At 35.1% G+C, this 72,089-nt stretch overlaps 1 protein-coding gene across 5 annotated transcripts; it reads right to left on the reverse strand.

The window, feature by feature from the left end:
• Nucleotides 1–13,435: 13,435 nt before the first annotated feature.
• On the reverse strand, nucleotides 13,436–58,726 carry Vgll3 (vestigial like family member 3). Of its 5 annotated transcripts, XR_015452316.1 has the most exons (5): nucleotides 58,266–58,726; nucleotides 46,658–46,946; nucleotides 36,676–37,215; nucleotides 27,019–27,190; nucleotides 13,436–19,136 (listed from the first exon to the last, which is right to left on the reverse strand). XR_015452316.1 is itself a non-coding variant. In XM_021238827.2 (4 exons), exons 1-4 carry the CDS (start codon nucleotides 58,389–58,391, stop codon nucleotides 19,093–19,095), a joined length of 996 nt encoding a protein of 331 aa, XP_021094486.2. In that variant the 5' UTR covers nucleotides 58,392–58,726; the 3' UTR covers nucleotides 13,436–19,092. The 5 variants fall into 5 exon arrangements, 4 of the variants coding, with proteins under 4 accessions (XP_021094486.2, XP_004857961.2, XP_004857962.2 ...); XM_021238827.2 differs by lacking the exon at nucleotides 27,019–27,190 and having other exon boundaries at nucleotides 46,658–46,943; XM_004857904.4 differs by lacking the exon at nucleotides 27,019–27,190.
• Between the last annotated feature and the right edge of the window lie 13,363 nt (nucleotides 58,727–72,089).

A 72,089-nucleotide genomic window follows, 5' to 3' on the forward strand; every position in this document is an offset into this window, starting at 1 on the left:
ACTTTTCTAGGTCCTTTGTACTCCTATATAACTTTTAAATTTCAATATCCAAGTCTTCATTTATAGGAAGTATACACAGACCTGAAATTTTATATGTACCTTGTGTTTTCTAATCCTGCTAAATTAAAATACAACTTCTAGGGGCTCCTAGAGATTTCTTAGTATTTTCTGTGTAGATGATCATTTCATCTACATATAAAGATTTTGCTTCTACCTTGCCAATCCTATCCTAATTGTGTCATTTTATTGCCAGACTATTTTGGTGGGGCCTAGGTTTCAAAGTTTAATGGACAGATAAAGAGTGAGCATATCTGTCCTTGTTCCCCTCCTTAAGGAGAAAGCATTGTATCTTCTCCATTCGTATAAGGTGATCTCACTGGAAGTATGGAGTACATGTCTTTAATCTGTTGAGAAGTTTCTGTTCTAGTCTCCTCATAGCTTTTACCATGAACAGCTGTAGAATTTAGTCCAATACTTTTTATCCAACTAGTGACAGGATCATATGGCTTTTTCCTTTCCTCTGTTAAAACGATGACTTTTGTGGGTGGATCCTCCAATGCTGAACCAACACTGCCATCCCTATAATAAAAGCACTTTCTGCATCCTTCCAGGTCTGACTTCTAATAGTTTGTTTTGTTAAACAAATTTCTATCTGTGTTCATACTTTCTTCTATTATCTTTATCCAGTTTTAGCATTAGCGCAATGTTAATTTCCTAAAGTGAGGGGAGAAGTGTTCCTTCTTTTTTCTGCTTTAATTATTTGATATAATTTATCAGTTAAAATGTTTATGAGCCCGCTGTTGTCATATAGGTAGGTTTTCAAGCTAGGAATGTACTTTCTTTAATAGGTGCTATTCAAATTTTATATTTCCTCCAGAGTTAGTTTCATTAATTTGTCTTCCAAGGTACTTCTTAGAAGTTGTCAAATTTATTTCAAAACAGATTTTTGTAATATGCTTTCTATATCCTTTTAAATTCTGTAAAATCTGTGGTAATGTCTCCTAGATCTTGATATTGTAATTCAAAAATGTATCATTGATATTGTGTAACAGGAAGAAAGGGTCTAAAGATGCAGGGGAAGTGGGAAGGGTAGGGGAAAGGAAAAAAAGGAAAAGAAAAAGTATGAGAAAAGGAAAAAATGGAAACAAAGTCTTTGCAAATAGGGAAGGGTGGAGGGGGTGAAGGGAGGGTAAGGGAAGGGGAAAAAAATTAAAACCAAGATACTCATGCGATGGTACAAGATGATCCCAATGATAAATGTAACTGCATTTTATACCTAAAATATACCAATAACCTTAATGGGGAAAAAAAAAGACAATGAGGCCTGAGCCTGCACTGCATTACATATTTATTGGTTCTTGACATAAATTATGAGTAAAATAAATCCTAGAACTCTTTGGTACTTAGTACATGGCTATTGATCTGGCTGAAAATCAGTATTCCCTCTTTCTTGTCCATAATAATCACTGTGTCTTTTACAGTAATAAATGTTTTCAAATGTAAGCACATACCGTGTTTTGTGATTGTCTCTTTTAGATTCGTTGCTACTCTTCTAGGTTTCTTGTTTAGAAGCAATGAGCTATGGAGTAACATGATTGTAACTAATTGCATGGATGGTAGTACTAGAAGAAGGAAGACACATAGAGCAGGCAAACCCACTTCCACAATATATATCTATTTCTATGAAAACAATTTTTTCTCCCTAAGAGTTTCTCCTCATTCTGGGAAGCATATTTGACAACTTGCATACTTACACTTTAGAAAAACAAACATTCCTACATGTCTTGGGAAGGTTTATTGACACAACAGGAGCCTGAATTTTCATTGAATTTATTTCCTACTTACTCCTTAACACACAAGTTACTTGTTAAGCACTGAAGATACTATTGTTATTCCACCAGAGTCAATCAACATTTAATGTTATGGACCTGTGAGATGTTTTTTAGGATGTTCTGTTTAAGATTCTGAGGACAAACAACAAGAAAAACAACAGAAAAATTCAAATAACCCTAACATATACCATATTACCTCTACTCATAATACTGGTGTCCCTAACAAGAGAGTGAATTGTTTAAGTTGATCTCTAATTATCACAGAAAAGGAGGAAGCATTTATTTTCAGCCAGATCAATAGCCATGTCTTTTGGGGGGCGGTACTGGAAATTGAACTCAGGACCTTGTGCTTGCCAGGCAGGTGCAGTGCCATTGAGCTACATGCCTGGCCCATCAATAGCCATGTCTTAAGTGCCAAAGAATTCTAGAATTTATTTTATTCAGGATGTATGTCAAGAACAGTAGTAAGAATTGGAGAAAAATCTGTTTAATTTTAACACAATTCATAGTTGTTTGATCATTTTCCAATGTCCCTTCACAGTTTTTTTTTCCACATTAGTTGTGAAGGCTCTACCAATTGCTCTCCTACATCCTTTAATGTTTTGGAAGAAAGACTGATATTTACAAACCTTTCTAGATTGAGGTTTTGCTTTTGATTTACTATTTGGGTAAATGAGACACCTCTGGGGGATAATTTTTGGCTTTTTTTAACAGAACGCACAACAGAAAGAATTTATCATGGGAAAATAATCAAAGGTTGGACCTATGGATTCAATAGGCCTATTCTGAGATAGACTTAGATTTAGAACAAAAATCAGCCAACTATTTAAGCCTTAGTGAATCGCAGTGGTATTTCAGGGCCTCTAAGGGATTAGTGTCAACTGAGAGTCAGAGTCTGGGATCCTCCCTTTCTTTAGTACAGCCACAAGCAAAATGGTCATATAATTCTTCAGGGTATCCTTGGAGGAAGATTTATAGTCTAGACACATGACAGTGTCACAGGGACTTTTGCAAGGATGCTGGCCTCCTCTCCAAACAAGGAGTTTAGGTTTATGCACTATGTTGGTTGAGAAATTTGATGAAAGATCATGTCTTCAGGTGGCAATGAATTGAATATTTCGACTCCTTAGGTCAAATATATTTCCTACCTTATAAATCAATTGATATTTCGTGAAAATTATTTTTTTTCTTCCTAAAACCAAGTAGTCAATTGTTTCTGGCCCAGATCTTTAGATCTTAAACTACTATGTTTACAGCCTGCTGTGGTAAATGAACCTTATCTCTGATGGTTAAATAATAGCACCTGGCCTCCTTCAGCCTGGGGTCCCACAATTCCAATTAAAATCATGTAGACTACTTTAAGATGGCAACTTTTACCACTATCTCTAACCTTCTAGTGAACACCAAGTCAATAAGAATGATGCTATTTCCCTCACCAAGTATTTCTCAATGCCCCAGGGATGGGAGTGTTTTCTGTAACTTCCAGACAACACTGTCAGAAAAAGAGAGAGAGCGAGTTCAACATAGTAATTTTATTCTTACATCACAAAATTTATGTCTATTAGAATCCTTCTTCAAATAATCACAAGGAAGTTTTGCCCAACTTGACCTTATTAAACACAGGCTTTTGTGGGTGGAATCCATGCTTTTGTCAGCCAACTAAACAAGCTGGTAGAACTATGCAGCAGCTCACATTCTACACTAAATCCTGTACCCAAAAGACATATCAACCTAATTTTTATTCCATCTCCCTAGTCTAATATACTAGGATCCATTCATGTATGTGATCTATAGATTCCAAATGATTAATTCCAATGATAAATATGAGCCAGTTCTTACAATTTATTCCCAAGATAAATATGTTATATATTCCCAAGATAAATAGTGTTTCTCCTCTGCTACACCTGGAATATGACTGGTTTTGGTTGTAGAGCCAATGGAGTATTATATGGGTAGATCATGAAAGAAAGCTAGATTCTTCAGAAAGAAAATGGAGGATTTTTAAAATCAGAAACAAATTTTGATATTTGATTATTGAATTCATTTCATTATGAGGTTTTCTAGCTTTATCTGATTATATCAAAATATACCTGTCTGTTCCTCAGGATACCACTGCTGTCACATTAACCCAGCATTAAACAGAAGAATTTTGGCAAAGTTATCTGAATATGACCAACTTGCTCCTATAAATCTTTAGTACTGAATTTTAGCTATGTCTGACCAGGGACCATAATGGATTTTTTAAAAATGCTGCCATAATGTGCTCTGGTTTCCTAGCTGAGATTTGAGTTAAGAATCAAAATCTTTGAGTTCACTCTTTTTCTGAAGTCTTTCAGTGCCGTCCCAAACACTTTTACAACCTCTTCAGGTTAGAAATCATGCCACTGACATAGAAGATTACTTAGTTTCCTACAGCCTTGAAAATAGAAGGATTTGTGATGTAACTACATACCACAGATTACTAAAATCCCTTTTTCCCTGTAAGAAAGGCATTCCTACTATCATACTTTAGCATGTAAAGACATCTATGCCACAATCTTTTCTTGAAGCTTTGGTTCCTGGGATAACTCCATATAGGCAAATTTATCTTCCACATTGGAACCATGTAAACAAAACCCACTTTGAGTTTTTAAAAGGGCAAAGTCAATTCAGGAAATGGATTACACATTGACAAAAAAGCTAATGAGATGATGAGCCAAATCAGAGATTAAAAACATAAGGAAGCCACTACCAGCCTCAGAGTGCAGATAAGGAAAAGCAATATTCAGGGAGCTTAGGAGCAAGGGTAACTTGTAGTAGTTGGGAGTGGGACAGGAGCAAAAGCTACAGAGGAGTCAATATCTGCATGTTACTGCAGCTTCTAGAGATGCTGACCAAAGCAAAGTGAAAAAAACAAAACAAAACAAACAAACAAACAAAAACAACAAAAAAACCTTGTTTCTACATGCCTCCCACTTTCACTCTCCAATGTCCTTCCAGTGCCAGGAATCCATCCTTCTGTGATACTGCCAGGAATATGAGAAGATCCCGGAAAGGATCAAATAGCCCCTTAAACTGCAAAGAAGTGAATGTAGCTTCCCTTTCCAGAAAAAAGTCCTCCTTCCACCTTAGAGTAGAATGCTTTGGTCACACTAATCGACTCCCACTGCCTAGCTAGGAGGACATCAGGCTGGAGGTGCCATCCATACATAATAAATCTAGTAGTGAAAATGACAATGGAGTAAGAATGCCTTTGAGGGCCTGGGATTTAGCTCAGTGGCACCTCGCCTGCCTCACAAGCACAAGGTCCTGAGCTAGATCCCCAGTACCAAAAGACAAAGAATGCTTTTGGACATGTGAGGGGGACAAAATACTTGAGAAGAAATGCACATTCACTTAAGAAAAATGAAAGAAATAAAATATGAATAATATTCCTAAATTATTGATATATGAGAATATGATAGATTCAAACATGTGGAGCAGTCGGACCAAGGAAATTGAGGATGTTTTAGAGCACAATGACCATATCTATTGAACATGAGATCCAGCACAACAGATGGCATCATAAGCAGATATTAAATGCTGTTAAATTATTGGATAAATTGTTCTTCATGATGAAAGTGTGAATGACTGTAAGTCGTTACATGAAATTTGGACACAAGAAACTTAAGTAGTTAGTAAATGCAGAAAAAGATAATGAAACCTAGAATTAATAGTTTCCCAGTGGAAGCTATACAAGCCAATATGGATTGTTATGATTAAGCTGGACACAACACAAGGATTTCTTTTTTATAAATGACACAAAGATAAATGAGTGGGGGTGGAGTGAGGTGAATAACTTGTTAGGCCTTGACTAATACATGTGTGACTTTGTCTACTGTGCTACATATAATTAGTAATAGGAATGCTATAAATGGATCCCCCCTCCATTTCTATTTTCCATCATTGAGTAATTTGAACCAGTATGTGGGATACATGGAATGAAAAAAATGTCTAAATTACACACAGGTTTGAATATTGGCTCCCTGAAGGATAAACTGAGTTAAAAATACAAGTTCTAGAATGTCAAATCCGTAAGAAAATCATGTTGTTCTTTTTTTTTCCTATTTCAAGTTACATAAATACCAATGGCATTTATTGCAAAGAGAGTCTTCGGAATTTTTCTTTGTTCTACTCTGCTCAACATTGTCATTACTGAATTTTTATAGCTTAGACTTCCATTAACATCTAAAGAAGTTGTCGAATAATATTTTCCAATTAAGTTACTCTTTCCTAGATATTCTGGCTCCAGGAAAATATTAATTATGATGTCTAAATATGGGATGGTATTATATTTTAAGCAAATATATGCACAATTACATAACTTAGAAGTAGAAGAAGACAGTGATTGTCCAGTTTTGTTGTCCTTATTCTATAGATTAGGAAACACAAGGAAATGTTTCAAGGAAACTTCAAGGAAGTTTTTCCAGAGGCATATAGGAGGCCAGTAACACAATTAAGTCAGGAATACACTTATTTTTCAGATAATCTAGAGTGCATTCTTTCAGTAATGCTTACTATTTGGCAAGACTTCTTTGCTTTAAGCATGTGCTAATAGTTCTGGTCCATGATCATACATACCTGCAAACAGCATATCATTTTATTTTTAAGAAAAACAAGATTGCTTTACCCATGGGCTAATTTGTTCCTCACTGTTCTTAGCTTCAGGTTATTTACACATAAATTCTTCACTTGAGAGTTCTCTTACAAATTGTTTTTCTCCTTGTTGGACTATGTAAAATTCCATTCAACACATTTGAGCTTTTCCTTTTAGCTCCTTTTAACCTGAAGCCTTTCTAAATTTGAGTGACTTTGTATGTTTTTATCTTATCATCTATGAATTTTCAGTTTAATGTACTGAAACAGATAGTAAATTAAAAATGTAAAACCAGAAACCAATGCTCATACAAGCAGAGTTTCCTTTTTTACCACAAGGGACACATTTAAGTGGCATATGTATGTATAGGCAGATTCGCCAGGAAGCTAACGGAGCCAAAGCTTCCAGGTCCCTTGCGTGCAGATACCTTCTGAGGCCCTGGAGCCTTGGGATAAATTTTAGAGTCATGCTCATATGTTTTTGTAATTTGTTAAAAAATAAGCTATTTTAACCACTATCATATAAGAACACTTGTCTCTTTCACTTGGATCTCTCTTCCAAAACACATTCCCCTGGTGAGATGACAGGGATGAAGCGAAGGCAGACTCAGGCTGGTGGATATCTAGAATTTGCCTTACTGTATATACTTACGCTATTCTTAAACATATCATGAATAATTAAATAATCACACTCTATTGTGTGAATGACATCTACAAGTACTTTAATCCTTCTCTGTTCTGTTTTCAAAGGCCATGAGATTGTATTACTTTATGGACACATCCTATGAATATTCTATCAACAAACAATAGGATGGTGAAAAGGCAACAAGTTAGAAATGTGCAGAGAATTAAAGTAGTTGTTGAAAAAGTAGTATGATATATCATATGAGTCTTGGGAAGAAAATTTATAAAATTTTATGTTTTTCTAAATTTTGTCTTCTGTGACAATAGCTTTCCAAAATTTACCAGTTATAAATTCTCCTACTAAATATTCACTTTCACACATAAGTTATTATTCATTTTGTTTTCGTTTCCTTAAAAGGTCGCCTTCTCCTTAAGTTTTATAATTTCCAATGCCCCCAAATCCTGGATCTGACCCTGGGTTATTAACTTTCCAAAGTTAATCCTCAGAGACTCCAAGGAACAATTTGAGGGGGGCTCACTCCAGCAGGCAAGGCTTGGCAAGGCTGAACTGCAAAGGCACATTAGGGTAAAAGAAGTAAAACTTCTGGCAAGTACAATTAAAAGATCAACAGGGCCCGGGATTTAGCTCTGGTTTCGCCGCCTGCTGCGCAAGTGCAAGGACCCTTGTTGGATCCCCAGTACCAAAAAAAAAAAAAAGGTCAACATTACGGATACTGAATTTTGAATTTTGTCAGTAAGTAAAAGGAGATTAGCATGGAGCCAGGAAACATGGACGAGTTCAGAAGACTCATAGCCTCCGGGTCCAGCAGAATGGATGGGCCAGAGTGGTGCCTTCAGAGTAGTATTTCCATAAAAGCTGGTACTCTTAAGACTCTTGGCTATGAGTGCATCCCGGCTGATAGGAAGGTGGATTAGCTTATTTCAAATAGTATATATGCTACATCCAAATTTTCAAGGGGAAAAATTAAACAGCCATGTGATTTGAAACCAGATACCATGGGGATTAAATCACTATTATGTTTTATTTTCATTGATATTGTTAGCATACACAGTTGACTCTCTGCAAAGATTAAATGGAGAGGAAGATTGCTATGGACACACATAAACAGTAGTCTCCCTATCCCTAATCCTCTAATTTCATGGGATTTGGAAAAAGAAAATGGGAATTGTCTCCTTCCTTCATTAATTCATATTAATCTGATTTCTAATGGAAACACTGGAGATTTTCAAATTACTCAATATGATGGCTTCATATTTTACATTATTAGTTATTTAGTCCAGGAAGACTGCTAGTTTGCAGTATAAACAATTTAAAAGCCAGGTTCCAGGTACCCAAAGCAAAATCTTTGCACTCTTGATTGACTTCTGTTTTATGTATGAATATGAGCAAACAGAAAGCACTAAAAATTAATTAGTAGATTGAAAAAAATGTGTGGTATAATGAAAAAGATATAAGCTTAGAAATTATGCACACTGAGTATTCAATCCTGATTCTCTTTTAGCCAAGTTATTTAAAATCTCTGCATCTCAAATCTGCAACACGGAAATAAGAGAACTCACCTTGGAAATTTCTGCTCAGGATTCAATGATATGACTTTTTTGAAGTTCCTGTGTTTCTCTGCTTAATGAATTAAGGCTAATTTAGTTGATATATAAGATCTTATGCTCCCTAGGAACCCTATGATATCTAGAATTGAATAGGAATTTATAATTTATCCCATTAAATCCATATTCCTACCCTATAATGTAGGCATTGCCATTTTTGTTTTCTTTTTCTTTATTTTTACTGATGAGGAAATGTATTTTTATTCATGTCAAACAACCGGGAAGTAGCGGATTAAATTTACTGAATTTTCTTGCAATCTCTTAGCCAGAGAGAAGCTCCAAGTTAAGATCATTGTTTTTAAATAATTTATTCCATTGTTTCTAGCCTTGCCCCAACTCATATTTAGCATGTGCAAAATGAATGTATTTCAAAATATTTCCTTCACTGAAAAAAAATAAAATCAGGATTAAAATGGATTTTTCTTATTTTATTAATAGACAAAGCAAGAACTTATCACTTAAAGAGATTAAAGATTGACAATTTCAGATGAAAAATAAGATGTCAACACAGCACATGTTACAATTCTTCCAGCCCATTATTCGGTATTTTAATGAGACTTGGCTTGACTTTGGTAGAAAAATAATCATAATCCTTTAGACCAGAAGAATATGTTAAAGGAATTGATTCTGCAGCCACAAATTGAAAATAATGCCTATAATTTCAAAGTTTATCTTAAATTTGAAATGAAAGCCACTTCATTTTTTTCTCAATCTCAAAATAGCCTGCCCTTTCTGGACATTTTTGCTTCCACATACTATTTAACTTATTCTAGTTTGCTAAGAGATTATTAGAATTTACTCACACCAAATATATTTAGATGTGACAACAGCAAGAACTTTGGGACACACTGTGGTGTTCTTGAGACTTTTGTTTAGCTAGTTAGTTTTGAACCTGACTTTGTCACTTACAGTTGAGTGTAATTAGCAAGTAGTTAACTAAAGGTTTCCTCAGTTACTAAAAAATGAGATTGAATAAAAGAGAAACAATAGTATTTGCTCTGTGATAAATGAATCACATTTTATTTAATTCTTATAACTCTAAGAAATAGCCTCTGTTCCTTAATGTTACAGACGACCATATTTAGATTTAAACAGGGTAAGGAAACTGTCCAAGAATGTATAGCATTGCTAAAACTCATATCTTCATTTTTATATTGCTAACGCTTTCCTAAATAAGGCTATATACAAATTATCATTTGTGAGAATTACTTCCAATACATTTGCGTAACGCTAATTTTCATCTCTTTGTAGCTACATAGTAATTTTTGCTTTCCTAAAGCAATTTAGATTTCTTATGTCATTTGATTTTCACTAGCTGGTGAAGAAACTGAGGAAATATGGATTAAATAGTATCAATAGACACCACTGGATCTGTTTGTAGGATCTGGGCTTTTCTGCTTCACATTTGTCACCTTTTCTGCTCCAAACCCTCAACCTGTCAAAAATCCTGTAAGAAGAGACTTTCATTTTTAATTTCTCTTCAGTCCCCCTTGCTATCTTGGTTCTGATGAGAAAGGCATATGCTTATTTTCATAAATGGATGAGTGCCTTTCTGTTATAGACCCTGATAAGACACTTAAATGTTTATTCTGTGACCACTGGGATCATCTTGGGTGGAAGGCCACTCACAATAGGACTTACATGCCTTTTGCAATGCAAGCCTCAGTGGAATCTGGCCTGCTGAGACTCTGGGATGGGTGTGAGACTGGTGTCAAAGCAAGTCCAAGCAAGTTCCCTGAAGTGTAGCCTTTTCAACATTGGGTAACTCAGAAACATTCCTTCAGGATGCCACCCACCTTTTCCAGTGGGAATCTAATGAAATGATTCTCTTGTAATAGCACGGGGGTGTGTGTTAATTTCAAGATCTCAGAGAAAATTTTGGAAGAATGACTGGTTGAAGACAAGTGGAAGGGGATAAAAAGAAAGATGGAAAAATAAAACCCACCATTGCCACCAAAATATTCTGCTCAAGAATGAGAGTACACCCTACAGCTGTTAGCACTGTTCAACATATTTTGCATATTTACATATAACAAGTATTTCCAAACAGCCTTGTGTTTATTTAAAATCCCCCACAGAGATGGCTGCTACAGTTGTTACTGTAGAAAGCTGTTTTCTTGAAGTTTGCTAAATTGTTTTCAAAATTGTGTGTGTGTGTTTATGTGTGTGTATCATAGGCTGAGCAGAAGAGCTACTGGTGTGAATTGCATTACAAAGAAATCTGGACTATTCCTTTTACTTTTCAGATAACACTTAAAACACAGCATCCACGTTCTAAGACAAAGAACACCTTGTTAGTTGGAGCTTATATTTTAAAAAATATTTTTGGTTCAATAAAAAAAGGAAACAGAAAAGAGAAAACAAAAGATCCTTGGCTAATCCTGAAGTTATCAAAATGGGATTTTCATAATTGTTGTTAACTCTAATCTTTGACTTAGAAGTACTTTCTCCCAACTTTGTTGAGATATAATTGACAAATGAAAGTTGCATATATTCATACACATTACATAATGATTTTTATAATTAAAAATATTTTCATCACCAAAGTATTTGTTTATAAGAAAATTGTTAATACTGGATAGATTTGTCATATAGCCATTTTCTTTTAAAAATATAAAACTCCACAAAACCACATAGAGTTCATTTATAAGACTAAAGAACTTTTAATGGAAAGGATGGACTTTAAAACTGTATTTGCCTTTTAGCAAGATCCAAAAGAAAGGGTAAAGTAACATGCTTAAAGGGGAACAGATTTTGTATTTTTTTGGAAGATAGCACCAAAAATTTGTTTCTATATTTGGCTCTCTGCAAGTAGTCTTTTATAGAAGTGTAAATCAAAGATCAACGCTGGTATTCTTCATTCTACTACATCTAAATTTTGTATAGAAAGTAAAACAGTTGTGCTTGATTTTTCTAACAAAATCAGCTTATTTATTGAGCAGCATTGCATAGGATGGACACCTACTTTACACATTAACTCTAGCAAAACATGTTTGCTTTTTGTAAGTTTTTCCATTGCCTAGCTGATAGCATCTGGAATGATTCAATCTGGACAAAAGTATTAAAGCTTTACCACGTCAATGTAGTCATCTCTTGGTATTTAGTCAAATGTGTATGGGTAGGTCAAGTGAGATGCTTGGTGACTTAGGACATCACAGGTTGGGCATATGTTCCCAAAAAAGGAAGCAAAACAATTAAATGGTAGTTGGTTGTCTCCAGAGAAAACACACTTCAGCTTGGAAGAATCTGCACTACATGACCTGCTCTCCACCCCACTGAGTGCCTGGCTTACATAAATATCACATAGCCCCCTGGATTCCAAGCATCATAATAACTACGTGATCCATTTGAAATAGCAACAGGAATTTCTTTCATTTGCAATTATTTAAGTGAACAAAGATGAATTCCCACAAAAATGCCCATGCAATCACTATGTCTTATTAGTTACAAATATTAAATCCTATTTATAATGTTGATAAAACATTATTGAAGTTAAGTAGTAGGCAAAATAGGTGGAATTAATGTCCTCCGAATGATGTTCTTGGCCCAATTCTTAGAACTGATAAATATTATATCTTGCATGGAAAAGAGGAGTTTGCAGATAAGTAATAAAGGGTTATGATCTAGGGAAAGTATCCTAGGTTATACACATATACTCTGTAATCACAAGGAGCCCTAAGTCTGTAAGGAAAGGCAGAAGAGAGGGTGAGAGTGATGCTATGTGCAAAGGACTTGACCAGCAGCTACTGGTTTTGATGAGAGGGAAAAAGGGCCATGAGGGAAGGACTCCAGAAACTGAATCGTGAGGAAACATTTTCCCTTGGAGCATCAAGACAGAATGCAGCCTACACTTTGTAGTCCAGCAAAACAAAATCTCTGATAAATGCCTTCCCCACAGAATAGTAAATCAAGTTTGTGTAATTTTAAGCAATATTTCTAATAATTTTTTACAGCCACCACAAAAAACTCCTATAATAATCTAGCATAAATATGGTACAGATAAGGAGGCTGTGGCCAATTCTTTCAGCTGTCATGTGGGAGGGTGTACTTATTTAGATACTGATTTCCAGACTTTCATACGTTCACATTAAAGATTCATTTAATAAGAAAATAGAGGGCTTATGTGTTGCATATGTCTTGCTTGTTTCAAAATGCAAGCTCTTGGAATTCTCCTTTCCTGGGATATTTCTTCAAGGCCAATGAATTGTAGAAAAGTCTCTGTTAAGTTTGTTTTTAATATTTATTATTTATTATATAGCTAGTTGTGTCAATAAATGTAAAAACAGTACCTCTTTCCCTAAACTTCAAATGATTATTTTATAAGCACTATATTAAAAAATTCTCCCTGAAGGTGATTGCCTATAATCCCTGCACTCTGCCAGTCTGAGGAAGGAGGATCACAAGTTGGAGGCCAGACTGGGCAACTTAATGACTTAGTGAAATCCTGTCTCAAAATGGAGAAGGCCCTGGGTTCAAATCCTAGTACAACGCATACACATACACACAAATTCTCAAGGCACCTGTTATTTTGTAATTAGTATAAGCCATTTCACTTGCTCTTACATTATAAACATTTGTTGTATACTCCCCTCTGCACTGTAACATGACTCCAATAATGAACTTCATAATTAAAAAACCTAAGATGTAATTTTGAAAAATATTGCTAGATTTTTAATTAAATAAAGAGGAAACAAAAACATTTAATTCTCAAGAAATTCAGACAAAATTAAAATGCTACATTAAATATACACATTAAATTCACATTATTTATTGAACAATTGAAGATAATGACATCTGTTTTTACTACAAAGTTTTCCATCATTTTGTATCATTGGCATATAGTTATGTGTCCTGCAGTTGAAGTGTAAATAGAAATTTAAAAGTCTCTTCCCCAATCCCACAAAAAACCCTAAAAATGTGATTTTATAATTATCTTATAAAACCAAAAGTTTTATGAATGATATATATTTTTATTACTTAAAAATGACAGAATAACTAAGATTAATTTCCTTTTATGGAAATGTAAAGGTAACATAATTGTTTGTGGAACTAATAAATTTGAAATTACATTATATTCCAGTGGTGTATGGTAATGTTTCTATTGTTGATTTTCAGTTTACTGGATCATGTGACAAATATAAAGTTTATCATTCTGTGTATTTTTTTCTTTATGAAAGCATTGTACTTTAGATTTATATGATGAAAACATATTGAATCCAACATTTCCTTTAGTATATACACTTCAAAATGATACAAATACTTCACATGAAAACCTTTCCCTATATTGTATATCCTAAAAAAACATATGGAATAGTATTTCTAAATCAGATAGAATATGCAAAAATTTACATATCCTAAGGAATTAAATCAAGTGTGTAAATTAACTTTGCTCTAACCACAGGATAGAAAAAAATTTACACCTCTATTAGTATAAAGAGACATTATTAGAAAAGTTCACATCTTATGCATATAACAACAAATAATTAAAGAATCTTGTAGTCTAACAGAAATATTCTTATGCCCAATTTTAGTAGTCTAGAAACAGGAAGCTAATTAAAGATGAATTTTCCTTTTCTAGAAGGTGTTCTTGTTTACTTATTCAATGGGATTGGTAAATTATGCTCAAATATAGTAGAATTTCTTGGGATTGAATAAAGAGATTTAGGTAAAATTTTTGCATCAAATTAAATTGACTGAAATTTCAATTGAATATTAGTTTTATGCATTATTTGAAATCATAAAAAAGGTTTTTTTAAGCAAATGAAAAAGCACAATGACAATAAGAAAATCACTATCTTTTTAAAATAATGACTATCTCTACAATTTGGAAAGCACTAAAGCACTAAAAAAAAAAAATCCCAATGTATAATTTTAATGTCTGTTCTTTGCCCAATCTGTGATCAAGTTATCAAGGTGATTAATATTTTGCAGCTCCTGAGACAGAGGTTTCCTCTCAGGATTCATACATGTCCCAAACACCAGCTGTAATTTTTTACAGTTTACATATATTTTTTGGACTAAAACTCTAGCCTAATATTTTTAAACAATTTTAATAATAGTTTTAATGCTTTGATAAGAGTTTAAAAGTTCTTTAGCTTTTAAATATTTTTTAAAACATAAGCTGTAATTTTTCTCTCAAGCCTTACATTTCCTGAAAGATTTAGCTTTTATCCTTCGGGGAAGAAAAAAAACAAAACAAAATTTTAAAAATAAATCCTTAGGGTTCTGGGTCCTGTACATTAAAATTGGAGACTGGTTTGGATTTTGGTTTCATAGATTCTGCTATTCCTCCATCACGTGGGAAGCTGATCCATCAGGATTGTAACTGCTATCAATACCCTTTTATAACTGCCTGGCACGCGAACTCTTTCCATCTTCAATAACTGACATAGTGTCAACATCTGCTTCCAATAAAGTTGTTTCTTTTTTCACAAGCAGAGTAAATCTGCTGAGTGTGTAAAGGGCTAGATCCCCCTCCTCTTTTCATGCAGAAGATTTTTCCACCATATTTTGCAACTTTTCCTCCAAAGAAAGTTAAAAAAAATGGATAACTTCAAAAGAAATGCTCTTACTCCAGATGCCAAGGAAGCCCAAAATATTACCAGAAATATGAACTTTGATCATTCAATGACACTGTACTCTTAAATTGAGAGAGGGTCCTGGATGAATACATTCTTGAATTGAAATATGTAAGAAAACTCTCAATTGGGCTTACACATCATGAAGAAATCATTTTCCTTCAGGAAGAGTATAAAAGGTCAGAGCAAATAAATTAATACTTGATCTCTCTCACGTAGTATAAGGAGAATAATCTCTGTGCAGTAATTCCTTACAGTAAAGCAGTCATGTATCCATTTGATTGCTAGACAGATGGGTATGGAAAAATGCAGAACAGACATTCAGGAGTTCAATGTAATGACATTCTCTCTCTCTCTCTGTCTCTCTCTCTCTCTCTCTCTCACACACACACACACACACACACACACCCCACATATGCATGCACACATATATGCGACTTCCAACTTCCCTAGCCTACCCATTAGACATTATTATCCCATTTTACCCATGAGGTAAATTAATGAAGCCCCAAATTGCACATTAAATTGTAGCTAATCCAGAATTCAGAAAAGGGTTTCCATTCTCTTCACATCAATTTATTCCATTTTCATATACATCTCCTAGTCAAAAATCTAATACACACACACACACACACACACACACACACACACATATACACCAAGATAGTAAACTCAAAAACTACATTCTGGCACATGTTCTTCAAGTTTTAGACTAGAAATGGGCAAATGTTATTTGCATAAGAAATATCGAGTTCTTTAGGGGCATCATTTGTGCTACTGGCTAGAATTTTTTTGTTAAATGTACAAAGTTAAAGAAATCAATTCCTCAATTATTTGCAATACACTGGTTCTCAGTTTGTAAATCTTAGAGCAATCTTGGCCAATTTTGCTTAAGTAAATATAAATAACCTTAAAAAGGAAGAGAAAACAGAGAAAAATTACCAGAGTAGTAAAGAGAGTTTGGCTAACTTTCTTAAGAAAACATACTGGGTTTTACAAAGTATTGATGCTCCTGGCGAATTAACAATGAAAAATCAATCATCCTGTTAGGGTTCTAATTTGCCAACACTATGTTGTCCCTTAATTTCTGATAGTTGAGTGCTGGAAGCATAAATTAGAGTAAATGAGAAGATTTTCTACTATCTAATTCATAGATCTTCAGACAGTTTGAATGAGGTTTAATTTTTAAAACAATCAAAGGTGAAGTGGTTCTAAATGAAGTTAGAAAGGTAAGTAGAACCCTTCAATAAAGCAATTTGGAAACCTCTAGGTCCAACAGTATAATTTTGATGCTAAAAAAACAGATTTACAGGGTGACAGAATTTTAAATGTAGAATAAATTTAGATTATTATATTAAATTACAACTCATCCTCTTTTGTGATTCTGATGGTGCTGGTAATATGATAATAAGGATGACAGACAATCATAAAACAGTGTACTTACACCTTTCTACTTAGATTTTAACCCACACCTCAGCTTGTTCTCAAAACTCACTTGAAAATCCTTCCTGTGTAAAGGAGAATTTAGATTCTTTACTTTTCTCAGGCCCCTAGAGCCAAGAAGTATTTTATCCACACATACAAGGAAGGGCAGAGAACAAACTCTAAATTAAAGCTGAAGCCACTACTTGTCACCTCTGTCTCTTTCAATCCAGTTTCACAGATAATAAAGAAGCAAAAATTTAATATTTTCACTTCTTAACTGGAAAATTCCAACTAAAGGATCTAAATGAAGTATGATACTGTTCTAGCAGAAGCTGCAAAGGAAGTTAACAGATTCTAAGGGAAAAGGAGGCTAATAATCCACAGTGAGATATCTCATGGAAACTACTGAATACTGGTTTTCAAATACTCAGGATAACCCTGGACAAAATACATTTCATAGATTCATTAAATTCTGTGCTACACTTATTTGGAAAAATTACAAAAAAATTGTATTAAACAAATAATGTATCAAAATGCATGTAATTAAGCAGGGTATTCCTTAGAAATTTGAGATTGTTGCTGAGTGGAAGATACCTTAAGTTTGAACTTTATGTTGTTAAAAATGTACACATTTTGTTTAAGAAATTCTAGTTAAGAAGAAGCAAAGTAGAGATTGACAAAAATACAAGAGATTATAGGTCTATAACTTTCAGGATCCACCATAAAAATTGATACATAAGATATAGCCGAGTAGAATATTTGAAAATTATCTGTGAGCACTCTGCCTAAGCATGTTGTCTTGTCCATGTCTAATATTCATGCACATGATGTGCACAATTAAAGTTGGAAAGCAGCATTTCATAGAACATTCTATTTTATGTGTGTGGAGAAAGATGGGAGAAATTTGAAAAACTCATTTCATCCAATTCAAACAGCTAAATGAAACTAACTTTTCACATGACACATGCAAGTGAAAGAAGCAATGTACCTTGTCTTTAATGCCTTTAAAATGTCAATTTAAACAACTTTAAATCCTAAGGCCATGTCAAGTTGAATCCTCAATTGTTAAGTTTAGCCCAATTTCAGTAATTGTGGTAAAAGTTTAAAAGCCAATACAAATTTTATTTTGACCTAAAATATTTTAAAGGATTAAAACAAGGAAATCTAGACTTATACCAAAACAATGGAAGAAATAAAACTACTTGCAAAATATCGGTTTAAAAGGTTACATGAGCACTATATTTTTTTTCATTTTAAAATGATGAGCGACATTAACAGAAACAGCCTGGGCTTTGTTACGTGTCTAGTACCTTTCCAGATATTATTTCATCAAATTCTCCAGGAAAAAAATATCACTTTGAAAAAAACCTCATTAACTTTTAAATTTTTATGAATGAATAATTAGAAACAAGCAGAATAAGTCACTGGCACTCACAGGTAGCATGATTAAACACATTTGTTTTTAAGTACAGTAGTTGTTTATAAATTCTGGTTCCATTTATCAAAGTTGGATGGACTAGAAAGAGAATTATTATACTTTAGGCAAACTTTCCATCTGATTAATGCAAACTTTCATCATAGCCTCCAAGTACTCTTCGGGAGAATCAAAGTAATGAAATATCCTTTAGGGTGGCCCTTAACATTTCCCCTTTCCAAGTTATACATGTAAGTCAAAATTAAGTGAGCTAGAAGAGAATTAAATCACCACTGAGATTTAATGGAAAAACAATACTGAATTGGTTTGGCTATAGTGTAGCTACTTTTATAGAAAGAAGAAAATATCACACACTTGAGGTAAACCTAGAAAGCACAAAAATGACCATATCACAGACATTATAAAGATAAGCATTTTTTTAAACATTGTTGCCAGTGCTTCTCTGAGAGCAAGTTCTTTAAACAGAACTCAACAATTTTTACAATATTTTTTAAAAATCCCTCAAAAATAGCCCATCAATGCTAAACCAAACTTTCTGTATTTCTACAAAAATAGATGCACATAGAGTTACAAAATTTTATTCCTGAAAGAATGAGCATTTTCATTTGTGGTTCATCTTTTCCGACACAATGGCTGGTTCCAAAGGAAAAATATAAAAAAATAAAAATGAAATAACAATTAACCCATGTACTGGTAAAGCCAAAAAGTAAAAAAGAAAGTCACACAGTTGACAAAGGCTCAGATGAGGGAAAAAAAAAAAAAAAAAAATGCTTTTCTTCAATGACCAGAACCCACTTTGCTTTCTCCAGAAAAGTTTCAAACCCAAAGTCAACTGCCTGACATGTCCTCTTCTCTTTCCATGTTACTTGTGTCTCTTTGCAGACTGGAAAAATCCTAATAACAAATTTCCACAGTGGGTCCTTGGATTTAGGCTGCAACTCAACTTCCTAACACTGTTTCAGTACCATGGCGATTCCTTGCTCTTGTCATGATGCTGTAGACCTAGAAAAGTGACAATAGGAAAAATAAAGAACATAAGTACAGATAGCACCCACAAACGTGTACAACTTGCATTCCACTGGACACAGAAGCTGAAAAGACAACTCAGACAATGATGAGAAATGACCTTGTCTCTAAGCAAGAACATTTTGTGATTTTCAAAAGCCAACCAACTTTTTAGTGAGAAAAACTCTATACTAAAGCAGTGGGACTTGACAGTAAAAATTTCCTGGGGCCGGGGATTTAGCTCAGTGGTTCTGCTGCCTGCCTCGAAAGCGCAAAGAGCAAGGCCCCAGTTTCGATCCCCGATACAAAAAAAATTTTTTTCTATGATTTTTATTATCTTGGAGTTTGAATAATAAATGCAATGTCATTAAGTAAGTGAAAAATTTGATTTATAGCTTCAAAAGGAGTTGACATTAAGAGAAAAAGAATATAGCTTCAATTAATACTTTCACCAACCATCATAATGGCACTTTAGGCCAAAACAGCGAAAAACTTCTGTTGTTGTCTTAAAACGTATTCCACAATTGGATTATTATAAATTGGTGATCGGTTAGACACAGTTAAAAATAGAGTCTAGTATTGTCAATAAAATAGATACAGGTGATTTATATCTAATAACATAAACCTTTATTCTATTTACTAATTTACCTATTTTAATCCTCTCTTCTTCCAGAAAATATTTAGAATGACTCATAAAAATCTATACTACATAGTAAGAAAATAAAATTGAAGTAAATTTTAAAATAGTGCTAAGAATATATGTGAATACAGATTAATTCCAGTTCAGAGCTAAATTTGAGAAGCTTTTGAAAGAGGAAATTTAGAAAAGATGACTTTAATCTGAGTCTAACACAGTCAACTGATTAATTTCTTATTTGGGCACTTAGTGTAGTGTCATCAGTTTACACCTACTTGAAGTCATTTTTATTTTTTTTGACAGCTTTACTGAAATATAAGTGACAAGAACAAATGTATATATTTAAAGATTGTAACGAGAGGCTTTGATAGCTAGATTGTGAAATAAAACAATCAAATTAGCACATCCATCCCCTGTTTTAATTCCTTTATTTTTATATCTGAAGCATACTGTTTGGAAGAGTGAAGATCTTGAATATACTCTAAAGTCATTTACTTAAGTCAAATACTGAAACATGAAGTGAAACGTTTTAAACAAGAGAGGGTAGAAATGAAACAGGATTGTCCTTGTATGGGTGCAAGGCTCTCAGGCTGTCTTCCTAACCTTTCAACTAAAATGGTTGTAAGTTTGGCCTGGATATCAGAAATTGAGTAACTAAATGACCTGTATGATTTAAAATCCTTAATACTACTAAAACAAGATTTTTTTTGTTCCACAACTTGTCAAATAATTTTATCAAATAATAAATATTACAAAAACAGACAATTAATTGTGTCCTGAAAAATGATTGCAGACATTAAGACAACATACCAAGCAATGTAAATGGAGAGAACAAATGAAGAGATCCATGAGCACTGCAGCATTGATATCCTAGGAATAGGCATTTCCCAAATGTCACAAAAATGGCCCTGACTTTATTTTTTTCACAAGTGTACTGGTACAGTATTATCTCTGTTTGTTGGTCTGTTTTTTTGTTTTGTTTGGGGAATTTGGGGAGGTTAGGAGAATTTTATTGGAAATATGAAGAAGAATAGCTCTGGGTTCCCAGGAGGGGTCTTGAGTGGGTGGCCCTGGAATTATGTTTAGATACAGAATCAACTGTTTTTCAATTTCAAAAGAAAAAGAAGGAGGATAAAAGAGGAGAAGTGGGGGAGAAAGAAGGAATGAGCAGATCTGGGTTGCATCAAGTCACTCTAGGTTTACTTCACTTATTTTCAAATGATTTTGTGGTTAGAATAATTTGCAACCTGACATAGTCTCTGTTGGGTGACTCTTGTAATCTAAACCTCCTTTACTGACAATCTACTGACTACATAAATATTTTTTTCATTATTAAAGCATCTTATCTTCAGCATGACTCAGTATTTCCACACTTGAAGACTGCATCAATCCATAGAACGTCAGCACTGCAAGTCATGAATATTGCTACAATCATCAAGTGGCTGGAGTGTCTTTTCTTCTTAAATAGATGGAATCCCTACTTTGCTTTGCAATGACATATGACTCCTTCACAATCAGCCTTTTGCCATAGACAAGTACTGCATTATTTAAAACAGCCCCAAATTTCAGAATAACAAAAGTCATTCTCTTATTATAGACTCAAATATTCATTTTTTGTCCATGTCCTTGCATTATTTTAAGTGTAAACCTTAAGAAATCAACTCTGCTATGGCCTGAAAGGCATTGAATGTCTTCTGGGTCCTTGTAGCTTAGCTTGTTCTTGGTAGTGGGACATAAATCAAGCCTTTTCTTTAATTACTAAGCATTCTATAGACTCTATACATATACTAGGCAAATCTATATATTCCAAAGTAATGTACAAAACAGGAGTAACCACAAACAAAAGATCCTACTAATGAACTGTAACAGGGTCACAACCTTTCTTATTATGATAATTGGTAACGGTGGACCAGAAAATTTAAAAAGTCAGCCAGTGAATTTAGTTTTCCCCAGCAATGGAGGAGGGCAAAGTTGTTAAACCATGATCCTTAGGTGGGCTACATAAAGATGATTTCTGCAAACTTCTTTGCCAAGACAGAATCCACTCTACTGCAAGTGTGTTGCTCCTACTTAGGCTTTTCATTTTTACCGTCTCACTTTTCTAACTCAAACTCATATTATAATACTGAGAATTTTCCACTGGCTGTCTAAAATCACCTGTTTGCTTTCTTTATATTGGTAATTGTGTTTAGTCTTACTGTTTAGTCTGTGTGATTTTCTACAGAAAAGAAAATAAACATCATAGAAATGACTGTAACACTTTCTTTCTTAATTTTCCCTGAATACACCAGATAGCACATTGTGTGAAATCTCCCATCTAGTGCTTCCAAATATTCTAAAAAATATATTTATTTTTCAAATGAGAACACCGAAACTAAGAGGAGTTACACAGCTATTAAGTAGGAGAGTTAGTCTGATGTCAGAGTCAGTGGTCAACAACAATTATATGCTCACCTATATGGGCTATGTTGGCTGTAGGCTGTGTTGCTGGCCCATGTATCACAACAAATCCTCTCCCAAAATCAATTCAAGGAAAGGTTAATAAGACTTTTTTCATATTCTTTTTGCACTATTTAGAAACACAGAACTGTTACCATGGTTAACATAACAGTTCTTAGTGATTTGTCACCAACCATATATCTGACATTTTTTCTAAGACAATAAATGATTACACTATACTTCAGATGGAAACCAGCAGTATAGAAGGATGTCATATCAACTGATATTTTTATATGTATCTTTAATGTAACCAGCCCCCACTGGACTTCCCCAGTATGAACTTTTGAAACAGAGGCTGGACATTTGATTTATGAGGTGTTTATCAGAAATGGACCAAGGAACAAAGTCATGAAATTGTTGGCTTCAGAGATTGAGTTCAATATTCAGTTAGGAGAAAAGTCTGAGAGAAAAATGAAAACTCATAGACACATTCCTTCACTTCAACTTTAACATCACAAACAGAAAAGAAAAACAAAAAAATCCAGAACCGAGAAGAGAAACAAGATAATAATTAGGAGAAAGAAACTCCTTGGTCAAGGGAGAGGCTCACAATATGATTTCCTTTCAAAACTAGAAGAAGCTGACAGTTTTAATCTGAGAGCCTACTAAAACAAGATCCCATAAACTAAGTAGCTTAGAAACAAGAGAAATTTATTATCCCAAATCAGGAGACTGGGAACGCTTAAGATCAAGCTGCCAGCAACTAGCTTTCTGCTTCAAAGAAGGAAGACTCTTTCTCAAAGTAGCCTCATAAACTGGAAGAAATCAGGGGTTTTTCTCAGGCCTCTGTATGAAAAAAGACTCTGGTCCCACTCCTCACAGCTCTGTTCCATGATCTAACCATCTCTGAAAGACCCTGCTTTCTAATACCACCATCAATTTAGGGGGAAAGCTTTCAACATATGAATTTTGGAGGGGATACAAACATCCATATTATAGCAGTGGCTATATATAACATTATTGGGAATCATCGTCCTAGTTCTGAGAAAATCATATTCTAGATGAGATTTCAGGAGACCAAAGGTATATGGATTCTCCTCTTCTAAAAGGCTATGGAAATAAGAAAGTACAACAGCAACAGGGTGTGTTTAGCATGAAGATCTGGAGACTTTCTCCCTCTCCAGCTTCTCTCAACTCCTGTGGGTTTTGTGAAAAGAGTTGGCTCTGAGAGAATTCTGGTGGGGCTGCCAGTGTCATAGCTACCTACAGCCACCCCACAGCAGAAGCACCACCTCAGAAGAGTATTTTCTAGGGATGACAAACACTATGAAGTTGGGCCAGGGATTTAGCTCAGTGGTTATGCCGCTTGCCTTGCAGGCACAAGGACCCAAGTTCGATCCCCGGTACCAAAAAAAAAAAAAAAAAAACTACGAAGTTGAACTCAGGCCAGGTTTAAAGCACAGCACTTCACAGAGAATGCACAGAGAAATAGATGAGGGACAGAGGACCACTTAAAAACAGCTAGAAATGAAATGGCAGCACTAAGAGACAGGAATCTATTCATCACCAAGTTTTGTGATGTGAATAATGTTCTGGAAATACAGGGGCAACCCCAAGGAGAATGTAAGGGAGAATTTGAGAAGTTTCAACATTAAATCATATTTTGTTTTAAATTATCAGCAATGGGGATATCATTGGATTGATAATCCCAAAAAACAGTATAAATGAGGAAGTTTTCTATCATATTATTTCTATTATTATTTAGAAATAGTAACTAATACATTAGGTCACAAAATGTTACAATCTGCACAGCTAAGTTTTAGGGACTTTGATGGCCACAGTCACATCTTACTAGAAAAATGTGTCCTACTTCTAAGGAAGTATAGTCATTTGACAACACCATTGACCATGGCTCTTAAGTTAAATATGCTTCCAATTACTTTTATTGCTGGAGATAAAAGAGGTAACCACAAAATGCAAAACATACTGTTGATAAAAAGAGAAGAGAACCAGGAACATAAAATCTGGAAGTGTGGGCAGAATATTTTCTGACCTAAAAATAAAGAAAACATTTAAATGAATAAACTTTTCATTTCATAGATTTAAGAGTGTAGAAATCATTCATGTAAGAATGTTTTTTTATTAGATTGATGAGCGCCTAACTTATTCCTGTATTAAAAAATTAATACTGTGCTTCACCTATGCTCTAATAAAGTCATACTTATAAAAACAAATATAAACAACTCAGTGTTAGATATTGTATTGAAATATTCAACTTGAACAACTATTTGACACTAACATTAACACAGACAAATGATCACAAAGACTTGGAAGAGACAGTCATACTATTTTCTATTACTTTATGAAATTATCATTATAAATGATCATACAACTTCATTTGTTTGTCTGTGCCTGGGGCAAATGGTTTAAATACAAGTTAGAAATTTCTAAGTAAGATCTATGTGAGCATAGTCTCTTACTACTAACTTAGGGGTAAAATATACAAGTAACAGCTATCTATTTTGGGACCTGTGATTTCATTTTAGGTGAATATCAACCCAGATTATGTATAACCACAATAGAGATTGTCTTTTATTGTTTTTAATACATCTTTTGTTGAATCTCAAAACATCATAGAATTCTTGTTTAAAAATCAACATAGACTTTAGCAAATAAAAGTCCTACATAATATCCTACATGACATCCCTTGTCATCAGGTGAATTGCTGAGTATATTTGAGATCTGTGTCTATACACCACTATTTATACTGTCCTGCAACTTATTATTTTGCCAGCAATATTATTTTGGAAACCTATTCCTGTTATCTTGGAAAACTATTCAATTTCAGTATACACAGCCTGACTCTTTTTGCACTCTTTCTGGAAGGCTTCACAGTACTTATTCTGCAGTATGCCATACAGAGAGAGAGAGAATATTTTAATAATTATAGATAAGTCTTAGAAAATGTTTATATGATTGCTGAATTTATGAATTTAAAATACCTGATTGTTTCTGTTTGCATTTCTTTCATTATTGGTGAAGATAGGCACTGTGCCATTCCTTCCTCTGTGTTTTAACTTTGGCCAGTTCTTATGCATTTTAAAAAGTAATTTCCTCATTGATTTTTAAGTGTTTTAGGCATACTAGGGAAATTAGTATTTTTATGTTTCAGTTTTATTTATTTGATGATTTACCATCATACCTAATATGTAAATGATAGACAATAATTCTTTAAAAAATCATCACAAATAAGATGCTTTCTTAAACCAGACCAAAGAATAAATGTATTTATTATGACACTTAAATTATAATTACTTTTATGATTTTAACTCTTGCACACTAAAATAGCAATAAAAGATACTTATAACAGCATAATAACATTAGCAGAATGAGAGTTCCATCTATAGAGACATTTTCTCATGGCACATTTAAAATTCACTTAAAATCTCCACATTGTAGTAGTGTTGGAAACAATGAGGTGAAAACTGTCTGAACTTGTCAAAATGCCATTAAGCTCATATTCAAAAGAGGAGCAGAAATATAAAACCCATTGAACCTGATGTTATTAGCAGACCATAATTTACGATGTTGTAAGAAACACAGCACCTGCACACCTGAGGCAAACACTGCAGGTGAGGAACCATCTATCTCCCAGGTGTTTCCCATTGCTCTTTTTTCCTCAGGCCCAGGCAGCAAGCTGCCTCATTTTGTCCGCTTCTCCGGACCTTCCTGCTTTCAAAACCACAAATGTGTTTCGAATCTCTAGCCTTTGGCTTTAGCAACATTCACCTCCTCATAATGGTGCCTGTTAAAATGTCCCATGGAAGGTAAATTGGCAAAAACTTAAAGCATCTTGATACAGAGTTACAGAGATGAACCAGTCATTTTAATACTAAACTTATGAACAAATATAAATCACAGAATCAGGTAGTTTTTGATCATAGTAACAATTTATCAGGATCAAAATTTAAACAAATTTCAATGTGATTGCAACCTCTTCAGTGATGGAATTTGGGGATCATGAGGTGTGGTGTGGAATTCTGACACTGCTTACCAACTGATCATCTCAATTTCCATGGAAAATTTAATGAAACTCTGAAGACAGAGACAAAGAATATAGGAAGAAGGGAATGGACTAGAGTGAAATAGAATACTCTCTGTAATTTCTTCTACAGATTTTCCCCCAGAAGAGAGAGGAGCAAGACCAAAAAAAAAAGTTTGGATCACTTATTGTAACTGAAACCACAAGTTATAATACTCTCAAGAGGCTCTAACTATCCAGACATCTGTTGAATAACAAATGCAGCCAAACATGCATCTTTAAAGAGGTTTCTAGGTTATCCAGTGACAGCTTTATGATTCAGAAAACAGATAATCCAACCAGAGGAAGAGCTAGTGGGGAACCATTATTTACACACAAAATCTTAATAAGGACATAGTCAGGGACACAACACTCATGCAAGAAATGTGGCACCTGGGAATATGAATCATTCAAGGAGCCGAAGATTTTTTAAAAAATTACTTCAGAGAAATGGACATACATCTCTCCACTAAAGTAAAATACATTGGGAAACATTTTCAGTAAGAATGAGATATGTTGCACCTATATCAAATCTTATTTTGACCTTGGGAAATTTTCTCTCACTTTTATATGACATGAACATTACCTTGCTCTCTGATATTTTCCAGAAGATTCTATCAATGCTAACAAACTTAAATGGAGTTAATAATTAAGACGATGCTAAGAATCACCTGATACAGCACAAGCAAATCTCGCATGAAAATAAGCATTAGGATACATGCCTGTGGTCACAAAATGATGATGTTAAATCTCCAGTATATCAGGCTTCATTCAAAAGAAAACTGGCGTATTTTGCCTCTCATCAGTTCTTTGCAAGAACTTTTTTTTCAGTCATCTCTTAGCCAAGGAATTCAGAACACGCTGGCCACAGACAACTGTTTGTGAAACCTTATACTGTTGATAAATAGAACAATAAGTGAAAAGTTAGGCAGGCTGAAAAGGGAATAAAGAGTATCTATAAATTCCTCAGGCCATACAGAATTCTTCTATATAATCTTTGAAGCCTATTTGAAAGCTGATGTAAAACTGTCGGAACACATTCTGCAACAGATTTCTTCATTCAAGATGTTGTTTTAAATGTTGCCCTAAATGACATACAAGAAGAGCAGAGCATTACTGAAAAGATTGTTTTATGGTACAGAGAGAACTTAACCCCTGAAACATGCTCGGTGTGGGTCTCCATTAAGGGTCACCTCAGGATTACCTGGGAGTTTTTATGAATCTCTACAGCTTCCCACTCTAAAAAACCATCAGGTTCTTTTAGGAAACTATGCTATTGTTTGAAAAAGTACCCAACTTCCAACCACAGCTAGTGGATATGACAACTCCTTAAAAAAAAAAAAACAAGAAGTATCTAAACATGAAGAAATGATAAGAAAGAAATGTCAAATACCCTTATTTGATCAGTACATTTTGTATACATGTGATGAAATGTCACACTATAACACAAAAATATGAAAAGTGATGTAACCAAAAAGTTTTTGAAAATGAAAATAGTCAAAAGATAATGACATTATCTAATCTTGTCTGTAGTTTTTGAGAAAATACTTAAGAAAGCATGAAATGCTATTCAATTTTATAACAATGTATAATGAGTTTTAAAACTCATTTATGAAATTAACGTTAAAATAGAAAATAGATCAGTGAACTAAAATTTTGCAAAGTTTACACTTGATCTTACCCAAAAGGCCGAGAAGTGATAAATTTCACCAAGTTTAAAGATCACCATGTAGTTTTAGGGTTCTGTTGAGTCTTTAGTCTATCTTCCTAGTTATACATATATAATTTCCTTTTGATTTATATTTATATAAGATTTATACTATGTACCTAGAGTACATAAGTATTCTAAAATGGAGTCTATTTTTTAAAACCTTCACATTCCATGTGGCAATGTTACAGAAAAAGAAAACATATTAAAAAATGTCCTGAAGATGTATGCACTGATAACCCCTCAAAGTCTTATCGCATGGGTGTATGTAGGCATGTATGGTTTTTATCATTCTTTATTATACCTCTTCTATTGTCTGCCCAACCAACATAAAAAGCACACAGTTTTAATTAAATGCCACCAATAAATGCCACTATTGCAAAACTTGAGTCCCACAAACATCACAGCCAATCTTCAAGAAAAGAAACAAATTAAGTTAGACACAGTCAAAATTTGAGTGAAGTATTTGAAGCTTGCTTATATATTATTCATAATGCTTTGCACCTCTAGTGTGAAATTTTCTGTTTAAAATGCATCATATTCATTAAAGATCATGAAAGCTTTCATTTTGTATCACTTCTCACCATCTGGAAAACAACTGCATACACTGGTTCATTGGAATCTCTTAGTTGGCTCATGTCTAGAAGTATTATCTCCATTTAGAACCTATGGAAAAGGAGGCACTAAGGGATTATGGGAAATGATCACCATAGTGCAGCTAATAAATGTAATAAGGCTCTCAGAATCTACTTTTGGTTCTGTTTTTCCTATACACATCTCTGGACACACATTTCTACATCTCTGCAAAGATTAAAATCCCTACATTAACCATTATTTTTATGACTCTGTAAAGGACTAGGGTGAAAAGTTACTAATAAAATTAGTTTCTCTTTTCTCTTTCTCCATGTTTACCTCTGTTTTGGGGAGGTGTACGTACAGCTCAGTCAGTAGTAGAGTGCTTGCTCAGCATGCATGTAGCCCTGGGTTTGATTCCTAGCACCACGAACACCAATAAAATTAGTTCCTTCTCTGTCTCTGTCTCTGTCTCTGTCTCTGTCTCTCTGTCTCTCTCTCTCTCTCTCTCTCTCTATATATATATATATATATATACACACACACATACATATATATTCTAAACTCCTCCTGTTTTCCCACTCTCCTCCTCAAACTCCTATTAATGATTCCAGTATCTGCAGTCCTAAAAGGAAACGTGATTTGAATAACTAGTTTTACATGTACATGCACACAGCACAAAAACACACACAGAGTTTGGGGGATGGGGGGCTCATTTTTGTTTTAAGACTATGCATATGTTTTCCTGCCTCTTTTTTCTAGTTAGCTGTACCACCTAGAATATTATTCATTCATATATTGCCCCTTGATCATAGTCACTCAATTTTAGTTTTCCTTTTTACCAACATTATTCATCAAACGTTTATATGCATACATTCTCATACGCTGCCACTTGCATTTTTGTGAATGCAAGGGACTTACGGGGCAATAACGCTGAGTCAAAGTTTATGAATATGTTTAATGTTAGTTCCTTTTCCAGACTACTTTTCTAAAAGACTAAAACCTTTTAATTTCATACCAGCTATGAAAATAGCATATTTTGTTAATCAAGATGTCTTTTACAAGGATTCAAATTTACATATGGATGATCATTTGTGTCATTATGTAAATGCATCCTAAAATATGCATAATCTGCTCAGGAGGCTCCTGAACTTGTCCCATTGAGCAGGGGGAAGATCTGTGAAACAAATTCCCAGGCTTTGGATATTATGATATTTCAGCGCCCTTCTATGGAGGAAGGCCCAGAAAAGAGCAAAAGAGTGATGTCTACATGCTCTGGGAGGGCAGGGGAATTTCATTAAGGTTCTGCAGAATCCAGCCCTGGATACTTGAAACTGACAGCAGTGCTCTGGAATGCATTTCTCTTCTCTGATTCACCATCAGTTACTTTTCATGCAGATCTCACTATCTTGCCAGGATCTCCTGGCAGTTGCATGCATCTCAAAGATGGTTCCTATTACCCTTCTGGTCACGAAACTGTCATTCTGGACATGTGCCCTGTAGAACTAAAAGCACTCAAGAGTGCATAAATATTTTAATATATCTTTGATAGTTTATACCCTTAGTGGAAAATAAGCTTATGACATACACCAAAGGGAAGGAAAAATGTTTTATAGGAAGTGGGAAGCAATTGGTTGCTGATTACTAGAATCTTAATTGTTACCAAACTGTAATAAACTGAATGGTAACAAAAATGTCCAAATAAAATATCCCTTTAGTCCATAAACTTTCTGCCTAGCATTTTTCAGTCTGCAACTATTTCCTTGTGAACTTTCGCTTATCTTAATTGAAATAATAACCTCAATGTAGGTATCCAAAAATTTATAAATCTTTATTGAACACCATAACTGCCACTGAAAATATCATATGGTCCTAGAGTTGGCTTCTATTTAGAAATGTCATTTAATCTTTCTATCTGCTGAGATCAATAAATTAGAAATAAGCTCCTATGCCTTTCATACTTTTAATACCTTCAAAGAAAATTTCCTAATCCTTTACAGAAATTACTCATATTGTCAAGAAAAGCTTCAATGAATACTTAATTCTTCAGAATTCTGATGATTAATAAATGCCCTGAGGGAAGAGATGAAGGGGAAAGTACTTTTAATGGCGCATCTATAATATTCATAACTTTGATGCCATCTCTTCCTGAATGGGAAAATTTGCACAGTTCCTTGATATTGTGGCTCCCTGATAATTTCTCTCCAAATTTATAAATGAAGAATTATAATATCAATAAATATTTGAGCATCCTGGGTTAGTTATTCTTGGTTTTCTTTAGTATTTTTTGTAAACGTAGATACTAAGAAATAAATTATTTTAAAGAAGTTATTGGAATTAAAACTCCATAATTTTAATCCTAATAACACCACTATGAAATTTAAAAATTAGTCATATTTTTTAAAAAGTTGTTAAAAGAATTTAACAAGGTCATTCTGAGAACTTACACACAATCATAACCTTTTTGTTCTCAGGTGTGTTAACACAAGACCCGTAAGTATGGCTCTTGGGAGTAATCTACATGTGACAAATTTATAGGACACATGAAAAAAGCAAATGACAACTTGTTGTTTACTTCTTTTCTATGGAGATAAACTGTTATTTCGGCTGTAGTAATTAGCTATTTTTAATTCTGATTTTTTATTTATTGTGTTTAATAAAACAAAGATATTAAGATTTCTAATAATAGATTTTATTGCAAAGCAACTCTTTTGTATTGACCACCAAGATCTTAACTAATAAAGTAGTTTTGCCTGTTTCACAGTGAACATTATATAGCAATTTCTTTCTTATATTTTTGGTGCTGATTATTGGTACATATGGCCTCATGCATACTAAGCACACACACTCTCAACCCCACTATATAACAATTTTGAGCAATAATAATTACAGCCTAAATCCCATTATAATATGTTTCATCATTTGTTAGTAAGGTTCCTTTCACAGAACATTCAGAATACAAAATTCACACTAAACCACAATTTTGTTTTTAAATTTTGCTTACTCAATAAAAAATTTAGTAAACAGCCTTGATTTTCTTTTTATTATCAGTCACAAAATGTCCTTGAAGAAAAACGCAGACATATGTCTTCTTCTAACTTCCTCAGCAGTACTCTGATCTCCCTATGTAATATCAAAATGTAGGTCCTCAAAGGATTTTTCCCAGGTTTCTTCACAAGGTAATTCTACTCACAGACTGCAATGTTAATCGAACTGACATTAAAGTCTCTTGAGAAATAAACCAGTTTATGCCTGAATAAGGTACCAGAAACAGTTTTCTGGGCCTAATGGTAAATTTCACAACTTGTACTTCGAAAGTAATTTATAGATCTAGTAGACATTGTAGTCTCACTTTTCTGTCTGGCTCATGACACCCCCCCCACACACACACACCTTTTGAAACTACTATTAAGTAGCTTTTTATGTAAATTTATGGCTAATAATTTTAATGTATTTTTGAGAACCCAGAATAACATTAACATGTCTTTATTCCTTTTTACCTCCAGATTTCATGAGCCTGAGTGTCATTGTTTTCAAATTTTAATTGTAGGTTACCTAAAATATCCTAACAAAAGAATAAGTATACCTTAACTCTAAGCTGTTTATATATATTTTGCATTGCACCATTTTGACATTCCTCAAAGAAAAAAATAAAAATCATAATAAAATTGTAGCTAAAATAACATGAGGTCTCCTAAGAAAAATAAATCTGTGATCTACAGATGAATACAATCTCAAGCCATGAGCAGCTTGTGTTTATAGAAAAGAAGTCAAATCACAGAGCATGACTCCTTTTACTTTTGTTAAAATATAGTGAGTGAAATGGAAATTAATAATAAAGTCAACTTTGTATGTCAGTAAAAAGGCCTCATTAACAAATCTTTACTTAAAAACTTAATACAAACTGAGAAATCCAAAATTGTATGTCTTACATGAGGCAAATTATAAACAATAAAAGAAAATAAGAATGACACCATTTCATTCAAATGAAATTCAAGTGAAGAGTGAGAGTACTAGATCAGAATGTACTTAATATCTTCACCAAGAAACCTGAGAAAAAGAAAAGGCATACTCTTGAATTTATACCAATGTCTAATAATACATGGTACACAACTGCAAATGCTTTTACATTTCAACCTCCTTCTGGCACAAAAGGGCCAGCTCAATACTCCAAGATTGTCTGAAGTTAGTCCTGCACACCCTGTTATCCTCCTTTTTTCATCTTGACATCGTGAATATTATCTTCAGCTCCATCTGCCCTTTTTAACCTATATGTCTTTACGGTGAATTGATGTGAGCTAAAAGTTACTTAAAAAGTTGAAAACAATGGCTTTATTATGAAGAAAAAAATAGGTTAAATGAGCCAAAAAGCATTCTAAAAGAAGTTAAAAGTATAAAAACAAAATGTGCCCATAAGTAAACCAGAGTGGAAAAATCTCCTAGTAAACACAATTTAACTTGTTTATTTAATGACGAATGTGTAAAAGTGTTTTCAGTGATATAGGAAGTGATGATCCTTAAGAAAGATATATAATAGGCAATGTCAACACATTCATTTAGCCATAGATTTTTTTCTTCTCAATTAAAACTACATTCTGGAATTATTGGTCCCATGAAACTTATTGAATCCAGTTTTGAAAATTGTTAAAGGAAGGAAAAAACCTAAAGCAAGATTTGTGATAAGAAGCTATTGGTAAAGTTGGGCACTTTCCCACGGAAGGAAAATACAGGTGACTTCTGATGGTATCAACATACTGATATTTTCAAGGTACCTGTATTTAAGACTTGGTCAACAGAAAGCACAAGCAGTGAATATAAACCAGGCAGGATAGCTAAGTATTGCCAGGACAAGGCTGAGGGAGATAAGGCTCCCTGCAGGCAAATTTTTAAGTGTTACCCCCTTGCACAGCACTGACAGTGAGGATTCCTTTAAATTTTGTGCCTGAGGAATATGACTATCCTCACTGTAGCTCAGGCCTTCAAACCTAAGAACCTCATTATAACATGCTATAATTGGTTTCAATAGTTCAGAAATGCAAATTAATTACAGGTACAGTAAATACCTCTTTATGGAAAAAAAAGTGCCAGAAATACAAAAGTATATATTAATTGAGGTTCTTTCAACAACAAAATTTTGCTACATGATATATATGCAAGAGATTTGCTTATATAAGAGCTTTACATGAGTGTTAATAGCATTTCTGTTCATATTATCCAAAAAGTAGAAACAAACCAAATGTCCACCAACTACTGAATGGATAAAAGTATGATTTATCCACACAACGGAATGAAGTCCACACTCCTAAAAGAGAAACGAAATTCTGATACATTCTATAATCTCTATGAAACCTGAAAACATTTATCCTAAGTGAAAGAAGGTACAAAAGGCTATATATTACGTAAGTTTATTTATAATAAAATGACTAGAAAAGGAAAATTAATAGAGAAAGTCAGCAGATTAGTGTTTGCCAGAACCAGAGAGTGGTGATAGCAGAGATAAGGAATGAACCCTTAAAAGTATAAGTGTTCTTATCTGACAGAATGTTCTGCAATTAGATATTGAGAATAGTTTTCTGATACTATGACTATATTAAAAATAACCAAATTGTGTTCACTAAATTAGTGATGTATATGTCACTGTGAAGTACATCTAAATAACATTTTTAAAGCTAAGAAAAGCAAGAGTCTGTCTACTTTCCTTCTCATAACTAGAATTTTTTGAGTACCTGTGAAGTTTTAGCAAATCTGTAAATGTTTCTCTACATATAATAATCAAAATTATCCTAGAAGAAATCTTTTTCAGAGAAGGAAGTTAAAGGATCAAGAAGGTTAAGTAATTCGGTCAGAGACTGCTTTGTTGTAAGGGACAGAGCTGAGCTTACAAAATGAGGCAGTCTGGCTTCCAGGCTTAATTACCAGAAGTAACCACTATTAACAGCTGGGGCTATATATACTTCCAAATAATTTTAATTGGGGGAGAATAAATACAAGCACATGGAACTATTTACTATAGTTGTTTCTGTATTTAAAAAGTAGGATAGTAGTGGCAGAGATTATATGCCATAGAAAAAGTAAAAAATATTTTTATATGGTCCTTTACAGAAAAAAAAACTGATGGTATAAAACTTTCTATTGTCAGTAAGCATTATATCATGTTGAACCTCCCAGGTTTCCTAAATATCCTTCATTTCTTTTCACTTCTGTGAACAAGTGAGATATACACTCCTCTGTGCAGTCTAATGTCACACTGACTCTTCACAACTGCCTTATTTTTTCAAGCTTGAGTCTTCACATGAAAACTTCTATTCCTTTACCGAGAAGAGTAGAAGAGGAGCTACTACCCTTCTGTTGTTGCCTTACAGTGAATGCTGTTGTGGGCCTCTTTCTTTTGTGATTGAGATATTTATTCTCCCCCTCCTTGAGAGCTCAGAACTCTCTCAAATGTATTTTCAATTTGGAACTGGCCAGTACCATGTTCCCCTTCTTAGAAAAGCAGCTTGAACCCAGGGAGTCAACTGGAAGCTGAAATGTATAAAGCAGGGCAATGGTCAACCCTGGAAATCTCAGTGGAAGAGCGTTGACCAAGAAAAGAATGTTCCACTCACTTCAGGGATATCCAACATGATGCAGAGCATTCTAGAGAATCCTCTGTTGTGAAAGTAGCACTCAGATTAAAGACCTTCCAACTGTGGAAAAACTAAAGAAGGGAAAAGTCTCTTATACTGCCTTGGGCCAACCCTGAAGATGGTTCTTCGCCTCCTTCCTCTACTCCCTTTCTCCTCCATAGACAAGATAGTCAAACAGACTCTGTTTGACTAAGATTGTAGACCCTGGATGGCACAGCCCCAGGAGACAGTTACATATCTTCCTTGTTCCCTTTCTGTGCATGCCCGATCACGAGACAATCACACTATGTTCAGCCTAGGCCACATAGCACTATTTACCCAACCTTTTCTTCCTGTTTGTCTTACACTATAAATAAAGATCACCCTGAACTCCAGGCAGCCATTAGCTCTAGACAGGCTATGGTTCCAACTGGTTCTAGCTTTCAAGCATAATCTTGGTGTTTTTATTTTTCATCTCCCACCACTCTCCCCAGCTTCAGACCCTACGCCATGCAGATCACAGCATTACACTGTGGAAAGAAAGTTCTAGTATGTCACAAAGTGTTATAGGGCAAGAAACTGGGGCTGGAGGTGGGTGACAATGGAACAGGGATGCCAAGGATGTAATCTCTGACTTGATTTGTTGTTGTTGCAGTTATTTTTTCCTGCAGTTCACGAACTCACAGGCATCAGGCTGTGATTCTATTATTATCATGGTATTAATAGTATTAATATTATTCATCTAGTCCAAAAGAAGCTCAAAAATTTCATACTATGACCTTCAGAACTAGTGAATTCCAGAGAGTAAATGAATGCTTTTCATAGAAATATTTTCCTTACCACATTTCTCTAAATCTGTTGGATATAAAATTTTATCATTTTAAAGTCATGTTATTTAAATCAAAGGTGAGGAAGAATATGGAAGAAGAGAAAGGAGATGTAAGGAAAAGTTAAAAAAAAGAAAAGCTATTTCTTTGAAATTAGTATTCTAATTCTATTTTTAAAAAAGATTGGATGCTACACTTCAGACTACATTCCAGAAAGCAGTCTGCTTAATAAGTCATAAATAAGGCCTAACAAAAAAAGGAAAAATTATTGAAGTATACAACTTCTCAATTTTACTGGGCATTGCACACAGAATTGAGAACTGTGCATATAGAGCACAGACACATGGAAGATTTAGAGAATATGTGCAAATCTTTCAAAACACAAGGTATCAAGAGATTCCAGTTCAAAAGAACAGATTATGAGCTTAAGAAACAGAAGAAAAGTTCTGAGACCTTTCTCAGGCTTTACTTCAGGAGCTAGTCATACCAGTTTATTCAGGAGTGCAAGAATTATTGCAAAATGGTCAGGTTCGGGTTCTATAAACATATTATTGAAGCTTATCTTTACATATAAGACAAAAAACATTTCAAAAAGAATTTCAAAAAATTCCATCCTTTTAAATTTTTATGTTCTTTTGCATGGAAAAGAAGAAATCTTCCACTCACCTGTATCAAATCCCACACTTGGCACTATGTCCACTGTTCCATGAAAGGCTCCAGCCCACGCTGAGGTAGCAGTGGTGACTGCAGATGGATCTGTCTTAGAGATATCACACTGGGGAGCAGGAAGCCTGGCTGCACGCACGGATGGCATCAGCAGGGGACTGTAGGATGGATCCAAAGCAGAGCCAGCAGCAGGGTGGTGGTGGTGATGGTGATGATGATGATGGTGGCGGTGGTGCATGTGGGTATGGGGGTGGTGGTGCCGCATGTATACATCATGCATGTGGCTGTAGGATGGGCTGACCTGAGATGCCAAAGGGTAGTGCCAGGACTCAGACACGGGAGGGGGAGGGGGTGGGCCAGTCTGATGCAGGCCATGTCCTGACCAGGGGCTAGGGTCTGCTGCAGTAAAGGTGCCAGGGGGTGCAGTGACTTGGAAGTCAGGATGAACTCCCCCCAAGCAAGGTGCAGGTGGGGGCTGGTAAGAGCTGGTCCAAAAGGAAGTTGGAAAATTACTTCGCTGGCTTGAGAGGGCTGAGCTCTCTGAGAAGACAGAAAACACATTATTTTCATAAGATTCAGTTCTGGGAAAGATTTGCCTTTACTTGTCCAATCATGTTTTACAAGCAAGTGAATGAATATGCACTCTTTCTCCACACAGGGGTGGAGTGATACCAGGTTAGCCTCTGGGCTATCATGTCAAGACCACAGCAAGGACTCAGAGTATAGAATGAGCACCCCTAAGCCCTGCCATTTGCTTGTTTAGCTTTTGTTAGTCGGTGTAGAGTTTGCAATTTTGAGAATGAAAACTTCATTTTCTTTTGGGATTCTTGCTTCCCTAGGTCTCAGCAGAGGTCATAGATAAACATACTTCTCTGGTAAAGAAAATTTATGCCATAGATGAGGTAAGTGTAGATTGGAAATGATCATTTTACCATCATCTTCATTTTTTTTTGCTTTGGTACCAGGGATTAAACTTGGGACCTTGCGCTTGTGAGGCAGGTAGTGGAACCACTGAGCTAACTCTCTGGCCCTTATCATCATTGTCTTTTAAGTACAAGTACAATTTTCATTCAAACCCAAAATTTCAATGCTAAGTAGCAAATGGAAGTAAGATCACACTTAATTGTGACCACCAACATTTCCTCCCTATAGAGACCGAGGAGTCTCTAGAATAATAATAATTGCCTCCTAATGAGAGTAATCAAATGCCTCACACCAAATTAAGGCTTCTCATGAATGATTTATAAGCTCCTCACTCCAGTCCTCTGGAATACAGTGGTACCTCGGTTCCCAAACTTGATTCTTTCCACAATTCTGGTTGCAAACTGAATTGAATGAGAACCAAATAGAATTCAATGGTTAGGTTCAATGTTGACCTTATAAGGAAATTTGATTTGGTTCTTGTCTGGTTCAGTTTGCAACAAGAATCATGAAGAGAATTGAGTTCCTGAACTGAGGTACCAATTATCCCCATTTTATAAATTAGGAAATGGAGACAAATAAGAAGCCTAAGACTTACATTGTTAAGATCAAGGCTGGCTTTGAGGTCAGGTGACTTGCCTCAATGGGTAATGCTAGCACATTTCATATCATGCCACAGAAGGCACACTTATAACTTCGACCCAAATATCTAATTTGCTAAAGAGTCTGTGAAAATCGTAAGTGGAGGAGATCTGAGCAGAGGTAATGAAGATGAGTAAGTTTTTTGGATAAGAGGGAAATATAAAAGAAATGCATATATATATATATATAGAAGAGGGGAGAATTCTTCCCCTAACTCTGCATCAACTCAATGCATCTACTCAATCATCACAATATACTTATAGATGACCTACCATGTGCCAAAAAAGGGGGTTTAGGGATGAATGATCACTACCTGGAGGAGAGCACACAAGTGAAAAAAAAAAAGTGCTGTGGTACATGGTTGGTGTTCTCAGAAGAGGAAATACAGAGAAAGAGTACTGAACCAACTGAAGAAAGCAATAACCACATCAAAGCTAAAATGTTCAGAAGAAGCTAATCATCTGAAGAAACAAAACAGAATTTTAGAAAAATGAAATGGTATGTGAAAAAGATTATATATTATACACATATGCATGCATGCACATAGCAGCAGTAGCAGTATCAGCATTTGAATAAAATGTGTTCAGTAAATAGCAGCTGGCAAAAAAAGAAGAAAAATTACAAAACTATAGAAATATGAAGTACTCAGATAAGTGTGGCTTTCAGGTGTACCAAATGTAGGGTCTAATTCTGAGAGAAATGACAGTGGGTTTGAAAGGTTAATTTTAGAAAGTTACCTATTCAGATCAGTATTTAGAAAGATCAATCCATTTACCTATAGCCTGTTGCATAAATATAGTATACCTCAAAATGTCCTGCACTGACTCCTGAGATTTCAGGGCACCCTCTCACCCCACCTCAATTTATGATCCCAAGCATATGTATCTGTTAGTCCTTCAGTGGCTTACATTCTTCCATCAAAAAAAAAAAGTTCAGAATTCATTTAATTCAAATTATTTCTGCTCAGTTCTTGTGCCAACCTATACAATGTACTATGGATTATTTCTATATCTAGATAAAGATACAGTTGTTAAAATATTAATCATGAATGTATAATAAACCTATTTTCAGACTGGGTTCAAAATAAAAAGAACTATGCCAGAGTTCTCCTTTGAATGAGAATGTACATACTAAGAAATACTCTGAATATGGAGGATTCATGGCTAAGATATCTTTGGTTTCTCCTCATAAATTTCCAGGGGGTTTTTTGCCTCAGGGAAAAGTTAAGTAACTTGAATCAACCACTACATATATCAAGAGGTTAGCATATTGGGCTATTACTGTGGTGCTCACACACTTTTTCTATCATCACTAAAGACTGCCATGGTGGTGCAAGGCCTTCCACTCTCTCTCCCTCAGCCCTGTGGAAGCCACCATTACTCTCCCCACCCAGCCTGTGAACACGCAGTGATCCCCAGTCTCACAGCCAAGAGTCTCCCTCACAGTGCTGCCAAGGCTTTCAAACCTCAGGGAAACCTGGAGAATGCTCTTCAAGGGGCAAAGCATGGACCTGCTCACTCCTCAAGTCCTCCTATATTCCAAGAACCTTTTAGTTTACTGACTGTTTTATCGTGAGCAATCAGAGAAGACTGCAATTAAAATCAAACTTACTGGCATTGTGGCAGATGGGTTTTATTAAATAATTATCTCTCATGGGTGTATGAAAATTCTGGTAATAAAAAAAGGAAAACTGTATATGTTATGAAAAGAAAATTCAACTTTCCTTAAATGATAGCATTGACAGAATATTTTTGTCACACACATAATGCAAGCTACTAGCATTTAAAACTTAAAACCCACACAGGAGTTTATAGAACACTTTAAATTACAGAGTGTGGCTTGGCTACTATCAGTCTATTCCTTTGCACTCATAACTCCAATTTGAAGCAGCAAATCCTTCATTCTGGCCATAACTTCCATCTCTGGGTATGGTCAGAATCCTGTTATGAAAATTATTGAACCCCAACCCACAAATATGTCTCAGAGATACAGAGTCCCTCTTATTAAAAATCCCCATCAAAATGTAAAGCACAGATTAGATACCATTTCTCTGGCTACTTTCCTTTTGTTTCTTTTTATTTACATGTACATAAAACCAGTCATATAATAGATGCCTAAGCCTTTCAGATATACCTACACAAATATGAATAATGAACAAATTCTTTACCAAAAATATGATCATCCTATTTAGGAAGCATTGTATTGTGATTAGTGAATACTTTATCATTGCAAATAGAAATATATTTTTAAAAATCCACTCCCTAAAGATTAGGCAAAGGTTTAAGATCACCCAAGGAAAAATAAAATTAAAAAGCTTAATATTTTTTCAGTTTGTGTATGTCTCCTGAGATCAATATAAAGTTTGCAAGATTTATGCAGCTCTATTTAAAAACACCATTGCATTTTACAAGAAAGCAAAACAATATTGAACGGAAAAATATGCCTATGAAGAAATATTTTATAGAATCACTATTGTGTGCTTTTTCATATAAATATACTTTTTTCATTACATGATACTGCTTATGAGTACTTAATTGCAGCCACATTTGTTGGATGAAAAAGCATAAAAAAATAGAAGCTATTTCTATGTTCTTTTCAGTTTAATAAAGACAATTCAGAATTGTATCATATTAACATTGTATAGTGACTTTTGATTAAATATTATTCAATATTTGAGTTATAATAATCAAAATTTGGATGATGTTAACACAGACAATTTAATGCATACCAAAAAACCTAATTGTAATTTGGTTCAGTATGCGTTGGTATCAAAGAATATCACACAGACACAGATACAGACACAGACAAACTTTATCTCTAAACAAAACTGATGTATTTTCCAATACAACTTGCTCAAAGTGTACTAAGTGATCTCACTATCTTATTAAGATCAGAAATATTTCTTAGAGAAATAGAGTTTAATGTGGAATATCAAGTATTTTTTCAGTTCCACAAGAGCTATTTTTCCATTAAACTGAAATGTTTCTCTAAAAAATAGTAAAGGCAAGCAATTTAAGAAAAATTCAAATTTAATTAAAGAATTAGAAACTTAATTACTTAATTTTGAGAAAATGAAAAATAGGGAAAAAAGGACAATGAAATGTTGTCATCTTAATCTCCAGAAAACACGTTCTCAGAATAAATACTGATAAAACATACAAATGTTAAAAGGTAATATTTCCCTTTTTATTAATCTCAGTGAAAATAATCTATTTAATTCTTATATAGAAGGTTCCTCATATAGTACAAGTCTCATTATCTTTTTCTGCTTCCTATGAAAACAAGCTGTTGGGTCAGACATGAAATGATATGATTTCCAACATTTTCTATTTTTCAGGAATTACATTTTACCTCTAGTGTCATTGATTTTAGAGTTGCTCAAATAGGACTCATGCCTACAGTGGGAGTTCTAAAGAGTGATGTCAGATGTTCCTTCGCCTTGGGGGCAGTAGGGTGAGGTAAGTCAGGTTATCACTTTCCCTCACAGATTTGTCTTAAACTTCTTGAAAACAAAAATCTCTGGGCGTAGTGGAGATCAATCATCTCAGCTCCTCATCTCAATCAGCCAGCTCCTGAGACAATCCTTCCTTTCCATTTCTCCATTTTTCTGTTTAAACTCAATATTCACTTTGAGAGATCTTTCTTATGAGACCCTATGAGACTGAGTTGGCCCAAGACATCACCCAAGCAGCAGGTGTCAGCTTTGCAACTACAAAGAAAAATAATAACAACAGTAAGCTCAGAACAGTTTTTAGGTCTGTCACGTACTTTAGGTAGCCTGACTTAATTACCACTACTACTACTACTACTACTACTACTACACACACACTTGCATTTTGGGGAAAATCAGTGTGTAGGCATACTCGAAACTGATGTTTCTTTTTGCATGGGCATAAAGTGATAATCAGATTCATTATGTTTTCATCACTGAAGAAGCACTATTCCATCCCTACTAGAACGTGTAGTGGGATGAGAGGTAACTGATGAGATGTTGTGCCAAACGAAGTATGAATACTCCTTTTCATTGTTTGCCTGACAGCTGTAAAACACCAAAAAAGAACTTTTCTAGTTCCATCAAGAAATTGTACATTAAAAGTTTCTCCATAATTCCATTATCAGCTAACATCAATCAAATATAATTCAGTTTTAAATTTATTTGTAGCACTGTACTCTATCAACCGCACTGTATAACTTCATGCTATAAAGTAGGTCCTTTAAAACAGCTGTTTAGCAGCTTTTTTATATAGTGGAATTGCCACTGTCGCTAACATGATCAATGGCCTTTAACCTTTATTGCATCCAAGACACTGAATTTTGTGCCAGAGATATAAATTTCCAGGAAACAATGTTTATGGATAGTGACTTAACATTGGTTTTCTGTGTGCCATATGAGTGGAAACTCACTGAAGGAAAAGAGAAAGAGTATGTGAGTTTCACTGAACACCCTGATTCAAGCCCAGTACACAATTATTCACACATGTTGCAACAAAATCTTTACAACAATCCTAGGAGATGAGTATCAATAAATACATCAATAAACATTGAACTATTGCAGTTGAGGAAGCTGATACCAAAGACATTTAAAGTTATTAATCTGAGATCACTCTGCAACCAGAAAGTAATAAGGCCTGAATTTAAATTCAAACTGAAGAGGCTCAAAAATCTACATTTTCCATCCTATCTAGGTTTGGTAATTAATATTAATTTTTATCAATTCTTTTCACTAGATATGTAAATTTCATTTTATTGTACCTTCTCTTTAATTTTCTACATCTTTAGTTACATTTTGTGGCTCTCTCGTGAATCCTATCGTAGTTTTTCTATGTTTATTTAAAACTAATCCATAAGTAGAAATAACAATATCAAAGTTTTGTTCACAAATGAAAAGTAAATAATGCATTTAAAATAACAGAACCTTACTGAATAAAAGATTTTAGCAAGTACTTAATTCAACTCCTTAGTTTTTAAAAAAGAATGTTATAAACAAAGAATTCATTCAACTTACTGCCAAGATATTTTCTATTAAGGACTTCTTTTCTAATCCTGAATACCTAGAATGAAATTGGCTTACTTAATTTACATTATCATTCAATTTTTATTTACTATGGAATTGCTACATAGAAATGCAATGTTTTGAGCATCAAGGAAAATGATATGCGATAACCAAATTGATATATGTAGACTCTGGGGGAGAGGAAGAGGCAACAATCCTTAAAATATTTGTTCTGTGCCTCTCACTTTTCACTTCACTACATGCATTTTTGCTTCTCATTGATCACTGTAAGCTCAGTCCATCTTCAGGAACTTTGTACTGTCTGTTCCCTCTGTGTGGAATTATTATCCCCTAGATATTCACATGACAAATGCTCTTAACTCCTTCACTTTTCTACTCAAATGTAACTCTGTCAGAGAAGACTTCCATCATTACCATCAGTAAAGCAGTCACTGCATGTCATAATATCTTTGTTTATTACCAGTCTCTTTCGCTGTCAGTGTCTAGCAATATGAGCTCCATAAATGTGGGGCTTTGGACTATCCTACTCACTAATAAGGTCCCATTTCTCTGAATGTTTTGCTTCATTAGGAGAGCTTAATAAATAAATATTTATTTCATAAGCCAACAAATGAAACAGGAGAGAAATTTGAAGATCAAATTTAAGAGGATGCCAAGAAAATTCTAATAATAGGGTTTTTTAATTAAGTTTATTGGTACATTTTAGTATAAAATATGATGACAATCATCAATGGAAATTTGTACCTTTACACGATATATCTTGGTTCTTATTTTTTTCCCCCATTCCACTGCCTTCCTTTCAACCCCTCCACCCCTCCCTATTTACAAATCTTTGTTTACATTTTTTCCTTTTCTCATATTTATTCCATTCCCTTCTTTCCTTTCCCTCCGCCTCCCACTTACCCTTCCCTTTTGAACCTTTTCTTCCTATTTCACATTATCTATTATACATCTTCCCCAAATAATTAAAAGAATCATATCACAGCAATATATGTGCACCCATGTTTATAGCAGCACAGTTTGTAATAGCTAAAACTTGGAAACAGCCCAATAGTCCATTAACTGGAGACTAGATAAAGAAGATGTGGTTTTTTAATAAAATGGAGTACTACTCAGCCATGAAGAATGAAAAACTAGAGACAATTATAGCTAAATGAGTGCACATTGAGGTCATACTCTTAAGTGAAATAAATAGGACACACATGTATAATTACAAAATAGTTTTTCTGGTGTAAGAAATTAAAAGTGTAAATAAGGATCAAAATGTCTAATTTTTAAACATTAATTTTTAAACATTACTATTATTCACCCTTCCTACACTAATATTTAACAACTAATCAGAGGTCTAGTTTAATTGCTCCAAGTAATGAAAATTACATGGAAAATGTTGAATTATAGAGCTTTGGACACACACAACACCCTCACTTAAAACTGTTCTGGCAATGACACTAGAAAAAATCACTCTAGACAATTTTCAGCCATAGTTTCTGTTTTCGAGGTTAAATGATCACTAGGTTACATACACTAGTATGTTAAAAGAAGCAAATACTATATTTAGTAATAGTAAATTATAAAATAGCAATACTAATGGAAATAGTAATACTAACTGTAATAGTAATTCTAATTATAAAAGAAGGAAACACTATATTTAGTAAATATTGTACTTTAGTTAAAAGAAGCAAATACTGTATTTACTGTTTTCTCTTGGACCTGATTATCCTGATGAATTTATTATTCATAAATTTAATTGTTTATAAAAACTCATGCTTTCCTGTATCCATCCTCCACAAATTATTAAGATTAGGTACCATGTGCTATTAAATAGGATATTTGTTGATTCTAAATGCATCTAGGCTTCCAGGGACACTACTGTCTTAGTTTTTTGTAAGAAGTCCACAGTATTTACTAATCACATGAGCAATATATCTGCCAATTCACGTCTATCAAGACCTTTTATTTGAATTTGATTCTGTATTCCATCATCCCCTTATAAGGGGACCATAGTCACTGCTTATCTAAGTATTTTTTTATATCTACTAGAAAAAAAAGAATTAAGAAAGGAACGAAGAAAAAAGAATTGAGAAAGAAAGAAAGAAAGGAAAGGAAGAAGAGAAAAAAGGAAAGAAAATAGGAGAGAGAGAAAAAGAAGAAAAGAAAGGGAAAGGAGGAGGAAGGGAATGGGGAAGGGAAGAAGCTAAGGTGGAAATGAAACATGAGACCTACACATTACACCCAGTCGTGGCAGATCAGTACTTCTTCAGTAGAACAGAGGCTCTGAGAGAAAATACTGGTTCCCAGGGCTCACCTGATCCTACCACACCCCAGCTTTTCTCATAGTGGGGCTCGCTCAAGGCATTTATTAAAGTGTGACTTTACATGCCTTCCTCTGGAGACTCTGCTTCAGTAGTTTGCAGGCAAGGAGGCTGCAATATGTCTTCAATGTCACCAGGGTAATTATTGCCACACTTAACCCTGTTCTTGAATTACTGAAGGGTCAGTTAAACACAAATTACTCCATCTTAAAACTTCCATAGAACAGGTCTAGGGTAAGGCCCAAGAATTTGCATTTCCAACAGACTCCCTTGTAATGCCATGTTCTTGATCAGAAAACAACACTTTAAAAATTACACTATTGACTTCTTATAACCAGGTAAGTTTGGAAGAAACAACTGTCACACATTTATATTAAGCTATCATTAAAATGATGAATTAATTCTTTTCTCTATCTTTGTAGCTACCATTATTAAGATGTTACCCAGTGATTTCTGTGGGCCAGAAATCAGATTCAAACAAATCTTTGCACCCTCCACATAAAAAGAAATAAAGAAGATGATGCTTAATCTACAGCTTTGTCTTTATCAAGGTAAACACTTGTTTAAACCATGGCGGTGTTGCCAGTAATGACTAGGTTATACACTACAAACAGTTACCCCACAGCAAATCGGCAGAGAAAGCTATTGGAGAACACAGAAGGCTTTCAGAGTCTGAGTTTCTGGGTCAGACTTAGATATTGGCTATGTCATCACATAATACCTAGTAGAAAGAGCAAAAGCTAAATTTTTAGAAGCTAATTTCGGCTTGCTTATTATTCAGAGATCCAAATTGGGTCATCGGGCTTTAGGACTGGTGCTTGCAGCTCAATCTGGCCACTGTGAACTCAGGCCGGTTGTGTCACTACTTTTCATGTGGAATTTAAGGGGTGTGACCGCGTCCTTTCCAACCCTGCATTCCACATGTGACAAAACTGATCCAGCTGTTTGTCTGAAAGAAATTCCTTGCTGTCCTTAAAAATTAAAAACCAAGTGGATATCCATCCTCCAGGGGCATGTCTCCAGCTGGAACCTGGTACAGACAGTTGCAAAACAGAGACAGCGCCCTGGAGAGCATCTGCTTTTGAATTCTTACCTCGCCATAGGGGGGTTAGCCCCATCTTGCTTTTTGAAATGGCAGATTCTGGATGGAAGGTGCTGGCTTGGCCCAAAGCTCTTGAGAAGTGTTCATCCACTACTGACCCAATGTCTCCCTGGAAATAAGTGAAAAGGACACAGCGAGAGTTAAGGTACTCCATCTCGGCAGGCTGGTCTTTCTCCTCCTCCTCCTCCTCCTCATCCTCCTCCTCCTCCTCCTCCTCTTGTTTGCTGGGAAGGGTGACTTCCAGAGAGTCCTGCATCTTGCTGTATACCGCTAACTTCTTCTGGGATAGAATAAACAAAACACAGTATCAAAGATAGTTTGTAAAAGAAAAAAAGCATTAACTAGTTAACTTTTCACTTTACAAAAGAAAGAATCTAAATATTAACATATGTTTGCAAATTGATTCTTCTTCATCTGTTTTCCTCAATCTTTTCCCTCCCAACCAGTTGCCTCCTTCCCACACTGAAAAAAAAAGTCTGTTATTCCAAATTTAGCAGACAAAAATCCATTATCAAATTGTGTATTTTCAAAATGTCACACAGAATTCAAGTTTGGGGGTTTTTTTTGGTTATTGTTTCAAAACCATCTACACTAAAATAATGACTATTTAAAAAATAACAACAGAACCCTTCTAGTTTTTCTTCAAATGTTTTATTCACTTGTAAAGATTTAATGTACGGTAACATTTGAGTCTAGGATGGGGAAGAATAGAGTTTAGGAAATCTATCTGGAGGCAGGGTGGAGAAGAAAAGAACTTTTCTCAAATGAAATAAATCAAAATAAAAACAGGAATGTAGCATCTTACAAAAAGATTTGGCAGATGTGCTGAACTCATTTCTCAAAAATCAAACTAAAATGACAAAATAAGTCTGTGTGAAGATCCATTTTGCATGGAACATATTTTTCAGATGTTCCACCATTATCATACAGGACAAAAACATTTTATTGAGGCTTACTGAAAATAATACAAAATGCTAGCAAGGACCAACTTTTCAAATAAAAAATAAGAAAATGATAATCTAAAATATATTTTAAACATATGACCATGGATATAATATTATATATTATGCAGGATATTCTTTTTAAACCTTATATTTATTACCTCATTAATCTTTATAATTTCATAAGATGGTCATTACTACTATCTATACATAAAAGAAAAAGACATTAAGACCTAGAGAAGTGAAATAACTTGCCAAAGGTAACAAAGCACATAAATAATGGAGCTAGAATACATAACAAAACATGCAAGTGTAGATATGTGTGTTTATGTGTGTGTAGATGTGTGTGTGTGTATATATGTGTCTGCATGTATGTCTGTTGGGGGAGCAGAGAAGGGATACCTAATGTGGGAGAAAACATCACTAAAATATTGTATTCTGCATTGATTTTCTGCCTGGCAAAGTGGTAGTCAATTATTATTTTCTTATAGTTTTGAATATTTCCAAATACTTTCACTGAACATGAATTACTCACATTAGCAACAAATTGATTATCATTTATATGTAAGAAGATAATGTTAAAGCTTACAAATGCATTATTTTAGTGACCAAAAAAAGCTTTCTATACCACATACTTATCTGCAAAATTCAATCCTTTCTCATCTAATTTTTCAGAAAAAAATACATTCTGGAAAATGAGTATGAATAGAAAAAAAATAATTCCAGAATACTCAGTAGTTTTGCAAATATTATCCCACATTAAGCCCATTATGTTTCTAATGTAATTACTAGTTTCAAAATCAATAGCCCAAATTATAAATGTGTCATTTAATAAATGAACCCTTTCTCCCATGAATGAATACATTGTTCTTGTGTGAGATGGGTCCTGAATTGTTCAGGAATATTAGGAGCTGCAAATTATTATGACAGGGCTGGTATTTATAAATACATGCGTTGCTTTTTATTTAGAATGTTGATGTGATTATCATTTGTTGATGAATAGATAATCCACTCCTTGTAAATGAATATGCCTTGCTGATAAATAGGTGATTGCAATGACCACCTAGTTGTATTTCTCATCATGTCCTTTTGTATAGATTTCAATATATCTGTATTTATCTTCAATAGCAAAAACACCATACCAACATAAGTTATGTATAAAATGAGAAGACCAAACTAAATGACCTGTAAAGTTACAACTAGTGTTACTTTCCACTATAAAATTAAACAAATACTATGATTTATTGCTCAAATCTCAGTGCTGTTTCCCTATGTGACATGTATTTATGCAAAGCATATACGATTGTAGCATATGCACACACTCTTTCTTGAATATCCTGGCATATTTTATATGGAAAGGAAATTAAAGTTGAACTACAGGGTAGCTTCACTCTCTACAAGTGTTCATTATTATCTATAAACTGATATTTTTTTCTTATTAATGTCCAACTCAGCATCAAATTTTTGGGCAGGCTTTGCTTTGCATGTAATTGTTTCATTTGTTTAATTGTGGCATTTATTCTTTAAATAAAAGGGCCTTGGCGGTGCTGATTATCCAGTAAAGGGAAAGGTTTATTTTACCCTCAATTAACAGCAATTAATTCTAGGTGAAATAAAATTAAGTTATATATACAAAAGATCTGAAAATTGGAAATTGTGATACAAATGTAAAACTGTTTTGTGATTAATAATACCAATCATAAAAGGCCTTAAATTTTTAATTGACAACACCTGAATTTAAGCTGCAGATTGTAAACCTATAAAATTATATAACATTCTAACTGGTATCTAACTTTGTGATTTTTTTTGCTACTAAAATGCTGAATGGTACAGCCGTATACAAATAAATTAATCTTTAGAATTCCATAGTTTTTAGTACACAATGAGAAAAAATAAACAAAACCTGCCATTTTATCAAAATGTCATTAGTTTTTTAAAAAAAAATTTTTGTCAATGAATACACTGATAACCTTTATATTTCATACATGTAATATATCTCTATTCATATAAATATGCATGCCAAAATATTTCCTTTTGATATTGTAAAGAACTGTGGTTCTATAAAAATGGGAACCTATGATATACCTACCAACAGGCAGGATATTGGAAAATTTATTATTTCCACTTGTACTTATCTCAAATAAAGTTGAACTAATTTTCACAAATAACAGTGAGACAACTTAAAAGTATACATTTCCAATGCACAAGTATATACAGACTAATAATCAATATTGCTAGTTAAAAAAAGAATTTCAAAGTGTACAAAGTAGCCTGATAACTACTTAAAATGCTAAATTTGAATTTGCATAAATGTTTTAAGTTTGACTCCGCAGAAAACAGAAACACAAAATGATATCAACTGACTCAGACTGACATTCACACTGTCCTAATTTTCTTCTTCATAGTCTCAAGCCTCTGCTTTCTGATATCTGTGGTTTAGTGAATATCAATAATTCCTCACTTTTTTACATCAACTCATCACACTGCTCATGTTCACCTTTCCATATTCTATATTCACTTTATATTTATTTGTTGGAATGTTTACTTGTTGGAATGTTGTGTTACATTCTTTTCAGGGAATAACATATATTATTCAAAATATTGAGATTAAATCTCAAATCATCAGGACCTAGATTTTTGGAATCAAGGTCAAAATGTAATCTAGTACATATTTTTCTCAAAATGTACAATCACTTCTAAAAAATATCCAAATGTCATAAACATTCATGCTTTTCTCACAAGACCCTGAAGAACTATCAACAAAACTAAAAAAGTCATCAAAAGGGATTTTATAGACTGTTATTTAATGCATATTTATATTTCATTGTCACTACTTAATAATGACAAATTTTCCCCAGGTAATATGACTCTGGAGTTAGATGAAACAATAAACGGGTTAATAGCGAAAAAATTAAGATAATGCACAGAAGTGCAAAGCAAAAGAGAGTTGGCATAGACAGACCTAACCATTGCAGACTACCTCAAAGCCTGCCATTAGGCACGAGAAAACAAACTTGAGCCGAAATGTGCAAGAGAAAGGATTTGTCTGACACGAGAAAGACTTCCATGTCAGGAGTCAAATACCACAAACTCCCCAAGGCTTAAGCCTGCAAAATGCCAAGTGATTACTGTGCATATGTGGAAACTTTTTTCCTAAGGAAACAAAAGTATTTTAATGAATCACTGAAATCATTGGATACTTAGAAATAGCTATTTTAAAAAAATATTTACTAGCTATTCTCAATAAATGCAAAGATTCTTTTATGTTCAAACACATGGTTCGAGCCTATGGAAAGAACCACTGTCCTAGAGTAAGGAAGTGTTTTGAAATTGTGAAGTCTACAAAACAATCTCATTGTTTTTTGAGTATATTTTTCTTAATTTACTTGTATAACAGATTTTTTAAAATATCTCAGAAACATTTGAAATTTTGATTCTTTTCCTATTTGGAAGTGGCTGAATCAGGAAATTGGAGATTGTGTTAGGTTAGGGGAAATAGGGCAGGAAACCTTTATGTATTTTATTTCACTAATCCTCACACAAAAATATTTTGACAGAATAATAATTCTCGATTTACATATACAAAAATAGTTTGCTTTGCCAGAATCACCTAACTAGTAAGTGGTAGAGGTGGGAATAGAACTTATTTTTGTCTGACAGCAAGGCTCATGCCAAGAAAATAGTCTACAGAACATGAATCTCTGTAAGATACTTATTTTGGTTAAATAAACACAGAGACGCCCACAGCCAGAAAGGCATCATATGCTAACTTGGATAATCTAAAGTTGTTTATAACATTAAAATATCAGAGTAAAACTCATATCAGAAATAGTGCTGTTGAGTAATGCAATGTTCTTAAAAATATACGAATATCTTGATGAAAAGGAACTCTATCTAAAACAATGTACTGTCCTCTGGCAATTGGATACATAATATATTTGGCTATAATTTTTCCAGAAATTCTGTTCTGCAAATGTGAGCGTAATTGACTTGTGAGAAACAGTCATACTTCAGATACCGTGTTTGTTTTTATTTTCTTGGTTTTTAAAATTTTTCTTAATAATAGCAACATTATTTAAAAATACTATTACTTAATATGATAAACTACTTGTGAACAGAATTGCCTATAAAGTCTGGTCATTATCAAAAATCCAGCCTACTTCCTCCAAGGATGAAAATTCTCCAGTTTTTATGATGTTCGAAAAAAATGTGCCACAGGCTTAAAAGCAATTACAAAATTTGCATTCCCAAAATGTTTTAAGCCATGATCACATCATTAGGGTATGTGTTCTTTCTCAAACCAACTACTTGGAATGAAACAACAGTTTCCAATGTACAAATCTCTGATATGTTTGCACAATACTGTGAATAGACTTAGGGTGCAACATTTTTAAGAATTATTCATTAGGCATTCTCTCATGCAAAGGTCAATTAATTCCTATTTGGTGTCAAGAATTGTGCAAAGATTTGGAGATACAAAGATGGAACATATAACTGCTCCCTAAACTGAACTGCTTATAGGTAGAAAAGCATTTGTAGCCAGCAGCAAAGAGAGCTGCATGCTCTATCTATATGGTGAGTTGTGTTATTTCTCCCCGTACCTAATATTCCAAAATTTAAAATAAGTACTAAGGTAACAGTAAACTATAAATTGTTCTCTGATTTCTAAGGAAGCCCAGATGGGAAGAAATAGAAAACTAAAATGACTAAGAGGATTTGATCAAAACTAGTTCTTTGAGTCTGAACAAGTCACTGAACATGATGATCCTTAGTTTTCTCTTCTGAAAATGGCAAAATTTGATTTGATTATCTCAAAAGTCTTGTCCAATTCTATATCCTAATAAGCAACATGTTACAAATTCACACGTAATTTTATTTTTTACATTGGCCACCTCTTCAGATTTTGTAGGACACCTGCCAAAAGAATCTATGGACCATTGAAAACTACTTCATTTCCAGGCAAGGGTCACCTAACAAACTCCTCAGGTTATCTATCTTCACATAAAGAAGAAAGGATATATCTTTAGAATCTCCCTACTTTGCCCCAAGGACAAGTGATTTGGCATGCTAAAATGATACAGTTTTAAGAAGAAAAGACACCTGTCGAGTTTAGGTCATTTTTCCCCTCTACTAATATTAGAAGGCAAGTGAAAAATAGTTCAGTTACCCCAGTTCAGACTACACTTATAAATTACTGTCATAAATCTAGTATCCAGTGAAATATCTATAAATACAGCATTTATGAGTTGTCCTAGCAACAGCTGTTTGAGTCTAATGGTTCAAGGCACTCTCAGGTCTTCTTAAATGAGTAGTGCGAAGCAGAAAACCAGCTGCTTAGAGATGTATTTTGAAAAGCTCAGGGCAGAGCTTTGCCCAAAATTATTGCCTTCGTTGTCTCTACCAGAGCCTGAAATTAAACTATTAGAGGGCCTTTGTTTCTTGAATAAAAACATTTTTTCTTGAGATTATGTCTCAAATTATTATATATTACAGAATGTGTTCATTTTGAGTTGTTTTTTTTTTAATTTAACTGGAAACAGGGCCTATAGGAATGAGATCCCAATTAAACACCATGTTTAAAAATTAGAGTCATCTAACTGACAATTTTGCTTTGGGATATGCCCTAGGCATCACATGCATGATTGTTTTATTCTCATTGAAAATTCTCTTTGCCTAGATGGAAACAAGAATACTTATGGGCCAGGGATTACTCAGTGGTGCTGCTGCCTGCCTCACAAGCACAAGGTCCTAAGTTGATCCCCGGTACCAAAAAAAAAAAGTACCAGAACTTTCCAGCAGAGCAACAGGGTCAGCTCAGTGTCTCTTCCATAGAAATCCAAAGAGACCTACTCAGAAGAGCAAGGTTGCCTTTCTGAACAACCTCATGTCCCTGATGTTTTAAAAATTTTGTGAGATGTGAGATTTTTACCAAATTCCAGGCAAAATAGGACTTCCTTGCATTTAACCAAAGTGGCCTCTACTTCGATTCCTAGCATCACCATGTCATGGCATTTGCTTCTTGGTGAACATACTCTCATGCTGCAAAATTTTATGGATTTCAATTCCGCCCTTTCCATCATTATTGTAATCTTCATTCTGGCTAACTTCCAGTGCCCATAGTTCAGTTATTTTTAAGTTTAATTTTTCCTGTACATTTGAATTTTTCTGGTTGGTAAATTATTGGGAACATAAAGCTGCGGAGCAGATTAAGCTTCTAAGTCTCTGCAATCGAGAAAATTTGTGTACCTTAGAATTAGAGGGGCTGCTCTTTCTCCAAGAAGCTTTGTGTGAATTCTTATAAATCCACTAAGTCCTTGCTTATAGGTGCAAGAAAATCAAATCCTCTGCCTTAAATAATTTGACTGTGTTAAAACAATTTGGGTTTTAACAGTATTCTTTCCAGTCTTAATGAAGCTAAACTTACTTTAGAATATCAAAGAAATATGAGGCACTTAAAACCAACTGGTAATACTATTTCCTGTATTTTATTTTAAATAAATAAATGTTCATTTCCTAAGTGGTTATTCTGCCTCATCAATAAAGGATGTGGCATGGATAGCAACAGTCATATTAGCATAATACAAATGCTTGCAGAAAGCCTCTGGAATGCCTAAACTTAAGAAAGTACACTACCAAGGCCTTGGAAAGAATCTCAAACTCCAAGGCCAAAGAGTCTATTGCATATCAGTCTTCTTTATCAAAAAAGTTGATTGGGGCACTGAAGGCAAAAATAAGCCTATTGTGCAATAGCAGAAGAAAAAAAGGCCTGGGAGGCTGCATGGCATGGGGGAAGGATGCTGTGATGCTAACCGCAAGAGATCTGGCTGTCACCAATCAGCTCTGAAATCCTTAGGTAGGCATTTCAACCCTCTGAACATACATTCTTCCCATTTGTAAAAGGAAATGTTGAAATGTGTTTTTTCGACGGTTTTTCCATGACAAATAGAAACTTAGAGCAGTTTTATGACTTAACTAAAGTGGCAGAGTCCAGAGAAAGAGTTAGAATAACTTCTTAAACTTATAACTGAAGCTCTGTCTCCCAAGGGAATTTAGTTCTTTTAAGTGAAAGCATGCATGCAGATTCACCCAGCTGTTACCCTGGAAAGGACAGAGTAAATATGTTCTAACTCACACAAAGCCTGATGTGTTATTGTTAAAAACTGCTATACATAATTAGAAATTTGGTGATTGTTCTTTGCTTTCATCATCTCATTTATAAGCTACAATTCCCACACCTTCACTAAGCATCTTCTTAAGGTTAATGTTATGAATATGGGGGAGGATTTAAACAAAAGACTGTATTTAAGATGAGAAGTCCACTGGGTATGAAGGGAATCTATGATTTCATATTACCCTTAATTTTTCCTGACACATATTGTGAAATTTTCTGCCGGTTCCTACTGTCACTGCTAGAATACAAGAACATTCCTTTCTGCACACGTTGTGCGGTGTCATCAGGCTCCAGAGCATGCACTGAGAGACTGGGTCAAGAGCTCTCCTGGGGAGATGGATGAAGGCTACAAAGGGATGGAAGAGGCTGCTTCACATTGCTCAGGAATTTCTGGCTCCTTAAAGCACAGCATACAATGAATGCACAGCCACACCATTTCTAGAGTTAATGTAAGAGACAATAAAATTCACTCTTCGGGCATTTACACACTATGCTGATTCATTTAGTCCACTGTACGCCTAACACACTACAGTGCAGCCTATGTCTATGCAGTTTACTATGTTTTAAGAATTCATCTATTACCAAGCCACAATAAATAATATATGCAATACAAAGCCCAGCCTAAAATTTCAGCCGTTTAGGAAAAAAAAGGTAATAATAAGAGTTATCATTTCAAAAAGATTGTGCAGTAATATCATCATATATAGGGAACTTATGCCTATGTTTACAATTAATCATTATAGATCATTTTGATACACTAATTTACAAAGGTTTTAGGCTGGCAGTATAACTTAGGGTTGGAGTGTTTATTGAGCATGTATGAGATCCTGGGTTCGAGCCCCAGCAGTACAAATAAAATAAAATATACAAGAACATCAGAGTTGTACAGATTTGAGGGAAAAATCAGTTCCAACATATATTACTATAGTTGAATATAGATGCTATATAAAACCTTAATTCTTTCTTTCCTAGTTTTTCATAAATAACCATTAAGCTTTCTTAAGTACTCTGTCACATTTTCTTTTTTTTTCTAAACAAATCAATTTTTGAATGCAGTAGGAACTGTAGCCCTTATTTTTATCCCTCAGGCAAGATGCTATTAGGGGTCACTTCCCATGTACGGAGAAAACAATCTTCATGGATAATAATGATAAAACCTTATGGAATCCAAAAACAACCAAAATATGTATTCTCAGATGACTGCATTAGGGCCAAGTTAATATTAGTCCCACTTCACCCACGCAACACATAGTCTAAAAATGCTGTCAGCCTGCTAAGAATTTCCTAATTTACTCTTTTCTCGAATAGAAAATATAGGTCATCAAAATAAACTCCTGACAGTAAAAGAGCAGTAGTCACTCATTCCCACTGTCAAATCTCTCTTACTAGCCAGTCATTGTCAGACAGTTTCTTCATTTGATTAAAAAAAAAACCAGAAACATCTTGAATATGCCATTTTAATAAAAGGAATATGAAAAGTGTCAAGTACACCTCTCAACTAAATTCTTATGGTAGACTCAGCCAAATATCTACTTAAGCAATATCTACAGAAGCTCAAAGTGTAGTAGGAGTTGCTCATTATGGGATTCATCAGTATAGACCACTCAAGTTTTCTTTTTCTTTTTTTAACAAAAAGCTAATTCTACATTTTATTGATATTTTTAGTAAAAGAATAGAATTTGAGGGCTGAGATTCAGGGGTATTGCAAAATGAAGATTAAGCTATTTGGAGTAATTGGTTAATGAAAATCAACTTTTGTCATTGGTGATTTGTCATTTTTCTGAGTTTTATTTTCTGGCCTATTAAAAGTATTACCTCAGATTCATATTTTAATGGAATTTTATAACTCCTAAAAAAAGAGAAAAATTTTACTTGTAACTACTTCTGCTCTATTAGTTTTTTAAGAAGGCTTTGGGAAGGCAGAGCAAAAAGTTTGAATCTGCTGCTTTTAAATCTTTTTCAATCTTTTAAAGTTTGAATCTGCTGCTCATTCATATTCCAACTGATAACTGAAGCTCTCCACAGTCTCAGGGATTGAGGTAAGCATTCTGCATCCTGGACTGAGTGTTAATAATATCAATGGTGTGTTTGGCTCACTTGCCTTCCTTGAACCTGCATGGTTTTCTCCATTACTTATATTTTGTATATGCCAAAAAAAATACACAGCTCAGCCAGAATGCTTTTATCTGTCACCCTTGACCACAAGTTACAAAATGTTCTCTTGTCCTCCTCCTCAAAACCAATGAGAAGCTGCTGAATATTAAAGTAAATAAGTAAATAATAACACAAAAGTATGGCTCTTTCCTCTTTTGGCCCAACTGGTCTTAGTTTAGTTGGTACCATTTAGCAGCTGAATTTGGTCTGCGTATCATTGCCAATTAAATGAATTTCACAGCCCCTTCTAAACAAAAAGTTATGATTTCTTCCCAAAGAGCACCACTATATACGTGAGGGCCACAGTGAAACAACAATGATATAACTTCTGTGGACTTTCATTTCTTAACTATATCTAGTTGTATTTTTAAGTCTCATGAAATCAACCCACCCTAATGTGATCCCCATAGTCTGAAGAGTACCCTACTTTGGTTCAGGCCTTTGCAGATAAATACAATACATTTCTTTTAGTGTAATGCTAACTAAACCTTAGTGTACTTTCTGTCGTGTGCAGAGAATAATAGCCAAGGGCACCTAGTACCAAGTTCCCCAGAGCGCTACCCTCTCTTCTGAACAAACTGTATTTTCTCCTAGTTCCCAGCCACTTTTTATGGACAATATTTTCAGTCTCCTGTCATGGTGGACCCCCAGCACCCAGAAATTCAGGGTAACCTCTAGGCTGAGGAACAGGAGGCCAGCAGATTGAACACTTCCTATAACAAGCTCTGTGCTTGACTGGATTGGAAAATAAATGAAGAGCCCTGGCATTCCTGTCTTCTAAATCACAGTCACAGGGAGAAAAATTGCAGAGAAGTTCTAGAAACACTCAGTAGTACATGTTTCATTAGACCAGAAAGATCGTTTCGTGGGCTCACTTTTCAGGCAGCCTCTGCTACCTCTGTGGCACAGCTCACACTCAATTCAGAAAACCCCAAAACATTCTACCTTTCTAAACAAACAAAATAATTTGGTTTAAAAGAAGTTTACTCACACAGTCCTAAGCCAGATGCCCTTGGAGAGCTTCAGAGAACTGAATCCTAAGAGCCAGCCAGGGCGTCTATGAGAAGCAGCCTCTGAGCTCGGGTGGCAAGAGCTCAGTGAAGCCCCCAGCCAGGTAAAGCCTCTCGTCGAGTCCCCACCAGTCACCCCGCTGCTCTGCCTCCCCGAAGCCTCGCCTCCTCGCACCCGATGGCTCTCTGCTCAAGGGCGCTCCCTCAGGTTCCAGAGCATCCTCCGCGCCACCCGTCCTGCCACCGCGTCGCCGGAGCCCCAGACCGATACTCTCGGTGCCCCTCGCCCCCGCCCCCGGCAGGCTGCCCGGTCGGTGACTCACCTGCTGGCCAGGTTGGGGCGCCGGCTGATAGCAGGCTGTGGGGCAGGTTGCAGCTGCCACAGGGTTGGGCAGATACTGGGGCGCTCCATACGTCTGGGGGTGATACATCACCTCCGCACAACTCATGGCAGCAGGGGCAGCGGCGGCCCCCAAGTCGCCGCGGCCGCTCTGCGCGCTGGCGCAAGGGACACCTCCGCCACCGCCGCGGATGCTGCCTCTATCTCTGCTCCAACTGCTACTGCGGCGAAGGCGGGTCCTCGGCCGCCTCGGGCTCCGCACTGGGCGCGAGCTCGGGAGGGGTTGGCAATCAGCAGCGGCCCATGCGCGGGCACCTTCATCTTCAGCCCCTCCGCGTGCGCCCTCGTCCGCGCTCACATAGCAGCCCCGGGACGCAGCCGCCCGCCCCGCGGCGAGACGGAGCGGGCGCTCGGCTCCGCGAGGGCAGCGCGTTCCCAGCAGCGCCCGCCACCGCCGCAGTCCGGGTCAGAGTCAGTGCCGTAGCCCTGAGAGCCGACCCGGGTTTGCGTAGACGCAGCGCGCGCCCTGGGCTCGTCTGGTCGCCCGCGCTCGCGGCTGGGACGTGACCTGCGGGCTGGGGCAGGAGAGGGGGCGCCGGGCGGGAGGGGGCCGCTTCGCTCCCGGCTCTGACGCCGAGCTTTGTAAAGTTCCTCCAACTGTGTCCGCGCGGTAGAGTCGCCCAGCAGGGGGACCCTGGGGAGGGCAGGCTGGGATTGGAGCGAAGTTTGCAGCCCTCTCCGCCTCTCAGCTCAGGAGGGTAGTGGGAGGGGAATGGTATGCGGGAGGCTCCGCGCCCCGGAGCCCTGCACATTCCCACCCGCTCTGTCACCTGGCCACCGGGCGTGGACGTCCCACCCAACTCCTGGGAGCTGTCGCAGGGACCAGCAGCTCAGACACTAGAACCAAAAGAAGGCCAAAGGTACAAAGGTAAAACAGAGCCAGCGAAAAATAAACGAGATTAACTCCTACGTTAAAAATAGCTGTAAGTGAAAGTTAGGGTTGTTACAAGTGCGCACATGCCAAGAACGCAGCTTGGTTTTCTACAAGTAAACTCCTATTTAGTTTTCACTTTCATGGCATGACATTCTTGAGGGATACCTTTTCTGGCTTTTGCTTTGCGGTTTCCATAGAAAAATTTAAAAAACTAATTGATCAAAGGTGCATCGATTTGCAAGTGGCTTATGACTTCCTCCAAAAAAATTTTTTTAAAACTCTTTGTAGGAATATAGTTGCATTCCAGTAAAATTAGTAGAAAAGAATACCTTACAAATGACAGACCCTAGCTCTGCGCTTTACCTTTCTGTGACACACAGCCATCTCTTATTCTTACAGCCTCTCCTTTGTCAGTGAAAACCTGTTTGGATATCAAATGCACTGATGCTGACATGGCCTGAACTGTACCCTACACATACCACACACACGCACACACAAACAAGAAAATTTGTATCTGCGCTCCTAATCCTCAGCGCGACTGTGTTTGGAGGTAGCCTTTTAAGAGGTTAAGTGAGACCGTGGAGTGGGGGCTAATGGAACAGGAACGATGTCCTTATAAGAGGAAGACACCTCAGACCCTGTGCAGGCCCGGTGAGAAGATAGCAGTCCGTAAGACCCGAAGGAGTCTCCCCCAAAACCAACTCACTGCATCTGGATCTTGGATTTTTAATTTCCAGAACTGTGAAAAAATAATTTTTTGCTGTTTAAGCCACCCAGTCTGAGTGTTTGGTTATGCCAGCCCTAGCAGACTAATGTAAATGTATATTTCTAATATATTGTTAATCTTTATATTAGTGTGTGCATAACTACAGAAACACATACAAGTGTACATACAGATACTCACACACCTACACAAGCACATACAAACACACAGACTATAATAATTGGACAGGAACATTGCTACCCAATAACAACTTCTATTTACTCACTCATTTTGGCATATGTTAAATATTAAAGATCTATTTATTAAACGTTTATACTGTTTGGACTTTAAATTACGCTGTTGTAGTAGGGGAGTATTCCTATCTATAAGATGTTTAAGAATTTACTTTAAATATTTATTACCACCTTTCCCCAAATTGGCATTCCTTGGCAAGAGCCCTTACCTGTGTTACAGGCTCATCTATTTGGCTGCTTTCTAAATAGTTCCACATAGGTGTCCCATAAGGACCTCAGTAATCACAGCATTCATTTCCACACATCCACTCCCTGATTCTCCTCTCCTAATGTCCACCTGGGTAGTGAAACTCTCAGCACTAGTTGCCTCAGGTAGAAATCTGGTGATCTGACATTTCTTCCTTCTCAGAGAACGCACATTTTGTCTTGGAGTCTGATGGACTCAAGTTTTATATTTCTACTGACACTCTCCCCTCATTTCTTTACCTCTGTGGCATTAATTCTTAATTTTCTCAGCATCTCTCACCAGGTCTCCTGCAAGAGACACCAGACCCCAAATGGAACTATCTTCTGATGCATCCTTTATGGTTTATATTCCTATTTTTTAATAAAAACCCAATCACTGTAATTCCAAAACAGCAATGCTGTTTTGTCCCTTTTAAAAAAAAATTCATAGTCTGCAGTCACAACCCTTTATCCTTCCAGGTTTTGCCTGTGCATGTGACTAATTCCTGGATTCATATAGCCATTTGAATTGAGATCTTCTCCTCTCTAAAAAAGGATCTGTGGTATCTCTACCATAATGTTTTTTTTACAGATATGCAGAACATTAACCACTTTCTCATCTTACTTACTTGCCTGCTCTTGTTCCTCAAGGAATCATCTTTGAAAACATCCAGTGAAAACCTGTTATAACATCCCGGTTCTCAGCAGCTCTAGGACTCCATGGATACTGCTCTCATCATACTAACAATCAACTACTTGACCTGCAGTTGCTTATGTGCTTGTCTCTCCAAAATGACAATGGCTGCTTGAGAGCAAGGACTGTGACTTCTACTTCTGAATCTCAATCATATAATGCTTGGCTTAATAAACATTCACTGAATAAAAAAGTATAAAATGAGGAGAAAAAAACTCAGACTAATTCATAAACTCATGAGGAAGCATATAAAATCAATGACCAGTTACAACTATGAATAAGGTTTCAAAATCTGTTTTGGGTTTTCTGTTGTATGATAGAATGAGAAAGTCCTGGTGATATGAAAAAATTCAGGACCTTCAAGATAAAATGACTGAATTAGCCCATGATGCTAGTTTCTAAGACAACTTTTTTCTCAAAACCAGGCCTCCCATTCAATACTCTTAATACCTCTAATTTTTTCTTCAAATAACTTAATGTATCTTTTTTTGTACAATGATAGATTCAGTATGCCTCTCCACTTGACTATTGAAAAGTAATTTCTATCTCATTAACCTCATATTTAATGTTTAGGAAGTGTTCAGTATATATTTGTTAACTGAAAAACTGAAATCATAACCAGATTCAACAATTCTGCCCCTCCCCACTGATTTCTGTGTCTTTTAAGTGACCTAATGTGTGGCAAGTATTTATTGTATGACAAAAATATGGTACTTGGGTATTTAAAAAGTCACGGACACTAAAATCTGCAATTGTTTGTCAAAATAGTCCATGAAACGCTTTTTTGACAGTTCATTTTATTTCTACATATTATTGATAGAACAAAATCTATCAATATAGATTGATAGAGTTTGGATTTAACTCAGTGGCAATGAGCCACTGCCTTGCAAGCACAAGGTCCTAAGTTCAATCCCCAGTATGCACAAAAAAAGAAGAAGAAATAAGTGAATAGAGATTCTGTCTGGAAGTAGAATCTAGAAGAACTGATAAAAAAAGAAAGTAACTTGTCTGCAGTTAAAGCTGCAGTCTTAGTTGGCTAATAAAATTAGGCTGATCCTGTTGAGATACGAATTAAAGTTCTGTAGGAAAGGAAATCTCCAGACTTACTTAAAATGTCCCATGTATATGTTTGGTGTTTTTGAATGAAATAGAAACCAAAACAACAAAACAAAACAAAGAAATAAAAAGAAAGGTTCATCTAGTTTAAAATATCTTGTTTCATAGAAAAACAAAGATATGGTCTGATTAAAGTCTAAGGGACTAGTGGCATAACTAAAACCAAACCCCAAACCTCCTGTTTTTTGTTGTTGTTTTGTTTTGTTTTTTGTTCAGTTTTCTCACCATCACCATAACTGAGGTTGTCTTAAATGTACACTTACATGCATACTACATGTGTATACATATTCATACATATTCATTGATGCAAACACATGCATGAATACATGAAAGAAAAAGTTTTCTATTAGGCTATCCTTTGGTCAAGGCTGCAATAGGGAGAATTGCTGCTACCTGCATTTAGCAATAATGAATAACTCAGGTCAAAGAATGCAGTCTGACCATGGGGAGCACTCATTCTCATCACTGTTATGCACCAGTGCCACAATTACTGGAGAAAAAAAAACAGCAGTGGGATGGAACTTGATTATATGGACTTCTACACTAATGTTCCTCAAAGTTCATCCTCTTATATTGTCTCCTCTTTCTTTGGCACTCTTCACTATCTGTGATTGAGTCTATATATGGAATGCAATCCTATCTATCTGATGCCTATACTCCTACTTTATTCTATCTCAGTAACTGCAATGCTAATAAAATTCACAAATGATGTTGAGTGTTCCTAACTCCTACCCTAGTTAAGAGTTTACCATGACTACATTTTTACCTCATCCACCAAATTCCCCAGAATGTTCTCAAATTTTCCATTGGAATTTGGTGAGGTAAATTTGAAAAACTAGTTTTATTTGGAGGAGTAATTTGTATCCCTTGGATAAATTAAGGTAAAAAGTAGGGGAAATTGTTTTTTGAGTAATGACACCACATTTGCTTTTAATTTGTGGTCCCAGGTAAGAGAATATACAAGACCTGTGATACATTTGTATGGTTATCCCAACCTATATGTCCAAATGCCCTACCCATATTTCTCAGTCACCAAACAAATGACTTTGCTAAACCATCTAGTCTAGATTGAAGCTACTGATAATACAGCCTTTCTCATGGCTCTGGGGAAAGGGTATGCACACAGCATTTTCTGGTCTGAGTACAGAAACAGTTGTTTTAGGTAGAATAATGACACTGTCTCCCAAAATCTCCACACTCTAATCCATTGAATTTATGAATATATTCTTACTTGGCAAAAGGGAGTTAAGCATATAGATGAATTAAAACTGCTAACAAGTGGATTTTAAGATAGGAAGATAACCCTGATTATCTAAATGGGCCCAAGGTAATTACAAAGGCCTTTAAAAGGACGATGGAGGAGACAGTGGAGTCCAAGTCCTATTGATTCAAAGTTAAGAAAAGAAACTCTACAGACCATCACTGACTTTACATATAGAAAGCAGTCAAGGGGTCGGGATTTCCCTCAGTGGTTCTGCCACCTGCCTCACAAGCTCAAGGTCCCAAGTTCGATCCCCAGTACCAAAAGAAGGAAGAAAGCAGTCAAAAGCCAAGGAATGCAAACAGCCTCCAGAATTGGTAAAAGCAAAAAAAATACTCCCTTTGGAAGTAAAGAAGAAATCTGCACTGGGTGAGGAAATCCCTTTCCCCAGCAGTTTTCTATGAAGAGAATCATAATAAGAAGAGATTTATGAGTGAGTCAAGGCCTAAGAGAAACTGATTGCTTGGATTTAAATGGGGGCCTCCAATGGTACAAATGTGACAGAATGAAAAATGGAGGTCAAAATTCATAGGAAAAGCACTAAGACTATTTTATTCAGTTGTCTTTCATATCACCTGCCTTACAACACCCATCCTTAATACCCACAGCTTAACTGTTTCTCTAACATACTCAGCTGTATCCGCTTCCAATTTTTGCTTCCTGTCTTCACTATACCCAGATCCCTCAAATTCACTTTTCTCCACTTTTTCTTTCCAGTCATTATTTTGGCTCATGTCACCTCAAAATTTAGTAAGGTCAGCAGTAATGAGCATGTTGACAAATTCAAAGTTTATTATTTAAACCTCATGTTAGTTGATATTTCATAAATTTTAGCACTGCAAATTAATCAGTATTTTCTTCAATTTTTCTCTTCTTTTGACTTCTGTCCAAGACAGTCCCTTGTTGTAAACTGTTGTCTTACAATTCAGCTATTTGTACTGTTTCCTTTGCTGACTCCTTTTCTACCTAACTTTAAATATTGAGCTTTTTAGTGCTTAGTCTTTTGTCATCTTACTCTATCCTCTCATCCTAAGAGACTTCAGCTATCTTTAAGTCACTTCTATGTTCAAATAATCTAAAAAGTTAGTTTTCAACTCAGAATGTAACTCAGAGTCCAAGGCTGTAGAGTGGAGCTGCATCCTACATGACAATTTTAAAGTCAATAATAAAGTAAATGAAACCATGTACAGCTCAAACTACTTTATTTTGTATATTTTATATTTTATGGCAAATTATTATTGAAAATTTCCTCAATCCCCCATAATGAACTGAATCTACAGCAATGTGTCTCAGTAAATTCAACATAGATAATTTTGATTACTGCCATTGAAAAGACTAATTGTCTTTTCTTAGGTTGATGACAGAAGAAGTTGGTTCAGTATAGAACGTGTGACACTTAAAATATATTCCAACAAAATATGCTAATGTTAAAACTCAGATTGGTAAAATGTACATATAATGTAGGAGGGCAGGAGGGAATATAAACCAACTCAAGGAATAACAGATTCATATCTCCTTCTTACTCATACATAATGATGATATTTCACTGAGCTAGATGGTGAATATAGCATTCCTTTAACATATATTCTATTCCCATATTCACTCATGTCAAAGTGGAGATGCTATTATGAACAGGACTTCTGTGTGGATTAATAAATTAGATAAAACTCAGAAGGTAGACCCTATTCTAGGTTAAACGTCAAAAAATTAGTGTTTTTCCCTGTCATCAACCTGTCTTGCAAAGTTGGGGAATAGACAAAAATGTAGAAAAAAACCTATCATAAAGTGACTAGAAACTTCTTTTAAAACATAATTTGTGGGTATATTCAAGAGTTTTGATCTAAAAAATTCACAAGCCAACCATTCAGTCTTGTGATTTCAAAGATAATCTAGGATGTATGATATGTGCAGGTTATGCACAGCATATACCTATTAGGATTTGCATCTTCTTTTCTCTTCTACCTGGTAAGATTAAATAGGAAAGCTTATAACAGTTTTAAATATATATGTACAATTATTTTTTTAAGTGGCACTTCTTCAATACCAAAAAAATCAATGAAGCCAAGAGTTGGTTCTTCGAAAGAATAAACAAAATTGACAAACCCTTAGCCAACCTTATCAAAAAAAGGAAAGAAAGGGCCTAAATCCACACAATTAGGAATAAACAGGGTGAAATTACAACAGACCCAGCAGAAATCTAGAGGATCATCAATACCTACTTCGAGAACCTTTATGCCAATAAGATGGAAAATACAGAACAAATATATAGATTTCTAGATACGTGTGAATTACCAAAGTTGAAAGAAGGTGACCTAAAAATTCTAAAAGACCCATTATCAATCAAAGAAATTGAAAATGCAATTAAAAACTTACTGAGAAAAGCTCAGGTCCTGATGGCTTCACTACAAATTCTGCAAGATATTTAGAGAGGAACTACTGCCACTACTGTTTAAACTCTTCAATTCAATTGAAAGGGAAGCAATACTCCCAAATTCGCTCATTCCTGGAAGCAAGCATCACCTTGTTCCCTAAAGCAGAGAAAGACCCAACCAAAAAAGAGAACTATAGACCAATCTCACTAATGAACATAGATGCAAAAATTCTTAATAAGATACTGACAAATAGAATGCAGAAGGTCATCAAGAAGATCATACACCGTGACCAAGTGGCATTCATCCCAGGGATGCAGGATGGTTCAACATATGCAAATCAATAAATATAATACAATGTATTAATACAACCAAGTACAAAACCCATATGATCATCTCAATAGATGCAAAAAAAACCCATTTGACCAAATCCAACATGCATTTATGATAAAAACCCTATAAAAAATTGGAATAGACTGTCTCTACCTCAATCTGATAAAAGCCATCTATGAAAAAGCAACAGCCAATATCATACTAAATGCTCAAAAACTGAAATCCTTCACACTAAAATCAGGAACAAGAAAAGTATGTCCACTCCTGTTCAATATAGTTTTGGAAACATTAGCCACAGCACTTAGAAAGAGAAAGAAATAAAAGGAATAAAGATAGGAAACAAAGAAGTCAAATTGTCATTATTTGCAGATGACATAATACTCTATATAGAAGACTCTAAGAACTCCACCAAAAGTCTTCTAGACTTAATAACCAAATACAGTAAAGAAGCTGGATATAAGGTCAACACACAAAAATCAATAGCTTTTCTGTACACAAAAAACAGACTCACTGAGAGAGAAATGCAACAATCAATTTCTTTTACAATAGCATCCAAAAAAATTGAAATACGTAGGAATCAACCTAACAAAAGAAATCAAAGACCTCTGCTCTGAAAACTATGGCACTCTGAAAAAAAGAGATTGAACTGGATATCAGAATATAGAAAGACATCCCTTGCACCTGGGTAGGAAGAATCAACATAGAGAAAATGGCCATACTTCCAAAACTTCTATATAGATTCAATGCAATCCCAATTGAAATCCCAGCAGCATACTTCATAGACCTGGAGAAAGCAATCCAAAGATTCATTTGGAAGAAGAGACCTAGAATAGCAAAAGCAATACTAGGCAATAAAGACAAGGTAGGGGGTATCACAATTCCCAACTTGAAACTATACTATAAAGCTACTGTGATAAAAACAGCATGATATTGGCAAAGAAACAGACCTGAGAATCAGTGGAACAGATTAGAAATGCAGAAACAACTCCAGACACACTCAGCCACCTCATCTTTGACAAAGGAGCCAAACACCCTCACTGGAGGAAAGATAGCCTTTTTAATAAAAGGTGTGGAAAAATTGGGTTTCAACTTTCCAAAGTTTAAAACGAGACCTGTATCTCTCACCATGCACAAAACTAAAATTGAAATATATTAAAGATCTAAATATTAAAACAGAAACACTGAAACGGCTGGAACAGAGGTTAGGTAGAACTCTGGAAGACATTGGTGTAGGAACAAAACCTCAGTTGCCCGTGAACTAGCACAAACAATCAACAAGTGGGATCTCTTCTTACTAAAAAGCTTCTGCACAGAAAAAGAAACCACCAACAATGTGAAGAGACAACCCACAATGTGGGAAAAAAATTTTCACCAGCTGTCCCTCAGACAAAGGTCTACTATCTCAAATGTATAAAGAACTTTAAAAAATCAGGCCTCCCAAATTTAAAGACTCAGTCCAAAAATGGGCATCTGAAGTGAACAGACATTTCTCACACAAAGAAGTAGAAATAGCAAATAAATATATGAAAAAATGTTCAACAACAGTGGTCATTTGAGAGATGCAAATGAAAACAACACTGAGATTCCACTTCACCCCAGAAAGAATGGCTGCCTTCATGAAATCAACCAATAACAAATGCTGGCGGGGCTGTGGGCAAAAAGGAACCCTGCTGCACTGTTGGTGGGTGTGTGGACTGATGCAAGCACTGTGGAAATCAGTATGGAGATACCTCAAAGAACTAGGACTGGAAGCCCCATTTGACCCCACTATTCCACTGCTGGGTATCTTCCCCAAAGAATTAAAAGAATCATACCCATGTTCATAGCAGCACAATTTGTAATAGCTAACACTTGGAAGCAGCCCAATTGCCCATCAACTGGAGACTGGATGAAGAAAATGTGTTTTTTAAAAAATAAAATGGAGTACTACTCAGCCATAAAAAATGAGAAATTAGAGACATTTATAGCTAAATGGATGCATATTGAGGCGACACTCTTAAGTGAAATAAATAGGGCACACATGTAAATACTGAATAGTTTCTCTAGTGTGAGAAACTGAAAGTGTGAATAAGGACTAAATGGTATAATAGATAATGTGAAATAGGAAGAAAAGGGGCAAAGTTGAAGGGGAAGTGGGAGGGGTAGGGGAAAAGAAAGAAGGGAATGGAATTAAAATGAGAAAAAGAAAAAAATAGAGACAAAGTCTTTGTAGATAGGGAGGGGTAGAGGGGTTGAACAGAGGGCAAGGCAATGGGGAAAAAGTAAGAATAAAGATGGATTATCTAAAGGTGCAAATTTCCAATGATGAATGTCATTATATTGTATACCTCAAATGTACCAATATAATTAATAAAAAAATAAATAGCAGTTCTTGCAGAACTTTTTTATCTATACTTTGAAGGTGATATTTTTCCCACTGATTTTAACACATAGAAAAATGGTCTTTTGTTCTTATTAATCCCTTTTATATTATATTCTTCCATTGTGTGCAAAGTGCTAGCTACAAGGTTAAGAGCTCATCTATACTCGCTGAGACTGAGATCTCATCTGCAACGATCCATAGCGAAGATAATTTTAATCCTCATGGTTTGCTTTAGTAAAAAATTAGACTTTATTCTGAATGACTCAAAAGAGACACATACAACTGGCAGCACATACTTTACTCATTATTCATTTAGTGGTAGCCCAGCCAGTGGTTGTTACAACCTTCTCTCAGTATCTCTATTTATCACTTAAATACACTCCTGAAACAGAAAACATATTCTCTCCGATGAGTACTTTTTTCTGCTTTTGTAATTGTTATTACACTTGCAAAATTTCATATCCCTTTTGATCTAGTATATATATTGAAATATTTAATAGTAAAAGAATCCAAATTGGAAAATTCTGAAATGAGATGAAAAGGTGTCAAACCACTACTTACTCTGCATATTTAAAAATCAGCAAAGAGTAAGATGATGGACAGATAAATTAGCCTTATTTAGTCATTCCATAATGTAGATACTATATTATGATATTATATTATACCCCATAAGTATATGTAATTATCCTCAGTTAATTAAAAATAAAGTATTTTTTATAATTTCAGGTTAGTCTAGAAAAAGTTTGGATATCATCATTTATCAATATGCTGCTAAAAACTTCATTATTAATAAAAATCAGTAAAAATTATAAACTTAACTATGTAATGAGGTCATCTTTCTCAATGATGATAATGAAATACCATGAGTTCAATGTGTACCTTGAGTTTCTTGTTTGTTTTTTGCTCGTTCTCCTGGCAGTAATGACAGAACTGGTGTAATTCAACTACATTCTCTCTGTCAGCCTCTGGCAAGTGAAATGCTGTCGCATGAAGTCTGGCTTGGGTAGAATATGATTCTGTCCATGGAAAGGAACAAAACTAAGTACCCCAGGGAGGATTAAAGCCTTGATCTTAGCATCATTAGCTCTGTGTTCTAACCCACCAGGGTAACTAGCCACAGACAAGGACCAATTGGACTAATAAATCACAGAAGCCAGAAGGATCTGGTTTGCATCTATTTTTCACTTTAAATACTTTAGTTTTATAATTTGATTTAAATATTTTAGAATAAATGATGCCAAAGGTCCATGTTCCTGTCATTCAGAAGAGAGAAAGCAGAGAGGGAAAGCTAACCCACACAAATTCCCAACAAGTACTCATGGCACAGTGCTACAATGAGCTGTGCTCTCACTTTGTGAAAGAGGTGTCAGTGGAGAACATTGAAAGAAAAATCACAATTACTATCAATAATTTATGTTTTAGAAAGAAAACAGAGGATTTGTATTTAAGGAAATCTTCCTTGGATCACTTTGAAGGCCAGTAACTTTTATGAAAAAAACCCCACTAATTTTTCTGTTGTTCCTTTATCCAGATTTGCAGGTATGTTTGATCCAGAAATGAAGTGGGCATCTTCAAATTCTAAAAGTAACTGAACCATGTCCCAACTACATACTTCCATCTCACTTATAAACAGGTCGCTAGAGAAGATGTCTTACTGTCTCTGTGCCTTTAGCTCCTTATAATATATTCAAAATCCCACCTACTTCTAAAGGTCCACTATCAGTAGCACTTCCTTTAGGCCATGTATCTTAACATTTGAAAATTGGTGTCCTTTATACTATTATTAGTGCTATTGCTTGCTTCTTATATTTGTAGACTTGATTATATGCAATTAGTATTATTGCTCTTTGTGTTGCTTTAATCATTTCAATTGTGATAATTGCCTCCCTTATGTAAAGATAAATTTCATGAGGGAAAAGTCATAGTCAAATACTTTGGTAGTTATTCATACAGCACCAAAGAATGATAATTATCACCATTACACAGATTAGGAAATTGAGGCACCATGATTAAGTGATTTGCTCACCATTAGCCACCCAGGCAATCTGTTTACACAGTCAAGTTCTTATGCACTGTCTCAAAGGGAGCTGAAGACATGATGTATAATTAAGAAGCTCTAGAATATTTTACATATTCTAGAAACCCACAGCTCTTTATCTATAACTTATTACCAGCTAAAAAGACAATATATCTTCTAAAGTGCAAAGATATTCTGTAGTCTAAATGGCAATGATCTTTACCAGATGGCAATGATCTTTACGAGAGGGGAAAGGCCCTAACAGTGGTGATAAAACTATGGCACACATGTCACCACTGGCTATTTGTTATTATCGAAAGCTCCAAAAGGTTCGCCATCACGGCTAGGCCATAGTATGCACTCTAGAAATGCCATGCTCTTGAAATCTCAAGGAGACAGGTCCCCAAAACTAAGTAAAATAAAACAGTATTTTGACTACCTTAATTTTTGCCCAGTTCTTTTACTTATGTATCCAAATATAAATGTTTTTCTTTCTTAAAAGTGAGTAACTGAAATAATGACATGTCTACTGACAACTATGTAGAATTAAGCCTTATACGTTCTGATGAACCAAACTGTTTATACTGTTCCTAGAAGCATATCATGTGCTGTGTGGATAATAGCATATATATGTTATCTATATAACATATATATATATATATATCTATATAACATATATTATATGTATATTTTAAAAACCTAAAATTAATTTCAGAGCATTCAATAATCAAGTCATAATATCACCAACATCAGATATGCTGAGAATATGATGAACTCTATGTGAACAAATGGGAGATATAAAGAGATGTGAGAGATATTCTTGGCCAATGTGAGAAATGATATTAAATATTAATTGTTACTTCAAATTTAGGAAATGTGCAAAAAATTAGACATTAACTAGAACATTACTACTCAAAGTGTGTCTGTGGTCCAGCAGGATTGTTGTCTTCTGGATTAGAAGTGAATACTCTTGGACCCCTGCCAAACCTGCAGCATCTGAATCTGAATTTGATAAAATTTTTCATGTGATTTCTATGCACAGCAAAATCTAAGAATTATTGCACTCCTGTCTCTCTTTATGCCCAATATAAAAATGTAACATCAAAATATTTTAACTTCTAGTCTAATATTTATCACATAACCATTTGATAAAAATAAACTAATGGTGATAATTGCAGTTTAAATATTATGAAACCTTTCCCGAGCACTTACTTTAGATAATATCTTCATTCTGCCCATGACAGAATCACAATAAATACATAAGTTGTTGCTTAGAGAGAAACTATCATGGGGTAAAATATATAACAGTGATCATTTAAGCCTAGATCTCCTAAGCCTAAGCCCAATACCTTTTCCATTCATGACCAAATCATCTACAGTTGCCCAAACATTTTCAAGCTGTGTCCTAGAAATTTAAAATTGTTGACAGTCTTTATCTAAGATCTAAGATATTCTGTATTATTCAGTCTTCCTGAAGGCATAAAAGGTAATTTTAACAAACTCACTCACTTTCAGGTTTTCTCAACTTTTGGGAGGTAA

This window comes from Heterocephalus glaber, unplaced genomic scaffold (assembly GCF_053883595.1).
Source record: "Heterocephalus glaber isolate CG9 unplaced genomic scaffold, H.glaber_assembly_v1.0 deba00000122, whole genome shotgun sequence".
In the NCBI taxonomy this organism is placed as follows: domain Eukaryota; kingdom Metazoa; phylum Chordata; class Mammalia; order Rodentia; family Bathyergidae; genus Heterocephalus; species Heterocephalus glaber.

What these genes read in the sequence shown, in the direction of transcription:
- Vgll3 (XM_004857904.4), bottom strand. Translation starts at nt 58,391, where the DNA reads ATGAGTTGTGCGGAGGTGATGTATCACCCCCAGACGTATGGAGCGCCC. An exon ending in CGCCCCAACCTGGCCAGCAG is followed by an intron (nt 46,947 to 58,265) that starts GTGAGTCACCGA and finishes ATTCTATCCCAG; the next exon opens with AAGAAGTTAGCGGTATACAG. An exon ending in AAGTGTGGGATTTGATACAG is followed by an intron (nt 19,137 to 36,675) that starts GTGAGTGGAAGA and finishes TCACTTTTCTAG; the next exon opens with GTCTACAGCATCATGACAAG.